Raw genomic sequence first — 72,089 nt, forward strand, 5'->3', positions numbered from 1 at the left:
CATACATATACGTTTTCGCTACTTGCGTTCTTTCCATTAAACATAACTGCGTTAGAGCCCATCTTTTCACATTTAGTTCAATTGCTTCTTTTATCTTTTTACAGTTTTCCTTCTCTGCATTTTCTCCAAAATAAACCTGCTTTTTAATTAGATGTGGGGGCAACCCCGAGTGATTGCCTTTCCAGTTTCCTATTTTAAGTATCTCAGTTTTTTCATGCTTAATCCGTGATCCCGACGCTTTACTAAACTTTTCAAATTCTTTAGTCAGGTGCTTAAAGGAATTTGCATCCTTTATAAAGTTAGTGCAATCATCAGCATGTTGTAACATTTTGACTTCTTCTTTTATGTTTGGTATTTTTATACCTTCACTATCTTTGTTTAGTTGGATACTTCTATTTAGAATTTCAATGGCTATTACGTATAATAGCATATATAGTCGGCCTCCCTGCCTCCCTGATCTTTTAATTTCAAATGTACCTGTTTTGGCTCCATTTACCTGTACTCTTGAAGTTATTTTATTGTACAGGATTTTAGTCCATTTTGGGAAGCTATTTCCAAAACCAAATTTTTCTAGCACATTTTGTAAATAGTTATGTTCTAATCTGTCAGAAGCTTTTTCTTGGTCAAAAAGTACCATGGCAGCTTTTTGTCCGGTATCGTTTATGTGTTTTATAATACTTCTAATACTTAAAATATTATGTTGTACATCCCTCCCTTTTGGTCCACACGTTCGATTTATATATATATTATATTTCCCATTCCTTTTTTGTATCCTATTTGCTACAAGTTTACTAAGTATTCTGTAGTCAGTATTTAGGAGGGAGATGGGCCTCCAGTTTTTAAGCTCTTTCCTATCACCCTTCCCTTTGTATATTAGTGTTATTATTCTCTCCCTCATACTCTCTGTCATAGCATCATTTCTTAATAATATGTTGTTATATAACCATTCTAGGATTGGTGACAGCTCACCGCAGAATTTCGTATAGAAATCCGTGGTGAGCCCATCTCCTCCTGGATATTTCCCTTTTATAAGGTCCCAGATACTTTCTATTATTTCATCTTGTGAGATAAATCCATCACATAAGACTTTATGTTCTGAAGGGATTTTCTCACATTCAATATCTTTTAAATAATCGTCTATTTCTTTGTCTTCTATTTTTTGTGATGTGTATAGTTGTGTAGAATAATCCTCGATATGCTTTAAAATATCATTTTTATCAACTGTTGTTTTGTCTCCATTGGTTTTTAAAGCATCCATCACTTTCTCCCCTCCTCTTCTAATTTCCTCTCGCTTGTATAGCCCTCTCGCTTTCTTATATATCTGTGTAAACTTTCCAGCTCTTATTTCGTTACCCCTTATTTTTTCCTCTTCTATATTATTTAATCTATCCTTGAGTTTATTTTCGAGTTCTATTGAATTACCTTTTTTAAGTTGCAATTCGATGGCCTATTTTTCTAGCTTTAGTTTCATTCTCCTTGTTTGTGCAAATTTGATTGCTATATTTTTATTTTTATTTTCAAATCATCCCACTCTTTAATTATGTCCATATTTCCATTTTATATCATATTATTTATTAAATTTTTAATCTCTAAGATAAAATTTGGATCCTCTAATATTTTATTATTTAGTTTCCAAGTCCCTTTTCCCCATTTGTTTTCATTTGGCAGTTATTTTCATATATATCAATTTGTGATCTGAGATCTTAAAATTTATTATTTTTGCTTCTTTATAATTATTTTCTTTGTAGTTAGTACATACAAATTTATCTATCCTACCCCGTTTATTTTGTTTGTATTCAAAAGTATATTCTTTTCTTAATAAATTTAGTTTACGATATATATCCGTAAGTTTATGAGCATTAACAAAGTCCATCATTATTAGTTTGTAATTCAGGTCATTAGTGGTTAACTCCCCTTCTCTGTCTATATTTTCTCCTACCCAATTGTAGTCTCCCCCTATTATTACATTTTCCATGTTATATTGTTCTAAATATTTAGATATATTTTTTTAATAAGGCTATGTTTTTTTATAGTTTTTTGCTGGTACATAAATATCATTGAAATGTACTTTTCCAAATCTTATATGAATCATCCTTCCTTTAAAATCATTCCCCTCATTTACTCTTTCCCGATTATAACCCGGTTTATTTTTATCATTTCCTTCATAGTCGTTTTTAATTAAAATCCCATTTAAGTAACTCTCACAATATGCTTTTATCTCATCAGTAAATCCATTGTGAGTTTCCTGAAAGAACAAAAATGTCACATTCTAGGTTTGGACTAAATTTGGCAATTTTTTTTCCTTGTTTATTCCATTTACATTAATTGTATTTAGTTCGACTAGAGGACAGGCCATCCTCTTAAGCAAACTGTCTGTTACGGTAGTAGCGTGATAGAAATTTGATATTTAATTTACCTTATATTCCCCGCCCACCGATTTTACCCTTGCGGCTCATGCAGGTTAATCCAGGAGACCATAGCGCGAGGAAAATCCCTATGGTTGCCTCCTCTTTCTAGCTTTCTGCTACAATCTATTCCTGACCTACTACAGATCGCTGATCCACTTGCATACCATAAGCTTCGATTGTATCGAACAGAGGAATCTGATACTTTCTTTGCTTCTCCTTGCCTTTGTTCAATGAAGAATCGAAAGTTTTTCATATTGGGTCCTCGGCAAGTAAACTTAGTCTCAACTTGTCAGTCAATGCGCCAAGATAATAATTTGAAATACAGAATTGTCAAAGTGAGCCCTGGCTATAAGTGCATATATAGGCACACATACGATCTCCTTTATTATTTCGAAGGGAGACATTGTACTCAGTGAACTATTGTACTATAGAAATACTTAACTGCACTCGATAACAGGCGCGATTACAATTTTACAATGGATGTGTTTCCTCATTAGTAATAGGGTGTGTTTCCACCAAGGCTTTTTAAGTTTGAACACGAATTATGTTCACCCACATGTAAAGTGTCTGCGTTTCTGAATCAGACAGCGGGTAATACCCTTGACTAAGATATTCCATGTGCGAATCACGCTCGCGGCCATTTTATTTTTCTTTAGTAATCCCGAAACGTCGAGCACAGGCTGAGTTGCACACAAACATATAAGTAAAATGTGACGATGTACCGTCAATGTCAATTACACTAACATTCAAACAGGAATAGTTAATGCCTTAAAAGGTGGTCGGCAACAACATCTGATCATTCCAGTATGTATATTGGAACCATATGGCTCACACGAGGCTGCAAATTTATACCAATGTAATCGACACTGACCAGTAACACGTCTCTTGACTGTATGAAATTAGCATATAAAGCTTGAGATAGCAGTATGCATTTAAATCTAAAAGACATAATGTCGATAAGTACAATTTCCTTTTGTGAGAGAGCGTTAGTACGCTAACGCCTAAAACTTGGTGACGAATGCAACAAGAAACATAAAAATATGATTGCGTGAAAAGAAACCTTACAGTTTTTAACACTAAGTGATTCTCCTGTTCCAATGACCACTAATGACCTTGAAGACAATAAAACACTCATCAAAGGCAGTACAATATTTACCGAAGAAAGCGAAGAGAGCGAAGATGCTCATGATCAATATAAAGAGCATTACTAACTAATTACCTTTTTCATGCAGCATTTGAAACTCCAATGACATTCATTTGCAGCAACAAGATATAATAGGATTTTATAATCGACTTGAAGATATGGCGGGATTTCGTTTTTTCGGTACACGTACACAAAATTAATACGGGGGGGGGGTACCAGACAGATGCCCCCTCCCCCCGTATACAAAAATTAATAAAAGGTGTTTTATGTGTAAGTGTCCCCCCCACATATATGTTGTTTGTTTTACTTTAAGATAGAATTTAGATCAAAAATTTATTTAGATTCAATTTTGATTGGGTTTTTAAATCCCTAGTGTTATCTATAGGGTTGTTCTTCCGAGTGGGTTTCCATCACATAACTCGAAATCCTTTCCCTAGATTCAAAGTAGACCTTGGCTAAAGGTCGCCTATATCCCGTGTGTGCTATATGAATATATGCTATATTGTATGTGTGCTATATTATATAGTTTTCGTGTAGGGATAGCCAGTTATTGTCAAATAGTCTCCAGTTGTCTTGCGATCCAGATGATAATTTGATCATAACTTTACTTTTATATTAATTCATTTGAATTTTTAATTTCGGCGAAGTAACGGTGTAATACTGGTTTGATTGAAGAAAGAGAAAAAAATCCCTATTGTTTCATGTGAGTGTTAATCTGTGTCGTTCTTCGCATAATAGATTTATTGATTGAGGTCGGCTGTGTTCGAGTTGGGGTCCACATATTTTTTCTTTATTCATTTGTATTTCTCTCAACTCGAGTTAGGCCGCCTCTAATTATTTATTGGATTATTGCCAAAGTTCCAAGAGGGTTTATGTTTCCCACACAAAGGGGATTAACTGCACAGTACGGAAGCTGTACAGTTGAAGGAAAGAAATAGAAGAGAAAACTACACGAGAGTCTTTGTTTTTATGTTATGCATATAAGTTTTCCTACCTGGGGTAGTTTTCCAAAACTCTTTCATAGGCCTGTTCATTTCGCGTGGCGCCATGTGACATAGCCCCATGACGTCCTTATCTCGTACTTTCCCCATTAAGGATCCCTGTCCCTCCCTGTTTATATTTTTTTTAGAGTATTTAAAACTTTCCCTAATCTAAAACGATAGCTTTTAAGGTACACACAGTGTCTATATTTAAATTAAATTTTTTTATTTTTAGAATTGTTACATTTATTATAATCTTAAAACACATCTAGAGATACCTGTTGTATCAGGCCCAGAGAGCCTCAGAGTCAAGGAGCGAGATTGGGATCTCCGGTCCGTGTCAAGGTGACATTCATAAGGGGTGCAGTTCGAAGCGCCCCCTCCAGCTCCCTTCCCCCTTATCCACCCCCTCCCAGTCCATAGGCCCCAAAAATCTTTAAGTGAACCTCAATTTAGTTATTATAATTTATTATTTTTTTAATTGTTATGACTTGGCCACATGCCATCATTGTTTTAGCAATATAATCCGTAATCTTCCTTATTAAATTTTTATCGAAGTTGCCGTCTAAATATAGGATTTGATTTCTTCTGTATTTTTCCTTCTTATAGATTTCCATTATCAATTGAATTCTTTCATTTTTCCTTTCTTCGCACTCTGCTATAGCATGATATTTCGTAAAATTTGCTTTTTTTGCCCAGGGGCATTTAACAATTTAACAATTGTTCCAATCATTCTTCTTCGTAGTGCGACTTCTCCAGTTAACCATGCGTTATGTAAGTGTTTGAATATTATACTTTGAATCTTGGGTGAGCCGATGTTGGCCCAGTGCCTTCAACCTCTATCCCAATTAACGGAGATAATTTCTTCTTCTACTTTATAAGTTTATTCTTAGCGTTCCATTTTCCCTAATCCAATTAAAAGTTTTCTTCGTTTCAATTCCCCATAGCTCATCAACATCCCTATATTTCCATAAAAGTTCTTTTATATTCCTAAAACACATTGGTAATTCCTGTCTTTTGACTAACTTATTATTTTTGTATATATCACTTCTATTCCTAATGGTAAAACCAAACCAATAAATATATAACGCTTCCCAATGAGTTTTTGGTTGGTTATTTATCTTTTTAAATCTATTTAAAATATTGGAACATTTAATTAATATTGGGCTTGGTAGGGCGAGCCCTCCCCTATTCATGGCTCTATTTACTGTAGATTTTTTAACATAATGTGTTTTAAAATTACAAATATATTTTATAATGACATTATCAATTTTGTCAAGTTCATTGTTCCTTACATCTACAGAATTTAAAAGATAATTCATATTAGAATATAAATACGTTTTTGCAACTTGTGTTCGCTCCATTATGCATAATGGCGTAAGCGTCCAGATTTTGATATTTTCATTTATTTTCATTTATACATTTTTTCAGTTTTCCTTTTCTTCATATGTTAAAAAACATCCTAGGGCTTTAGCCCTGTCCTTTAATTAAGTGTTGTGGTAAGGCCGGGTGGTTTCCCCTCCAGTTCCCTATTTTTAGTATCTCAGTTTTGTCATGATTGATTTTTGACCCCGACGCTTTTCCGAAAGATTCGTAATCCTTCTCCAAGTGTTTAAAGGAATTGGTGTCTTTAATAAAGTTTGTACAATCATCAGCATGTTAGAGTATTTTAAACTCTTCTTTTAAATTTGGAATATTGATACCTTCTATTCTTTTCTTGGTTCTGATTTTAATACTTAGAATTTCGTTTGCTATTACATATAATAGCACTGACAGTGGGCAACCTTGCCTCACTAATCTTTCTATGTCAAATTTTTCCGTTACAGCTCCATTGACCTGTACACTTGCAGTTATTTTGTTATACAGGAGTTTGGTCCAGTTTAGGGAGTTTGTTCCAAAACCAAATGTTGCTAACACTTTTTGTATGTAGTTATGTTCCAATCTGTCGAAAGCTTTCTCTTGGTCAAAAAGTACCATAGTGCTTTTCGTACCTGTTTCGTTTACAAAGTCAATTATAGTTCTTATATTTAAAATATTACTTTGAATGTTTATACCTTTCCCCCACAAGTTTGATTTATATTTATTATTTCATTCATTCCTTTTTTAACTCTGTTTGCTAAAATTCTACTTAATATTTTATAGTCTGTATTTAGGAGGGAGATGGGCCTCCAATTTTTAAGTTCTTCCTCGTCTCCCTTCTCATTGTATAAAATTGTTATTAACCCTTCCCTCATGGACTTATACATTGTGTCATTTTTTTTTAAAATATATTATTATATAAACATTCAAGAATCGGTGCTAACTCACTTTGGAATTTTTTGTAGAATTCCACAGTGAGTCCATCTCGCCCTGGAGATTTGCCTTTTGCTAGTTCTGTAATGGTGGATATTATTTCTTCATTTGTGATGAAATCGTCATACAGGTTTCTGTGTTCTGACGATATCATTTCACATGGTACCCCATCTAAAAAATCTAATATTACCTGTGTATCTACGTTTTGAGATGTATATAAGTTAGTGTAGTATTCTCTTATTTTCCCCATTTTTTCTTTTTTATCCTTAATTTCTTTTCCTTTATTTTTTAATTTATATTTTTTTCTCTCCTTCTCTCCTCATTTCCTTTCCTTTATACAGACCTTCTGCCTTCTTATAAATGTTATTAATCTTTCCTGCTCTTATCTCTATACTTTTTCTTTCTCCCTCTGCTATTTGATTCAACCTATCCATATATTTTTTTTTCATATTCTCATGTGTTAATGTTTTAATTTTAAGTCTTAGTTTTAATTCTTCTTCTTCCATTTATTGTTTTTTTCTACGCTTCTTTGAATGATAAATTGCTATTTTTTAATTTTATCTTTTAGTACGTCCCAATCTGATAATATATTACTTATAATATCCCCTTTTCATTCTTTATTTTGATTAATTAATTTTTAACTTCTCCCACAAAACCCTCTTCTTCTAGTATTCTATTATTTAGTTTCCAGATCCCTTTCCCCCATTTTTCCTATTATTTAAATTCAACTCTAAATTTACTAATTTGTGATCTGAAATTTTGAAATCAATAATTTCTGTTTTTTGTCTATTTTTTCTTCATATTTAGTTACATAAAATTTATCCAATCTACTAGCCCCCATGTTTTTGTATTCATGTGTGTATTCTGTATTTAATAAATTTAATCTTCTATATATATCCACTAGATTGTGGTCTTTCAAAAGTTTTTCCATTATTTCCCTTGAACTGTAGTCATTTGTTGATAGTCCCACTGTTTTGTCTACACTCTCCCCCACCCATTTAAAATCACCATTGTGTAGTTATTGATATGTTTACTTAAATTTTGGATGAATTCATGTCTCTTGTATCTGGTGGCTGGACAATATACGTTGATTATAAGTAATTTATTTAAAAGTATATGTATTGCCCTTCCGTTCGATTTTTCCCCTTCTTCTATTCTTTCCCAATTGAAACCAGTTTTGTTCTTAATAGCTGTGGCTACCCCTATTCGTATATCATCTTGCTTAAAATTATTTAAAATTACAATTAAATTCATTTCTTCTTCAATCATGGCTATAAATTCTTTGGCAATACTATTATGAGTCTCCTATAAAAGGATTACATCATACACAGTTAAGCTTATTACATCATACACAGTTAAGCTTATTAAAGTATTGACTTTTTCTTTATCTAATCCATTATTGTTGATTGAAGTAATTCAGAAATTTGTTCCTTCCATTTTTGTTTCCTCCAGGTACCCGCTTTCTTTTAATTATTACACTATGTATATGAGTTATTTGTTTATTTTGTTATTAGTGGTTGTTTAAAGATAAAATGTTTAGTTAGTTGGGGGCACTATCCCCCCATCGGCTTCCGATATATTTGTCGCTTTGTTTTCTGTAAGGTCAAAATTAATACTGCCAATTATCAAGGGCAACACGGTAGTCTTAAGGAATTGCAAGCTCAAAAACAAGAGTTGAGTTTGCCTAATGCATTATTGTGGTGGTAAGTGGGCAGTGCTTTCGCCAAATACCCGATTGATGATATTTTTGCTGAACAGGAAGAGAGATTTGATAAGAACTTGTGGTGGCTGCCGTGGGGTGCATTGGCTTGCTTCTGGCTTTTTAGCATAACCCTCGGGACTGAAACATCTTTTATGGTTGCTGATTGGTGTAAGGTTGTATATCATCCAGTGGATTATCTGATAAAGGGCTACTGCACATGAAACAAACATGAACCGAGATGATACATTGATAGTTATGTCATATTCAAACTACATTCCTTGTAAATACACAGCCCGTCTGATTGCAGATGGACGCAATCGAAGCATATGTGTTTACAAAAGTGTTGTTATTTAGCATGGCAATGAAGCCAAAGAGAAACACCGCCAAAACTTTACCGTCATTGACTTATCCGCCCGGGCAAAGCCACTATTGTCCAAGTACAGTTGCGATGGAACCAGTTCCGTGTTTATAAGCTTGGTTAGCACACTGATACTTGACCTAGCCGGACGCGGCAAAACTCAACTGACGATTAAGCTGGTCATGCGATGGTTAGCTATTGATAGTCTGTACTTGATCGCGTCATCAGCAGACGACAAGCCATGTTCTTATGCACTAAAACATTTTGAAGACGTGATTGCGTCGTGTATGTCTGATCGCCAACCAACCAGTTTTGTTCCACTATATACGAGTCATATATTTTGTCGACCATGATATATTTATATAAAAATATTGAAAATAAAACCACAACGATGTCGTAGCCATGTATGAGGATCGATGCCGCAAAGCTATCCATAATCGACTGGAACTTCTTCGAGGTCAAATAGATGTCCACAAACGTGTCATAAATATGTTTTAATCGAGACAGGCAGAATGTAAAACTTACCAATATTAAGTGTACCAGGCTAGGAATCCGTACATGCGAGATCCAATAGAACTTCAGGCTCAGGACGCATTGCTGGGAATTTCTTTATTGCGGTGCATTCATGGAAGTCCTATGAAAGCTTGCATGTAACAACATATTCTTCGCCAGCGAAAAGCCGGATTTATCAACGGACGCATCGTGGCATTTTCTTTCGTGCATCGCATTCTTGGAAGTCCTTTGAAAGCTTGTATGTAACCACATATTTTTCGCCAGCGAAAAAGCCGGGTTTATCAACAATGGTATAACAACATTGTTAACACCACACGTTATCTTATTGAAGGAAAGGAAAGAGTTTCCTGTTTGGACTACTTCGATGATGTTGTACCAGTTCTTGAACTCGTTCGTTACAGTGGCGATTAAGCAATGTCTGTTATCTCGTCTATGACATTTTGTTCAAAGGCACAAGAAAATGCCTTGAGCATATCAAATACAAAAGACAATGTTGATGCCGTCAATAACAATGCGGTCACATGATACAATCACAATATGAACGGCTGATTCGCGCAGCATCAAGTGAAACTTAATACGGTCAGGGAGTTTTCCTGCACGACTCCACTCAAAAGTATATTTGGACTTTACAGAGAATTTATTTTAGGTCTTTATACGGACCAAATATACGGTCACATTAAACCAAATAGGCATGATAATGATATATATATATATATATATATATATATATATATATATATATATATATATATATATATATATATATATATATATATATGTATATATATATATATGTATATATATATATATATATATATATATATATATATATATATATATATATATATAGAGAGAGAGAGAGAGAGAGAGAGAGAGAGAGAGAGAGAGAGAGATATCAAGTGTGGTGCCCTTGCAGATGGTAAAGTCGTGTTATCAGAACTTACACTTGGGAGAAAACTGAATAAATCACAGTGGACACAGATAGAAGTTTGGCATTTGTGACTTAGCAGACCATCTAAGATTTCGTTTTTTCGCGATGCACACAGATTCCATCCAAACTGGATTCCAAAAGAATATTCCTATTCCAACTACTTGCCTAGCAAGATATTAGCTCACCACTACAATTTTGTTGGGGCATTTCACATCATAGATAGTTTGAACCACCAAATCTAACATCCAATGATATTTGCAGAACTGACAGTGAATGAGGTCTCACTGTGGTTAAACAGTCAAATTTGATTTCGTTTTCCATAATTTCACATGGAGCTGACTTCTGCTTCTAAACCCAGAATCCGCAGACGTGTGCTATATATATTCATAGGAACAAAGTATGTACTTGAAGGAGCCCTATACTGAGTGTCGGTTGGTTGTTTTTAACTGGACTTTTGACACATTGTGGCAATAATATGACCATGAAATTGACGATAAGTGCATTTCCCAATGAACATAGGAGAATAAACGGAACATGCCAGCTGTGTATTGAAACTGCTATCCTTGAATTACGAGTCAAACGGAGTAGCCCCTGTCCCTATCAAATGAATTACACCCCAAACGGACTGTGTAATGCGTGTTTTATAAGAGCAAATTAGCGGATTTAGTGATATAAAGTCACATGAATATAAACAGTTCTTATGAATCAAGAAATAAAGTAAATTTAAATAAATTTTGCGATAACAATAAAACGAAACTGGACCAGGCCAGTGATATCAATGTCTACACAAGACTTCCAAAATAAGTTTGTATATAAAGGCACATTATCGTGCAAGACTGTGTTATAGATCTCAATAGTTTCTGAGTCATAACCCTCGTTCAACATTAACTGTTGCATCTCTACCGCATATGGGGTTAACGAGAATTCTAAAACCGTTGTGAACATTGAGAGACCATAGTATCTCATGTGATATCAATTCATGAGCTTATGGGATAGATAACGTGGCGGGGCCACGTTTCACCCAAACAAATTATTTAAAAAAATAAAAATAAACATACTTCCATGACTTTCTTAAGCTTTTAAGTACGTTTCTGTTCCTTAGCTTCCTTACAATTTTACGTTATTTTACGGCAAGTTCAAGGCAGCCATAACTGGCAAGTTTTTCCGTTAGATTTTTATGTTTTAGTACAAGTCTGTATAATGTCTCTTTTTATAATTAAACTGTTAATTTTTCAATTCGGACATTAATACATCTCTAAACAGTAGCTCTTGATTCTTTCTTTATTTCCTAGAGCCTTACTATGGATTTAATCTATATATGCATTTTTCTTTTAAGTGAGCTGGTTTACAAAGAAAATTTTGCCAAAAAAGTAAACACAAAAACGAAGGGAAAGAAAAATGACATCCAAGTGAACATAGTACTACTCCATCAACGGAAAGAATGCGCATACTCAGAGGTGTTTTAATGCTGTTCAAGACAGAAACTTTACATGATAATCTTTTCGAAGAAACATATATGCTACGAGATCCACGCTGAGTAAATGCACTACATTACTGTTTCCTCTTTTGTCTCGGTTTTAGTCATACAAAAGTACTAACAGCGAGTGGATACAATAGAGAGGATACTAAAACTATTCATTGTGGATCTCAGTCTAATAATTACAAACATAAACCTAATAGTCAATTGAATTCAATTTATGTGCATTAATAATATATTAAATAAATAAACGATTTTAAAACTATGTGCTAATATATTGTTAAAACTTTATTAATCAGATATGGCCATTACGTTAACGAAATCCCATGCTGAGAGAACATATGAGGGGTGTGTTTGTGTGTGTGTGTGTGTGTGTGTGTGAGAGAGAGAGAGAGAGAGAGAGAGAATCACTTCGAGACGATCCCTGGATTTAACGAAATTGATCTACTTCACGTCTTACTGTGTACAATCTAATTAATTACAAGGTATGGCGAACCTACAAATAGGGAGGGGGTGTTGAGGTACCAATGATTTTTTCTCTTCAGATTTTGGTCTTGCAGTGGAAATAAATAACTAAATAAATACTCTTAGCAATGCAAGGATATATCAAATTTCAGAAGGTCGTAACTGACACAATGAATTCCATAACATGTTATATTTACCTTACATATTTACCTTACATGGTTGTCTTCCCTTTCCTTTTTACTTTCTATGTTGAGAGGAAGCATTTATATTTATAAAGAACTACTTTTCGTAGCTATATTTAATCGCTTTTGGCACGATAATGATTTAAACTGACGTGCTTTGCAAACGTATTGCAACAAATCCACTAATACTTGATTTCCTATAGCCTTGGAAAGTGGCATTGCAGCTACGCAAGTGAATTTTGTTCATTTTGAAAAAAAAACATTATGCAGATCAGAACTAGCTAGACATGCAGCATCAAATATAAGAGTAACAAGGAGATTATGCACGTAGTTTGTCAGTCATATCGCTACGATGTCTGCAGTGTGGCAGCTTATAGTGATGTCTAGCACATGAGCATCATACTGCAGTCATACAGCATGACGTCCCACCCAATCACATCATCCAGACACCAGGCTGACAGGTCCTAACACTAACCTCTTAATGCTGAGCGCATAGAGAGACAGTTGTTAGTACAATTTGTATACGTCTTTGATATGACTCGACTGTAGTTCGAACTCGCCACCTCTCGCATCTGAGGCGGACGCTCAAACCACTAGGCCACATGAGCGATGTGAAAAGCGTTTGATAATTAGCACATTTCCTAAGAAGTGTTTTGCAAACGGTAGTGAATGAATGCTTCCATTAAAGGCTTATATATTTTCCAAAACGTGCATATTTAAACTGATTTACTTTTCGTAGTCACTCACCCCACCGCCATATCATTTGTTAGAGGATGGCCATGCACACAGATACAATGTAAAACATAGAGGCCACCTATTCTGACAGAAAATATAATGCACTTCATCTATTTTGTCTTCATTATGAAAGGCAACCTTGCAGAAATGGTTTCCTTGTTAGATGCGAATCGTTGTAGCTAGTGCAGTAGGTCTGTTGGTTTATCAACTCCAGCAACCATACCTACCAAATACATGCAATGATGTAAATAAACGTTTGTGCTGGAATTTTAATTCATGTGACTAACTAAATTTAAACTTGCTAACCATATATATATATAAGATAAAATTAAAATGCTACATACATTTACACTAACAAATATCACAATTTTGGTAGCTAATTTTGCAATACAACAATTACAACTACTAGGTCATCTTTTTTCCAAGGTGGAGTTGCAAAGATTAATATCTGATGGAATTGCATGATGTCTTACACACACACACACACACACGCGCGCGCGCGCTCACGCACACACACAGATATTGTTTTCCCATTTTGGCAGACAGGACAACAGCCCAGAACGGAAAAAGTCAGTCAACGGCAGATTTTTAAAGGATGAAAATCTGTATTAGTTTTTAAAATGCTGATAAATAAAATGTATACTATCTAAAGGTGCTAATGTCTTTAAAGGATTATCTGTTAAGGCTTTATTTTGGACAGATGGAAGAGGCTGATGCATCTCTGTTAATTGGCACGGAGAAATAATAAATCACACACACACACGCACACATACACACACACAATCACGCACAACCACATGCGTCCTATCTTCTTGCATCAGAAATAATACCTGTAATACCAGTATTTCATTCAATATAACCAATGAATCAAAGCATGTTTTGACGGATAGTTTTATGGCTTATTTTATCACAACTGTTGTTTTTGTCATCTTCGTCGTCTGTTGGGAGTATATGCAGCTGCCCTTTTAAATTTTACCGATTTAATGTCTATCATACATACTAAAGAGTAGCTTACGCAAAAGTATGACGTAGACGTAATAAATGTTCGTACGGATAGCTTTGTGAAACACACATACAAATAGCATAATATGTTGTTACGTTGAAAACTTGTAATAATTATATGCGTTAATTTTTTTTGCCTCATGAACCTGGTCCCATGTGATTTAAAAAAAAAACCGCTTGGAAAGGATTACTCACTGGAACAAATACATTTGCATTAATCTGTCTTACTGTAGATGTTTTATCTTTCTTCGAAACCAACTGGATAGCAACTAACCCGCAGTGTACTCCAAGCCAGATCGATGACCCTATGTCATGACTACTAATCCAAGGTATTAAGACATGTATAACTGCCGCGGCCATGTGTTTGATGTCTAAACATTTCCGTGGGCTAGAGTTAATCTCTTAAGCAAGGTAACCGTGACCCGCTAGAGAGGGAAATTTTGAATCGATACAGGCGATAGATCGTGCCAACTGGAAAACGGAGTGCCGTATCACACCTACATATTAAAACTTATTCAGAGATCAGATAAAACCCTCGAGATGAACGGAGCGTGTTCTCATCCATCCCCACACGGACATATAAAGAGAGGATCGGTTCACAGCGACATCCAATCGAAATTTAGATAGAGGGTGTGATCACAACTTAGATCCGAATTATAAATTCGTACCTCGCAAGCAAAGGGTCAGTTACGATTAGACAGATTCTTAAGAAGTAGGGTTACTCTGAGAAGGACTCGTAATTTGGCGGTACAACTTAGACACAAATTCTAAGGAAATACAATGCTTCAAAAAGGTCAGTGAGTTACATAATCAACTTTTGCATAATATTACGGCATCGTAATTGGAATTATTTGTAGTATGTATACTTAATTACCGGCATCGTTAATGTGTAGAATTATCTTTGTAGTGTTTTCTTTAATGTGTATTTGAGGAATCGGTTTGAGTTTTATGTAGAGAATACAATAGATTGTTATTTTGTGGTCAGAAATAATTTTGTAATTCGCTATTAGGTGACTTCGTAGTAAACTAGTGCATTTATTCATGTGCTATGTTACAACTGAAACATGCTTGATATGTGAATTATGACAACGGTTGAAATGTGTAAGATTAGTTACTAAGGATGTCTGGATATATTAGAGCATGAATATTGGAATTATTGTGTACTTTGTATGAGTTGTAATATAAAGAAATGCGTCTGATTATTGTGATATTGTTTATTAAAATGGGATTAGGAAAATGTACTGATGTGACGCAATTTATTGATTTACCATACAAGTACGTATGAATATTTCGATGTGAATGAATACATGACCGAAGAAATGTAACATATGTTGTCTGATGATAGGCTGGGTATAGTGCGAGAAGAGAGGGCTAAGGGAAAATACTGTACCGTCCTTGTGTTTTCTACGGAAGGGGACAAAGCCTCCGGTAAAGTTGAGTCCAGAGTCTCCAAGAGGTGGAGACAAAGTTAAGACCAGCAGAGCAGTCGACCAAAGTCTAGTCGGTGGAGAGAGTCGTGGAGAAGGAGGAGGAGAAAGTGTGAGAGGGTGGAGAAGGAGTTTAGACAAGTCGATGAGGAGAAGGAATTTAGAGGCATTGGAGAGAAGAATACACAGATGAGTAGAACACCATGACATGTGGAAATCTATCTCACACTGCTAATCAAATGATGCAATAGGCTATTACAGGGTCGAGCGGAAGAAGTGTACTTGGGAAATTTGAATCATTTGACTACTGAATTGTTATTAAATTGTTATTTGTTGAATTTCACTTATTTTTTGTATATTCAATAATTTAACTGTGTGCTTGGAGCTGTACATCTATCTTTCACTAATTTAACTTCCAACCGAAATCGAGCCTGGGTGGGACTTCTTTAATACTTTGAATAAAATATTGGAATCACCCACCCACTCGCCAGCCATAACAATCCTGACACCCTAAGACCAAACCCAAGTATTGATGGAGTTATTACCCTGAACGGATACGCACCGTTAGCTGAACCAGCCTCGCACTACTCCGAAATACATACAATACATTGGGTGTGAAATTAGAGATTCAGCTTACTGACATAACTCAGAAACTTAACAGTACCTACGATACCATGTACAACTACAAGAAAATAAAATCTAGGAAACATACCTGACTCCTTCCCACGAGAAAACTGTACAAAAATCCCCATAAATAATAACGATGCGAATTCGAACATGATCACAGCGACTAAAGTAGGAGCAACATTGAACGAAGCATTATCTATTGTTCAGAATTGCCGGTGTGAATAATGTAAGCAAATTACTCAGTCAAACCAAAAACAAAAGTAAGATCAGCTTCTCCTTTTCTTTAATGTATCTGTTGTCGAAAAGTTCTACATATATGTTTGTTTGGTTTAAAGTTTTCAAAAGAATTGCTTATAACGAAAGATGATTTTATATTTGGAGTTGTTTATACACCTGCTTCTTAATACTATTCAATAAATACGTTTGCTTTTGATCACAATGAGCTACTGATCAGACGTCACGAAACTCAATATGTCTTCTTATTAGACGATTCAAACAGCCGAACTACACATATAGATGTTTTTATTACATTAAAAGCCAAGTTGATTACCTTAACGATGTACAGCATCCCAGCAATAATGGCATCCAAATGAAATGACATGCTAGAGATAGAAAGAGGCCAAATTATTATGGCAGTCGACTGTTAGAACATTTTAGAACATGCAGTGTGTATCTAGCCAACTCAAACATCGGACATCACAAAGGAATAGGCAAACGTGCAAATAAAGGAGTAAACGTAAATAGACCATTTAAAGATGATATGATTTCTGCCACTAGACATTGCAAGAAAACAATCAGAACATTCTCAACCCTCCATAGAAAGAAACCTCAAGACAAACTAAGAAACACACAAACAACAAATAAAAAACATTACTGGTCAATAATAAATAATTTGGCTAAAGCAAATGATCACATACCTATCTAAATGATCACATTGTATGATTATGTTAGGAACCTAAATTCGTCCAGTGAAAATAATGACGTGACAGATACAAATGTGGAACCATTCAATATAGAACACAAGACAGTATTAATCGAACCAGTCGTCTCCGAGAAAATACTCAATGTACTAAGAAATTTGAAATTTAACAAGTCGCCTGATGAAGATTCCATCTTGAATGAATACTTGAAATGTACAGGAAATGTTTTCTTCCGTTTATGTAAGTTGTCAACCTAATTTTAAATACAGGTGTTGTCCCAGAAACTGGGACTACAGAGTTGATTAAAAAGATGTATAACTTAAAGAACATGTATCTGATCCGGCCAATTTCAGTCCAGTTACGCGATTAAGTTGTCTTTATAAGGTATTTAACGCTTTTCTTGAGTATAGAATTTCTTTTTTTATTTCTCGAAAAGTACAATTTACTCTCTGATGCATGAAATAGACTCAAAATTTGTCCTCCATTTCTTAATAGATTTTTCAAGAGAATACATCAGCCATTGCTTCGCACCATTTTGGATTTTTCTTAGGCGTTCGGCAGAGCATGGAGAGTTGGCATAGAGAAAAATCTGATTAACACTGGTATAAATGGGAAAATGAATATGTATATGGATGTAAAGTCTTGTATATTCCATAATATAAAGAAATCAGGGCATTTTACTTTTAGTCAAAGAGTTAGCTTTTCTCCTGTGTTATTTGCCCTGTATCTAAATGACCTGGAGAATCGCTGCTCGAACTCGAATTGTAATGACGATATATTTAGAACTATTTGCATACTCACTGCAGACAATAACTTTATATTTTCATCTTATCCTTGATGTATTATTTGATTAATGCCAAAAATCTAAACTTACCGTTAGCACAAGCAAAAAGAAAGTTATACGTTTTAGGAAATGTAGAAATAGGAAAAATATGAAGTTCAAAATTAGGAGATTCAGAACCTGAAATTGTCAGAAATTTTAAATATTTAGGACTGACCCTAAGGAGAATAGTATATATAAGAATATTAAATCTGAACTTGCCTGTTGAATGTTAATTTATACTTTCTGATTGGACAGTAGTCCCAATTCTCACATACACGGCTGGGATATGGGGTTTTGAAATATTAGATATGTTGGAATTTATGACGTATACGCTTTATGGTGCTCTTGTAGAACCCCGCTTCAATTGCAAATGAAAGGATGAATTGTCGGTTATAGGGTAATTCTCATGATGGTAAATAATGGAAACTATCTTATATCATGTATCTAAGGCTATTGCATGATTATAATTATTCTGGTCTAGGCAGAAACAGACGGGTCTAGAGCATCACAACATGGAAACTGGGATTCGATTTATTTTGCTTAACCAAAAGATTCACAACAAATGCTGACTAGATACAATATTTATGCAAAGTCTTCACGATCATTTTGTACAAACTTGGAAATCATTCATTACAAATTCGGCAAAAGTGGATATATACAATATTTGAAACGGAATTAACATTAGAACATTATTTGTTAAAAGCCCTATCAAAACGATATTAGGTAAATATAACAATGTTTACTGATAGAGAATATAAGTTGCAAAATTCGCCTTGATATAAAAGATTGTGTATCCCTTGCATCCAATACTGTTTGGGTGACGAATTTCATACCTCCTTGAAATCAATCATAAAACTGATTACTTTTATCGTTCTATTTGTGTTAGTCATAATATCGATTCTGATGACCCATTTGATATCTTACAAGACACCAGTGCCAGTGTACTCGTCTCTTTGACAATAAATGAAACAAAACCGATAACTTCGGTCGGGGAGGTAAAAAAGTATGATATATATATATATATATATATATATATATATATATATATATATATATATATATATATATATATATATATATATTGAAAAAATGCCTAGACGCTGTATAGTTTACAGCTTTTGTGTACTCTTTCTCACTCTCTTGTCAGATTGGTCTATATATATATATATATATATATATATATATATATATATATATATATATATAAGTTTAAGGTCAATCACTATCATAAGTTATATTTTTGTTTGAACTGTTGATAATATTAACTAAGCTTTTCCCCTGATGAATGATGCTAAAACAAAACAGCTTTCGTCACTAACGCTTTGAAATTGTTTAATTCTTCTCAGTAAACAAATATCATTATTTGTTTATTATAAATGTACAAAGTGCATGCACTACATTTGTTTGTGAAGTTATCATCAACCAGTACATAAATTGCCTTTCCGGGGCCATTATGGCAAGACGACGATATAAAATTAGCTCTAAACATATAAGTGAGCGACATGTGTTAAGCGAAAACGGCCATAGGTGTCAAAACCTAATAGGAAATTATGCATTACTTAGGCATTTTCTTAAAATAAAATGCAAATCTTACAACGTTTGTCATTGGCATTTATGTACATAGCGTGCAAATGCACAATTTAGGATATAAAGTTTACGGAAAAGTAGAAGGTCATATTTCGTCTATATAAGTTTACTGTACATCTGACTATAGGCTTCTAATGACACTAACGGTACATACACCTTTGAGAAGCAACGTCGCTGGCTGTATTCAGGCTGTAATTGTGGACGTAGTTCAGTAATGATCACATCAAGGGAATGTGTATATTATTATTAGATAAAAGGGCCAGAAATATCTGCAACGAATATATAGAGAAACAAGCAATAACACACCATCGACTATTCACTCCACTGTGTCTAGACATTCATGTTTAAAAAGCTAAATACCACCAGTATTGAAAACATGTTCGAGAATAAGAATACATATCAAAGTGTATTTTTATGATCTACGCGTGATAGCGCAGTGACAAGGTTATTGATACAGAAAATATATTCATATATTTTCCAGTCTTTTTATGCCAGCTTTAGAAATTCAAATTCTGCCCTCAAGGTTTACATCTTCTAAGTATTATAACACAGTGACGCTGGTATATCATGCAAAAAACGGCGCATATACATGCATATTTTATTTTTCATTTTGGAATCTTTCGGTTTTTTAAATGATTTAAATTCAAGTTAAATCACACTAAGCTACTACAAATACTAACCATGTTTTCAATTTCTTAATTTGATCGTTTGCAATAAAGCATATTTTATTAATTAGCAATTCAATTTAGTTTTCAAATTATTATTTCAGAAGATATCGCTGCACAGCATGTAGATAATTTGTCTGAAGATTTTGGCAATTCTTAGCAAAGGGATATCATTATATCGTGTGTTGTTCGGAGGATCTGTACTGCCTTTCCTGATCCAAATCTGAACAACACTGGACTCCATGAGGCTGACAGCGAATAAATCTACAAAGAAGATTGGTGAATAACACTCCATCTACCAGATGCTGGACTCCTTCGTCATTCATGTGAAACAACTGTCCACTTCTGAACACAGGTTTTACTAGGCATTCAATATAATCTGCAGAAAAGCAAATTGTCATACAAAAAGATATGTCCAAAATGCAACTTGTTTTGAATATAATGATTAAATTAAAATTAACTGTGTTGAAAATGTTGCAATTGTACATATGGTTTTCAAGAGGGAATAAAGCATGACTATTAAAATTAATGTTTCAACTTCAACAAATATTTTGCCTTTACTATTTTAAATTAATACAAACTATAGCTATTTGCACTTAGTATAACACTATTTGTCCTTCAGAAAAAATGATATATTATTTTGTTAATTGCTAATTCATACCTTCGCTAAACGTTCAGTCAGTTAGGAATTTCCTGACATTGTGTTCCCCTTTTTGTACTTTGGATACATTACTCTGCATTTGGCTCTCACATCCTTAGTGCAAGCTGACTTTTGTTGGCGGTTTTTCATAAAAATGCAATACAGCTATCCAAGGCCTATTTAGAAATAAATAAAGATGTCAAATAAATAATTCCATCCAAATATAGATCATATTTCAGATAGAGATTTTGCTGTAAACTATTCAAAAAACTAAATAACTGAATACACATTTATATTTCGAGTTATCAAAAAATCAGATCTAACATATATGATTAAATTTCAAGATGACTATACTGACTATAATGTAAGCCACACTTTAACAACCATAGACCAACCGTCTTTGGTACAAAATTATTGATCACTTAGTGGCATCCCTCCATTGCTGAAGTTTGTTGCCTGGGCAACAGTATTGATATATCTTTTCTCGTTCGAGTGATTTCCCAGACTTTGTAACCAGGGTGTTATATATGAGCAGCCTTTTTCTTTTGGTACGGCAAATATATATTTAGAAAATTAAAAGTATTAAAAAATATTTGATTCAATGGTACCTATAGCACGCCAAGTGTAAATATAAATCTTTTTAGTAACTGATTTTACGCGGTAGTTTTATTAATGAATATATAGGACTTCTGTCCTAAATGTACCACCTAATTTAAGTATGATTTTTTTGACAATAATTACAACGATATTGACGTTGGTACTTCTTCACTTCATACATGCAATTTATTTGCAAATATAAATGCAAATGCATTTCAAATTTTACTATGCCAGACATTAAAACAATCTTGATTGTCCATCATATTTTTCCTCACCAGTTTCACTATTTGAATATATATGAGATTGTGGATTTTATTACATATCATGGTACTAAAAGAATTCCACACTCATTATCCGACCTTAATTTTATATTAATCTCTAACATAATATAGCAGCAATATCATATCCCAAGTAAATTTACATTTTATTTTTTGTAGGTGCTTAACGGAATGTCCAACAATAGTTCCCTTATATTCAGTTTTGTTGATGAATTTGCAAGCGTTTAGCGTCACGTTTAACAATATATCAACTGTATTGTAGTGACCAGCTTAATTTATGTTGGAAGCTGCAGTACCTTTACAAACCCACTGACCAGCCACAAATAAGAAACTTTATCACATAATGATCTAAATATGATTTAAACCTATAAACTTGTGAAAGCAGGTAAATAAGTGTAATTGTAAACAAATCACCAATGCCACAGATACCCTTACTCTGTTTTCGAAATGTACATGATGCCATTTAAAATTCCAATTGCAACAAAATCATCAACATACATTGATGCAATATTACAAGGCGTTAAATGTTCATATAAACAGAATGTGTTCAATATTGCAGACGAAAAAGTCAATATTGTGTTCACTATTATGTTTTACCTGTACTAGATCCAAGTCACACAACAATGCCCTCGTCTAATTCCAGCACAATGTAACTGCCATATTGGCACTGTGTCCAGGCGACTTAGCTATATCATCTCCCCTAAATGAAACAGATCTATGTTTTCAGTGATCATGCCGAAAGTTCGAAACAGCAGGGAACGGGTAGAGTTTATGATGGTTGATGTAGATCGACAGATTTATGCAAAACCCATTCATCTGTTTGTACATACATAAAGCTTTACTAACAACTAAATCCGAAGATAAAATTTCTGCTGATCTTAACAATTTCCCGATGGTTTAATTGCAACAAAAGACTATTTAAATCAGTGGCTGTGGCGACATGCAAGCAGCTCTTGCACTCTTGTTTATTTTTTCCACATATTCAATCACACAATCAATTTCACCTACTGTTTTTGACATTAGGAGTTTCGCCAATTACTTTGGTGCACTCGGTGCAACAACTAAAGAAATCTATCAGATTTGATTCAATTACTACTTATTTAGCCTTTTCATCAGCTTTAACATACCTGAAACATAAAAAATTGATTTATATAATGAACGCCCTTTCAAAGGTAAAGAATACTATAAGTTCAACATATACCTTAGAATGGTTGATTTCGGTGCCTTAATATAAGTTTGGTATTGCGTAGACAATTTATATATCTTTATGTTGCCTTAACCACCAATGGATGCGTTTGGAGGATTCACTCAATTTTATATACATTATGTAATTATCCTGACTATTTTACTTTTGTCTGTGAAAGCTATTGTAACATTTATAAAGTTTTAGATATTAAAATTATTTGCGGATAAATAAAACTAATTCCTAAATCTACTATCATGTATTCAATAAAAGTCAATATGTGCTAAAATATAAAGCGTTTGAAACATGCATCAAAATTACATGTAATTTTAATGTTTACTTAGCAATTTGTCGAAATAATTTATGATGAGCAAATCATCTCTCTTCTCCGAACATTCTTTAAATTATTTCTCGCGATCGCCAATATGTCTGATGTTAAAACATGTAGTAATCAGAAATATCAGACTTGAGTGAGATGTGTGAGTTTATGTAGTGCCAAACATTTATTGTGCTATTAGAAATTTAATTGACCAATGAAGCAGTTAACTTATTAGTCTTTTTCTTTTCTGTAACCATAATATAGCCTTTTCATATCATCAGTATTTCATATAATTGATATTACTTTAATGTGAATTCGTTATGGTTGTAATATAAGCTGTGTTCTGAAGCGTATCTTATATTGCACCATGACCAATTCCTAGAAGAAAATGTTTTAGTTTTGTCGACGTCTTCACATTTCCAGCTTGATACGGAGATTTGTTGCAAATTTAAGTGATAGTTCTCTGCTGTTTAAAGTCAGCGAAGTCTTTAAAGCATATTATAATATTAGCCGATATCCACTGTTTACCGCAATAATCTTAACGTTTATTCGTTATGATCATATGGGCCAAAATCTCTGCACATATAAAGAAAGTATACAAATAACCTAATTTTGAAAAATTATTGATATATAATCAGCAGGAGCGTTTATAAATGTCTTATCACCATAATGCTAGTTCCTAGAATTACTGAATTTCAATCCTGCTGTTAAGTATATTTAATCTGCTTTGTTTGTTACTTACAATTACTACTTTTTATGTTTATTTTATTCTGTTTAAACAAGTAATACATATTCTCTATGTGTATGTGTTTAAGATCAGTATTATTATTAACAAATTAAGTAAATATGCTTATTTGGGTATAGGTTTTTGAATTTCCTAAGTGAAATATATATATATATATATATATATATATATATATATATATATATATATATATATATATATATATATATATATATATATATATATATATATATATATACATATACACACACATATATATATATATACACCAGGTTAATGTTTTATAAAAGTCAGGATCATTCTAGAAGGTTATTTTCCATTAGGTAATAGGTTTATTTAATAGAAAATGGTTATTATGCCTGAGGTCAAGTAGAAAACTATATAATCTTAAAATCGTGAGGGCTTGGCATTTTTGCTTTAACAAATGTGAGACGTTTCCATTGTATAGCACATGGTGAATATATTATAATATAATGTTTGCGCATTTTAGAACAGATGGATAGGAACCCAAGTATTCAAATTCTTCATTTCAGGCCCGTGTACAGTTTTAACAATATTTTCAAAGTAAGGTAAACTACTTTTGAGAAAATATCCATTTCTTGTATTTCAATCGAATAATAAATACATTCATTATAGATCAAACATGCAGGTTTGTGACTGACCTAGTATTTGTCTCTTTAATACTAGATTAACTGCAAACCACTGTTCTCATAAAATCTCTCAAGATAGTTTGTAAGCTGTTTCGTCACGAATGTAAACCTTATCAAAGCTGGAAATTACATTACCTTCCCTGAAACCAGTGTGACAGTGACGCGGACAATGATCTCGCTAACGTATTACTGTAAGGATTAAAGTATAAAATATTGCAAAAGGTTATGACATAAATATAATTAGAACTGACTGATGATGTCGCATACACCTCCCCTATATATAGCCATACGTCATGCCTATCGTTAGGAAGAAATATGCTAGGAAGTATAGCAATTCTATGCTGTAAGCCTATTACTCACAGATAATAAGGCAAGCATATCACCTGATTAAAACAATCATATATAATGAATTCCACATAGCAAGCAGCGATTGTCTATCAGAAAACCAATGGAATACTGATTTAACCTAATACGCTTCTAGAAATACCATTGCTCCATGGTATACGATATATCAAGCTTGCATATCTCTCATGACCGTCGGAAAGACACGAGTTGGATAGGGGGAGGGAGAGATTGAGAGATAGCGAAGAAGAAATATGTTTTGAGATTTAGTGTTCTACCATTGCAAAAGGGCGTTACTTCGTCGTCTTTTGTACCTTATTTTATATCCTTTTATATTTTCGTTTTTCGATATAATGTCAAAGCGAGTTGGTACATTGTCATTTTTCAGTTGTTCTTTTAATGGTTTAAAAAATCTTATTTACCTTATATGATGCTCTGCGATAGATTAAGCTGCTTGTAAAACAAAATTCGTAAAAAGACTCTATGCCTCTTCTTTATATATATATATATATATATATATATATATATATATATTTTTTTTTTGCTACTCATAAAAAGTGGGCACAAGACAACACCTTTAACACCTTTTCCTTTTCCATACCTCACAAGTTCTGACATAACTTATTACATAAAACACATTATTTACACTAAATTAACATGGTTTCCTTTTCAATTGGTAGCAGTTGAAATCTGTACGTTGATATCATAATTCAATATATACATGGGTCTTCGGTGTTTCACGACGAACTTTTATTCTCATTTGTAATGAACACATATAGTTGCCTTTTTTGGAACAGAAGTTTATAATCGATTTAACAACGAATGTCCAAAGATTAATCCGTACGAATTTGTAGAATTATATGGAAAACTCCTGAAAAAAAAATAAATAGCAGTTTTCCATTTTCATATTGTTAGAAGAAGTACAAAAAGGTTTTAGTTTGCTGATAGTGGACCTTTCAAAGAGTCCTATTTATCTCTTGTTAATTCGTTTATGAATTGATTAGAAGAGTAAAAGAACATATTTCTATTACAATAAATAATTTAAGGATTTTTACTTGGATAAAGATTGATTTTGGTAAGCCCTTTGCGTTCTATAACATAATGCATAAATAAATTAAGCAGTCGATACAATATTCTTAAATGAGTCATGTCATTGGTAACCAAAATGAAGAGGGATCTTTTATGATGATATTAAAATAACGGACATCTGTTTAAAATATAGTGATAGTTACTATATTTTAGACAGCCACTATACAAAAATAAATCATGATGAAAATATAACTACAATCGGGATACAATACCTTGCTATTATGCAACTGGCAGAAGACGGGTATCTGTTCCATTTAAAAGTGCATTTAAATATCAAGTCTATAAATAAATAGGATAAAGATAGAATGTCCTTTAGCTATGACACTAAGACAAATAAGATTCAGATAATTTCAGCAGCAGTCTGTATTTTTCATGTAGACGAACTCATAAAACTGTTTCAATAACTTTCATTTAAACATATAGACAATAAAGAAAATTATTTAATTAGTATTGGCGGAAGGCGGAATATACGTCACAATTATGATATTACCAGCATTCATTAATCTACAAAATGTTACAGGAATTCACATTATTAAAAAAAATGTGAAATGCATTAATTATTGAAGACTTCTGTACTTTAGATGAATAGATTGTGGGGTAAATTTAATGCTTGCAGAGGACATTTGAACAAACGATGCTTACATAATTAATAACCCGCTAAATAGCTTATGAAGATTGGCATGTTATTTGCATTCTTTAATGCTGTAATAAATTTGAATCTCATGCAACTGTTATGTATCTATTCATATATGCATGATTGTGGGTCTCTGTATTTATGTCTGGCTTCATATCTGTGTATGTATATCACTTACTGGTTTGAAGTAGTTCTATGGAGGAGTGTTTTGCCTCAGCCATCTTCCGACAATAATGGTCCTGACCTGTAATTAATGCATTTATCAAAAACTGTGTAATATGCAAGCCTCATCAGTAGCTGTTGCCAAAATTTAATCGTAAAAGGCAAACAAATTCCTGTTTTTATTATCAGACAGGCACTGTACGAACATATGAATGATACTGAAAACACTAAATGCAACCATCATATGCTAGAATACATTTAAACATGAAGTCTTAAACAAACAATATTAATATAGCTGTGAATTTCTTTATGTTGCTCCTATAATAAATATATTTAAGAAAATATGAGTCTTTGTATCCGATGTATATAACCTAAAGTTGTTTATAAAGTTAATTTAAAGCATATAAACGACAGAAAAATTATTTAAGAAATACTGATAGTAACTTGATAGTATCACACAAGTATCAACCTACTCCCTATTTATTGGCTTATTACATTTTCTAACAAAGAAAATATGACGCATATGACCTTCAAATAAATATTTTATTTTAATATTTTAAAAAAGCAAGCTATCGAAATAGGTTTATTTGCTAATACTGTAAAGATAACAGTCTTATTTATGAAGAACTTTGCTCTGTTTCCGTCGGTCATATAAATTAGTTCCACAATAATGTAGCTGAATCAGAATAAATCGTCATAACCAAACGAAAGGAGATGCGTTGATTAAGAATTTCAGTTAGATGGCATCACTTCGAATATTCAACATTTATTTAATGGATCATTCTATTCAGTTAGACCAAACCCATAAAGTTCTATAAATCATTAATAAATTTGAAGAAAATTTCACAAACGTCATAATGAATAAGAAACACACTACAGAGAACAGCAATTGAAATATAATAGGTGTGATACAAAACATTCTCATAATCTGTCACATGAACAAAAATGAAACTTAAATCAATGTATCGACGAAAGATACAGATCAGCGACCCCATATTCGATGAATTGTACATTTTCCCCACAAATACGCACCCATTGGAATTACTTTCCGTCCAAAACCCATAACATTATGATGAAAGACTACGGTTAGGTACCCTGGAAGACTTATGCTTTAACTCACATACTAACAATATATTAAACAAATGTTCACCACTTACAATATTCAACGTAGTTTATATTTTCATATGTCAATGACACTTCAGATTTCTTTTAAATCGCTTGAGAAATTCTATTAGGAATCTTTTCTCGTTACACTTTATGTAAGTTCTTTCAGCATAAATATACCACCCGGATGGCAAGGAAACTCATAAATACTACCATGATACATAAGACAGCGAAAAAGGTTTTGATTTAGTAAAACTGGCGCTTGAAAATAAACATTTTCAATGTGTCTATATCAATTGTATTCATACTGTAGGTACTTCAATCGCTTCTTTTTGTGCATCGCTATTCATGGGTAACGCAGAAAATGACTTCTTGAAACCTAGTGTATGGATGAACGTTAAATGTGACGTCTTTATCATATATTGTTGGATACATTTCAGCATTCAATTAAATTTATGTTCAGCGTATTGACGATTAAAATACATTTGTAGACGTATATAATTTAAAAACAGATGTAACGATTTCTGAAATAATATATATATTAAAAATAAAATTTTCGTCAATGTGTTGAATTTTCTGCAAGTTACCCAAAATCATGAAAAAAAAAATGGAATACTATACAATCAATCGAAGTGATAAAAGAAAATGATTTCTGAATATGATGCGAAGAGACATTCTTTGACCGACCTATATCAGCGTTTTTGAAAAGAAATAATCCAATTGGTATTATATACGCAGCTTTAGAAAAATTATCTCCTCTAATCCAGCTTGATTTACTGCAATGCAAAGTCAGACACAAGAATGGAAAACTGTTGGCAGTCAAGCAATGTATCTATTTTATGAAATCTAATTTACTGATAGTATTGCTTGAACTGTTGAAACAAGGAGGGTGGTGGGTGTTGTCAGCATTGGCGGACAATTCCTTCGTATTTCTTCAGAAACGCCTACTGCTATATATTGCCAAAAGAAGGTTAGAAAGATTTTCATTTATATTTGATTTTCAGATATTAGGTTGCAACATCTAAACTATTTAAAGCAGTTATTTAACTCACGAATCACTAGCAGCAGCAGCAGAAACATTTTGGTATTTATAACAATTTAAGGTCGCTTACTGTTTACACATTTCGAAATTGTACTGTAATTTCGACTATATTCCAAGTGCAATTACATCCTCCTTACTTCACTCAAAATGAAATAAACATTAAATTCCATAGCGTCTTTTTGACAATTGCAATTGAAAGACTTTATATTTTGTCCACAATTTGATTTCAAATATTCAATGACAGAACAGAAACACGCTTCTCCCTCGCTGCTTCAATCCGATGTATTTCATGTAGAATTTACACAGATGAATCCAGTCCAGAAACACAAAATTTCGTAGAATCGACAAAAATACTAAAATCTATTCATTCAAGATCAAATGGAAAAGTTGGTGCAATGCGCATTCTTTCTCAATATGACTCCAAATTTTAATTTTAAGTAGACCAAAACGCTATTTTCTTTCGAAAGTTATGTGTAGCGCACGACTATGTTCAAATTTATCTGGGCGGAGTTATGTGCGCATAATTAATGCTGTTGTTGTGTAATGATGATTATGCGCTTGTGTTTTTAGTTTTGAATGCGGCATACATTTAGTTACTTTGTTTCTTATAGTGTATTTTGTTCATATAATTAAGCCTTAGGCAGAATAAGAAAAATGAGCATATGATAAAATGTGTACTGCATTTGTATGATAAAATATGAACTCGTTTTGTCGGATGGATATACTGCACTCCCAAGGTAGGGTCGTGTAGTATTCCACCCGAAAAACTCATTCATATTTTCCCATACAATTGTTGTAACCTATAATTACAGTTCAATAGAAGAAAAGGAAATCAGCCAAAATAATAATAATGTTAAAAATCATAATAAGTAAGACTTTGATTGGGATGCTAATACGTTTTTCTCAATGTTCTTTTCAGATATTAACTGTATTGTAAAGCTGAGTGGGTGTTTTCATATATTTGTATATGCGTTACCGGTTATTATTATTATTATTATTATTATTATTATAGACAATTAGTGTTTATCAAGGCTCTATTTAAATTTGAAAATATAAATATAATTATAGTTCAGTGCATGTTCCTAAAAGTAACTTTAACTAATAAATTAATATAAAATCTGAGCATTAGCAGTTTAATATTTCTAAATACTTATTATCAGTTATTAAAATTAAGCATATCTGTTCAAATGCAAACTCCAGCTGTGGCATCAATGAGTTTTTTCTATCAAGAAATAGTGCAGCTAATACCTGAGTACTGAATTTTAAAAGCTTTGAATTGTATGATTGTTAATATATTCAACAAATACGGGACTATTATATATGAAACGTGTTTGAATTATTTATTCAAATATTATTTCGGAAAAGGAGATTTATTATAGTTTAATTAGATTTATTGCATTTGTCAGCTACTTACGAATCCTCCGCCATACAAGAAACAAACAGCATACGACAAGAATAGAAAGCACAACAAGAAATGAAACCATGGCAGTAATGACCACAGGAAGGTGTATGTTTACAGCGTCTAATGGGTTGATTCCCTTTGGTACATCTGTTGAAGCTGGAAAAATGCATGTACATATTTGTTAAAATGAAAATAATATTCTGTCTTAGATTGTTAAGACCTGTATTTACTTAGACTGATATTTAAGAATAAGCTCAAAGTCTACCAAATTTTATTTCGTCAAAGTGTAAACTAAATGAAAATACTAGCAAATGAATGTACATATGTCAGCATTCTTTACTTAATACCATTAGAAAGAATATATATGAACAAGTATTCAATAATCAGATATTTTTAATATGAAGCTTGATGATATATTGTATAAACGTTAAGAGACAACATTTTATACTGACAAGGAAAAGCTTTAACTTGCCCTTGGACACGATTAAGATTTCGTGATGATGTGAATAAAAACAATATAATTTCAGTGACTTTATCTTAAACGTATAAAGATCATGCGAATGTAGAAACGATCGGTGTGGTACGTAAAATTGATTAATATACATAATTGTTGCTATTTGAGCCTTTGTAAGGGTCCCATTCATGTTTCATTAGAATGAATTGCAAAACATTCCTTTGATGAAAACAGTCTCTTACAAAACAATAAATACTTATTAATCTGATAATGTTGTTTAAAAAATAAAGTTAGGGCAAGAAACTCGTAGGCATATTTTGGGCAGACGACGATAAAGAAACTTGAATGGCTGATTGATGCCAGTGCAATTGGAATTAAGTGCCTTGTAGTTAGATATTCCACGACAGGATTGTCCAAACAGGTTCTGAATTGAAGTAAACGTTGGTGCCATTATGTAGAAGATGAAATGCTAGTACGAATGTGGTAAACCACTCATCACGCTGAATCAATCTGTGTAGTTTCGTAGTTGTAAGGTAAACACAAAGTTTGATTTATCTTGGTAAAAAAAGTTTTAAAAAAATAGAACTAAAAAAAAACGTGATGTAAGAATCAAATAGTTAAAACTAAACGCGTCATTCAAGCGTGAAACATATGTCACACTGGGCTAAGTTTAGCATGTTTGCAATGATTACATGTGCCACAAGCACAATTTACGGAAGTCGATAGAAAATATAAAACCGCACACCATAATGCTGTGTTGGCATGATTTAAATTTGTTCTCCCGACTTGCGTCCAAACAAAGTTTGAGGAGTCTATAAATAATATATTTAAATGTTACTGCATTTGTATGGGAAAATATGAACGAGTTTTTCGGATGGAATACTACTACAAAACCTTACTTTGGGATTGCAGTATATCCATCTGACAAAACGAGTTCATATTTCCCAAAACAAATGCAGCAACCTTTTTCATATATCATCATTTTTCTTATTCTACCCAAGGCTTAATTATATAAACGAAATACACTACAAGAAACAAAGTAACTGAATGCATGCCGTATTCCAAACTAAACACACAAGCGCAAATTCATCATTCCACAACAGTAACAATATTAGTGCGTACATAACTCCGCCCAGATAAATTTGAACTTAGTCGAGTGCTGCACATAACTTTTGAAAGGAAATGGCGTTTTGGTCTACTTAAATTTAAAATTTAGATTATTATTGTCAATGAATGCGCATTGCAACAACTTTTCCATTTGATCTTGAATGAACAGCTTTTGGTATTTTGTCGATTCTACGAAATGTCGTGATTATGGACTGGATTCTGGATTCTTATGAGCAAATTCTTCATGAAATACATTGGATTGAAATAGCGAGGGGGAAACGTGTTGATATCTGCAAGTGCGTTTCTGTTCTTTCATTTAATATTTGAAATCATAATGTGGGGAAAATATGAATTCTTTCATTTACAATTATCAAAAAGACGATATGGAATTTAATGTTTATTTCATTTTGAGTGCAGTAAGGAGGATGTAATTGCACTTGGAATATAGTCGAAATTACACTACAATTTCGAAATGTGTAATCAAGCTTGAGAACCTGTAGCATGGCGCATGTAATTCCGATTTGCAGAACTAAGGAAATTTAGGACGTAAAACTGTAAGCATATTTTTTTCCATTCTTATTACCAGCTAAAGAAGACAGTTTGTGCCTTGTCACTTGCGTGTAATTTGTAGGTACTAGTAATTTTATGAAATCTGGCATCTCCCGCCTAAATCCGAAATATTCAATCTTAAAAGTTAACGCGAATTGTAGCAAAGCAGCTGGTATGTGACAGTCCACGAAACATATGCTTTAGTTCATTCAGAAACGAATGTAATCAACCAAAACGTAAACCGCCTACTATGTGAGTGTACATGATTTGTTTACAAAAAGTGCTGGTCATCTGCATCCATTGTTTGTTTACAATAGAAATAGTTCCTTTATGAGTGCAATATGAAGTTGCGCGCGAGTTAGTATCGTAAAATACCGAACGATTCTGACAATGAAAAGTTAAAGGAGAAAAAAAATGAGCATATAATAATTTCAAAATTATTGAGAACATAACGGATAAAAGGCTAAAAGATAGACATTCGATCACCCAAAAGGTAACAGTGACCTTTTATTTCTGTAATCATGTAATTCTTAATAAGATGCAACTACACACGAGCATAATACCTAACATATAACATAATTGAATAGTGTTGTGGATGTTACTGGCGAATACATAAAAAATTGAAGTAGTTTATTAGTAACAATTAAATTAACGCATGTGTATATTATTATGTAGTATTCAGTTACGCTCACTGAGTTGCATTCTCGTACAAATATTCATGTGTGTATGTGAAGTTGGCCCATTATATTGATGCTGTAACCAACGAAATGCTGAAAATTAAAAAAACATTCACTATACTTTAAGTAAAGATATTTATCTAGAGTATGTGTGGTCAAATTAAGTTTTAAGATACATGTAAATACCGATTTTTGTAAGTGTAAGTGAAAGAAGGTAAAATATGTTGAGAGTGTAACGTACTAATATCTGAACATAAAACAGTGACTCAAGTGTTAGACTGAATCACAGTGACCTAGGGTATATGGAACGTGTAAGGAGCGAACGTAAAGAGCAAGCAAACACTCAAAGACACAACTTCACAAGCAGACGAACGAACAAAGAGAGCAGCACGTTATGTCCCATTAAATTGAAACTAAATGTGAGGGTGCAATGGCTGAAAAAGAACGAAATAAAGATCAATATCATCAGTTAATAAATACGTGGACAGAGGTTTCAAAGATGCATTAGCTGTATTTTGCAAGTTTGCTCACGTGATGCCTATAATAATTTTCTTGTTCATTGGCAGGTTGTTAGGCTGAGCATGTATCAGATAATAACTAGCTTAGTTGCCTGTCCTAGGACGCGAATAACAAAAGTAAAATTATTTTAACTAAAGAATTGGGTTGAGCAAGATTAAAAGAAAGTATGAACATTGAAATTAAAAAATGTTTTAGAAATAGGAATAATTGCAATTCAGCCTCGAGTTTCGAACTAGCGAACTCTATTTCTATATATACAGGAAACATGTGAACTCTTATTTATCACCCAGTACACACAGAAAAACAATATGGATGCATATATATGAAACTAGGTTAAATGTCCGTCCTAGTACAGGGACGAAAAAGTAAACAAAACAAATTTGGAGGAGCACGTTTTAAAACAATTTGAACATAAAGATACAAAAAAAGTAAAAAACATTTTGGGATGCGACCGCGGGTTTCGAACTCGCGACCTCTTGATTGGAAGTGGGAAACAGAAAGACAAATAATAGCCCATCCTAGGACGGGAGTGATGAAAAGAAGGTTTGTGCATAACAATTTGAAGAAAAAGGTAAAAACGAATTGGGATGAGCGAGTTTAAACAAAAGTTTGAAAACAAAAATCAAAGTATAAAAAACAATAAAACAAGACATTTGGGTTGCTGCCTCGAGTTTCAGACTCGCGACCTCTTTTTCGGCAGCCGGGACACACACAGTAAAAAAAAAAAGAAATAAAAAAAAGAAAAAAAGAAAGAAAGAAAGAGAAGAACAAATGTGTGTATGTGTGATTATTGACAGGAAAAGAAACGGGAAGATTAGCTGCATTGTCCACTACGAAAATATTAATTTGAATGAACTCCATATGTACATACAAGGTAAAAGACAACGTTATTGGTCGATCCCGGCTCTATTTGGTCTGACCAGAAAGATGTTTAACCTTGATAATTTGGTTGCCCCGTTGGCGCCTTTTAGATGTAGAGTGAAGTCATTGTTCAATCAAAGTATTACTGACATGTACCCTCAGTTATAAAAATGTGGAGGGATCATGGATAGGCGAGAGTCACAATGTAGGCCTTCAAAGACAAATGCAGCCATCAAAAGTAGCAGTGCATGAATTACAACAAAAACGAAACGACATGTGATAAACTGGTACATTAATTTTGGCCATGAAATCTCCCTCAGTGTGGGTCTGTTCCAGTCTAAAACTGGTAATAACGTTATATCTGTTTGATCAGGCCGTAACTATTATAGTGAAAGTCAAAAACGGACAAACCGATCTGTATGATACTTTGATAATCCGAATCGCATATCGACATGGAAAAACAAGAATATAGAGATAAGGATATTTGTATCTTTTACACTATGACGATATATGGTGCAACTAACAACTGTGCTATATTATTATCGCAAAGTTGTAAACTGTACCAGATATCGTGATAGTGTAAAATGCATTGGGACATAACACATTTTTAAGGAACAGAAGTCCTTTGAATGTACACAGATTTTTGTTTGAAGCACAAAGTGAAATCATAGTTAAATATATTTTGTATCTAACAAAAATAAACAACATACCTGTTTGTTCCGACACAATCGGACTGGTGCTTTCGTTCATATTGGTATGGTTTGTAACAGGGACACATAACTTCTGTGGATCATTTTCCATGCACTCGATTGCTGGCCCCTTTATACAGCAAAGAGAAGAGTGTATCTCTAAGTGACAACCGTCTGTCTGAAACACACCATTAATAGTTGACGTATCTAGTACTCTTGAATCGAATATCCAAAACCTGGACAATAAAGCTAAGGGTTTTTGTGTTTGTTATTGAGCACACGTGAGTGCATCTATCCGTATAGAAGAAAACCAATATCTGAGAAATAAAATATCCGCTGTCAAATGACTCACCTGATTTAATTACGTCATTAGCGTTACTATTTATTTATGTGCACTGCATATAACTGTTAATGCCTTCCTAGTTTGATTCCATGTATGGCGTTATCTTTAGGTTTATATACATTTTACAGAAATTGAACATTTTTAAGTTTTATCTTGTTGCACTTCACGTATAAATTTCTTTGGAATAGAGTTTCTAACTATGGTTTATGAGCAGTTAGTTATTACATGTTTCGAGCATCTGTAAAACACAATCTTGCAAACGATAGCTACTTTTGTGCTGCGGTGCCGTAAAGGGTTATTATAAACTATCGCTTCTTTCTCTTTCTTTGCCGATCAATATGATAAACTATGTTGTAAATAGCACCGATGCTTAAAAATCGAAGATTAAAGAGAGATGTATTGCGACACCTGTTGATAACAAGTGTGTGTGTGTGTGTGTGTGTGTGTTCATCAAACATTGACATAAGTATTGGCTGTACAATAAGAATAAGCAGTAATTTGAAGATCTTTATGTTATGCGGTAATCATGAGTGAAAAATCGGATTCTACATATTACAAATCATCCGCTTTATTACTTTGTTACATTCTAATAAAAGTGGAAACGTAATATGAATCGCACTTCTTCAGTATGAAATGTGTGTGTCACATAAAGGAAAACTCCATTCTATAATCGAGACATTGTGTGCGATATGGCGTATGTTTCGTTTTTGTAGACAAAACATATCCATGGAATGTAATGTGAGAGATGTATATTTAAATAAGTATATAGCAAAACGAACATAAAAACAATACTCAGTTTTATACCACTATGCTAACATTTCGTCCACCGCTCAACAACGGTGATAATGAAAGTCCTTCGCACGTACACCATTGCTGCATTGTTACTTCTTTGAATCGGAAAGAAGAATCAAGAAAATAAAAAATACATTTCATTTATATTAAGATAGGCTTTATTATCTGATATGTGTGAACTAAGGTATATATATATATATATATATATATATATATATATATATATATATATATATATATATATATAACACCGTATATTTTGCTTATTTATAGCATGAATTTTTATGGCATTACTGTATCAATAAATATACTGAAAATTCTTGGACAAACTTCAAAGTGTTTAGTCTTAATATGTCATATAAACGTTTGACTCTGTGTTACCATTAGGTTTAGCATACTCAATAGCAGCTGCACTTATGACATATATTATAATTAGTATGTAGTCCCAAGTCATGAAACATACGCACTCCCACCGTAGACAGCATTACATAATACACAATTTAAAACGAAATAAGAAATGATCCTTAAAAGTAACAAAAATCACAGCAGTTATAATAATATAATTGAATTAATTCTTTCATGAAGTTCATAATAGTGATAGACACCAGGACGAGGATACATACGAAGGATATTGAGAAAACTGAGTTCACGTTGTTCTAACATGCATTATGTATACCTATGACATTCAGAAAAATTGACCGAATGATCTGACTCTCTTTCCATGATATAACTGGATAGAGGGTGTAGTTTCCGGTGTCTTTAGAAGAGATATTCTTCAGCAAGATTCCTGCGACGCTAATTTGTTCTACTCTCCCCTGGTATTTCGAATCTACAGAGAAACCATTTTTTTCAGAATGATATGCAATCACTGTTGTAGTGTTAAAGCGCCATTGGAGCTGTCTTATCTCTTCATTCGGTTCTTTTTCGTACTCCCATGTCAAATTCGCAGTCTGGCCTGTGCACTTGCTAAGTTGTGACGGTGTTTTAATCCATTTTATTCCTACATTTTAAACGGAAAGAACAGCAAATCATTTTTCTCATACGTAGACGCTGTACGTTCCAGTTTGTTACCACAGGTAAATATATTTAAAGTCGTAATAATTTCTTGATAAAATAAAGGATATATTTTTAATTCGCTATGCAGAGGGAAAACTGCACTAAAATTATTGGTAAAAAAGTTTAAATCACCACTGACGCTTTCTGCGATATAGATTCATATTTGTATTATTTTGGGGATGAAGATTCGTATTAATGCAGATTCATATTTCAATGAGGAGTAAACATATGGGATTATCGTTAATGAGAAATGCAAGTTAAAATAAAAAGTCATATCACTGCACCTATAAGTCACTTTTTCCCACATTTTTCATAAACCAACTAAACGATCGTTCTTTCTGTTACTCGATATAATTATGACGATTATAGGTTTACTCATATCATACGAGCCACTGCTGTCAAACGTCGTCAAGTGAAGATTTTGTCAGGCTGAAAAAAATATGTAGATCGGAACTCTCCCTAATATTATAAGAAACTTATTTTTAATAGCTTGGCACAAAGCTCCTTCTGAATACCTTTTTCTGCATTTTTTTCGGACTACCTTTTTTCTTTTCGGTAATTAGATACAAGGGTATATTTCACATACATGATATGTTTGGTGTGTTTTTAATATTCATAGCATCGCTTCTATTATATCTTTTAGTGATGGAAAGGTCTGAGAAACACGTGCACCGTGCATTTTGTGCTATGAATTCAATATGCAGTTGATCCATTTTGAAATGACACATTAGTATTTATGAGTACCCGACCGTTACATACCGCGTTTGTCAGGTCATACCAGAAAGGAAAAAATAACTTTATCCAGGACAACCACCGCCATATTGGGGTGTGTGCTTGGGTGTTTGTGTACATGTCTCGTCTTAATATAACGCAAGTGCACTTTGTGGTAAGTTAAGAAAGTTGTAGATTTTGACCTTTTCTTGAAAACACTCTTAAGCACACCCACAAGCTAAGACATATTAATTAAATTATTATAAAGCATATGTTTCAGTTTAAATGCATTTCTTCTTATCAGATTACGCGAGAGAAAAAAAAATTAACGAAAAAATCACGAGGCAATGATTAACCAACCTGAATTGTCACGCTTTGTTTTGTATTGTCGATATTCGAGAATTAAAGAGTTGCTCGATAAATTTTCAGAAGCAATATAAATTTCATTTTCATTGCAATGTACAAAAACTGTGCGATCTATAACATAAATTAACTTTGTAGTGTATCGAAGAAGTAATTGAGCTCACACTTTATGTAAAAAAAATGTTCGATTTCTGGGTAATTTATTTAAAGGTCATATTTATTCGGCATGGTTACAGGCTTACCCTTTATGAGAAAATACAAAAGTAGGCAAACGTAGGTAAACGTTTAATTTCAACAACGTTGTTGTTTGTGTATTCTGTTAAGATAGGACCTTTTGTGAAGCGACGATGTTCGGCCTGAATCAACGTTGTCAATGACACTTTTCAATGGGATTGAAATGTTATCACTGAAGCACATTTGGACACCTGCGTTATGTTTATTTTTTTCTACAAATTACAAGAGCGAATCCATCGGAATAACGATGTGTAGAAACGGTTATTGGCAACATATTTTGCCACACTTTATCATAGGGGTTGACTGCATTATTAATATATATATATATATATATATATATATATATATATATATATATATATATATATATATATATATATATATATAATATATATATATATATATATATATATATATATATATATATATATACAGGAAACATGTTAATTATAAACAAATTCGAAGAAGGGATTTCGAAATTTATAAATATTACTGATAATTTTGTATTCTGCCTAAAGCGTGGTTGAATCAAATAGATCAAGTGTATAATTTCTTAAAGATGGCACTAATTCAAAATGTCTGATTAACTTAATACTTTAAATAAAATAACACAACCTGCTCTCTCATAATTCGGATAATAACATCTTGTGTTTATAAAGTTATTTACATACACACTTTGCCGATGTTGTAGTTCTAATGATCTATTATTATCACAGTGATTACTGAATGAGTAATCAGTTATAAACATAATTATAATGGTGATCTCAAATATTTAGCGATACGTTTAAGGCCGCTATGCACAGAGTAAGGACACAGACATACAGACAATGTATAATAGGCATAACATTAAGACAACATTAAGACACTTACAACATTCTGATTTTTTATAATGCAGAAAAATATAAAATTCTCACCCTCCCCTTCAATCGATCATTTTTATTTACTTTTAGTTCTGTACGGCGAGCAAAAAAACAACAACAGATTATATAAATATGCAAAATGTTTATATACCTATTATTTACAAACATAAGTTTGTACGAGTTATCCCTCTGGAGAGAGTAGCTTCCATTATTTTATTCCAAGTTACAATTAAGTCGTGAACTTTTAATATTCACAGATTTAAGACTCAGTGGAACAAGTATATGAAGTTAATAGCAATCAACGGTAGATATAAAGGTCTCGGTAATTATCTGAAATCTCTACCTTAAGGCAGTTTGTAACCAAGAAGCTCGACGTTTCCTTTGATGACGCTATTGACCCGCTGTGTTTGCTGTAGTTGATTTGCCTCCCCTAAGCTGTCTCGCACGCTTTAGTTTAAGGATAAATTTTCGTTGCTATTGGAAACTACAATTTGTGACATGTACCATTTATAAATATAGTCAGGTTTCTGTCTCACTAATTGTGCAACCACTTGATTATTTAACTGATCCACTTCTCCTTTTGAGCATAGGTTAAATTCATGGAACATTGGACAACGTAATTGGTACATTCTGCAGAAGGAGGGTATGAAATAACTCATTGCATACAATTGCAGACATATATACTAATTAAAACTTTCTAATTAAAGGCAAGAAATGAAAACGAAGACAATAAGGAGGTAAGGCGAAGTAACAAAATCATTAATATCGTCAGGATCACTCGGTATATCAGACTATCATAATAATGTCTAATTTAACTTCAAAACATTAGAGAAATGTATAATAACTGTGGCGTGTCGGGGTTGTTGTGCCGTCACTGTGGTAGGTGTGGGGTGCGGTGCTTCCAATATTTTATTTAAATTATTATAGAAGTCCCACCCAGGCTCGATTTTGGTTGGAAGTTAAATTAGTGAAAGATCTGTGTAAAGCTCCGAGCCCCCAGTCAGCAATACCGACGGTTAACTGATTGAATATACAAAAAAAGTGAAATTCAACTAATAACAATTTAATGACAGTGCAATAATCAAATGATTAAAATTTTCCAAGAACTCTCCTTTCGCCTATTGCACCGTTTGATTTATAGTATGAGATAGCTTTCCACCTGTTCTTCTATTCTACTCATCTATATATTATTCTCTCGTATTCATCCAAATCCTTCTCCTCTTCTTCCCGAGTCCGACTTTCTCCAAATTCCTTCTCCTCCACCGACTCCTCGACTCTATACCGACTAGACATGTCGACTCCGACTGTTCGGCTAGTCTTACTTCCGTCTCGCCTCTTAGAGATTCGGGACTCAACTAAACAGGAAGTTCGTCCTCCATAAAGCTTCATGTGAAAACACAAGGACGGTACAATCTTTTCCTAAGCCCTCTCATCTCACAATACACCAGGCTATTATCAGATAAAGGCGATTAAATTTCTTCGGTCACGCATTCATTCACATATAAATACTCATACGTTCTTGTATGGTGAAACAACGTTGTACGAAAAGCACAGTATCAATTATTTCTCATACATACATCAGTAAATTATGTTACATCAGTACATATTCCTAATCCCATTATACTAAACAATATCACAACAATCGAACGCATTTCGTTACATTACAACTCATACAAAGTACACACTTATTCAAATATCCATGCTCTGATATATCCATACATACATATTAACTAATCTTACACACTTCAACCATTTTCCAGATTCACAATTCAAGCATGTGCAAAATCTAATACATCACATGAATAAATGCACTAGTTTACTATGAAGGAATCTAATCGCGAATAACAAAATTAATTCTGACCACAATCTAAGAATCTTCATAATTCTGTATAATTCTCTAGATAATACTCAAACGCATTTATCAGATACGAGTGTAAATTAAACACCACACAGGTAATTATACGTACTAAACGAACCTAGTAATTAAGTATACATACTACCCTATTTTACAATTGCAATTCCGAATATTCTGCAAAAATGGAGCAAATAATTCACTGACCTTTACGAAGCTTTGTCTTTCCTTATGATCTGTTGTTATGTTTTCCCGCAAAATTACGAGTGGGTTTCTCGGAGTAATCGTATTTGCTCAGCAATCTTCCCAGGAGAACTAAATTTTCGCTTGCTTTTTAGAAGTTATAATTCGGATCAAAATTGTTACCACACCCTACGTTTCAATTTCCACTGGATGTCTCTTTGGTTCGATGCAACCAACTTAGCGGAAACTTAAAGTTAATAGTTAACTGATTTTAAGTAAGGAAACGCCTATTTGATTAGATTGATTAAAAAGAACGTGTTTTCTTAAAATAGTAATATTTTCAGCAATGAATGGTATTGAAACCCAAAAAGGGTATTGGGAGCAGATGGATGGTTTGAGTCATAAATTTATCTGACAGTGTATATGTTAACTACGTGTGTAATTCAATGGCATCAAAATTCACAGATGCATTCGGAAGCAAAAAATGACCATTCCGTTATTGAATTTTCTGAGCAGGCAACACCTAAACTATCTAAGCATTATAACATATTGCCAAACACATTTATTAATTGGCCCTGCTAGTTCAAGAGAAACGTAGCTGTTGTTGAATATGACTCACATTGGACCCGTATAGTATATTCATCATTGCTGTCGACCCTGCTGAGAACATCGGTATCAGGAATTTTATCTTTCCACCATATCCGCTTATCGGAGACAATTCATGTAGAATTTATTGATTGGGCGGGAATGTCTACATCATTTTGAACAGAATATTCTGGTAACAACTGCCTCTTTTCAAATGGTAAGCATTGCTCTGTACTTTGTTTTCGTAAATCGGTTGAACTCGGTATGTGTTTTGCTTCAATATTGGAGATGGAAACCTTAGGTGCGCAGAAATTGTCGACAGCATTGTACTTATGTTTGGGATTTATGTATGTAATATGGTGACATTAGTAAGCATATCCTTCAACATTTAAAGCCTTTCAAATTTATACAAAAGTTTTATTTCTTGAGAAGAAGAATAGCAATGCAAAATGTTATGTAATTTCTTTTTCGTTGAAAGTAATTACTACACATCCAAAATAATTTAACTTAGCAAAACAATCACTTTATGGATTATTAATTATATAAATTTTTCAATGGTGTTATGTCACATTGTTGGAGGTATCATGTTAATATTGTCATGTCAACAATCTATGCACTATCTTATTATATATGTTCAAGATATGTCCATCAAAGATATTTTATGCGAATCTAAGTATCTTCTTGTAGTTTTATTTACATTTAAAAACTGTATTCAGTCTTTGAATAATGGTCTCATAAATATTTGTTTTATTTTCTGTGTAGGTGGTCATATTCACACCATGCCACCAACACCCACACTCGTTTGAAAATAAGCAAATACAATTTTAAAAAAGCAGTTTAAAAAAATTACCATTAAAAACGCCAATGCCCCCATTTTGTGTTTCGTTTAATAGCCTCTGAGTATTGATTTATTTCCATAGCTTTTAAGTCCTCCTCAGATAATTTCTTGAATCTTGGTTTATATCCCTTAGCTGCCTCAAATTCGATTGTCTCAGTTCCCACGCTATTATTGTGGTTGTTGTGTATGGCTAGGGTGACGGAGGTCATGGGGTGCTTTGAGAGGGAACTCGTTAGTCTCTTTTGTTATGTGTCATTTTCAGCGCTTGTAACATCCATCGCAATATCATTAAATCCATCTCCATCTGCTTCAATCGCTGCTATTATTTCTTTTAACACCTTGTCATCTAATTGTTAAAAAAAAGTCCGCAGAAAATTGCAGTGAAAAATCAGCTATTTTGCTCGACTATATAGCAGACGAACGCTAAATGGTATAGTGAACTATGCATTTAAATCATAGAATATTGGAAAAAGTATAAAATAAAGGGTATTACGTTATAATTTTTTGCTGAATTAAAAATTTCACAATGACGTATCTGCAATGTTTATTTATATTGCAAACCGAAAGTAGTCCCAGAATGTATCGATGTGTAAAAAATTCCAGATCAGTATCACGTGACCGTTAACATCCAAACATATCGTAGAAAATCCGTTTCATTCATAAAATATGACGATACACCTGTTAAGTCACTAAAAGATGGGTATACGCTAGCACTCAACACTGGAAGTATTTTAAGAGAGTAAGGTCAGAGGTAATAGGAAACAAATGTTTCAGTATCTCATCATAAACGATGACTTTGCAATATAGCAAATAAAGCATTAAGTACTCGTCAGAATTACCTTCGAAAAGAGGTTGTGAAGGTTAGAATAAATCTGTAACAATACACGTATTACATGCTTCGAATCAGCTGCAAGCATGGGACATTTAATCATTTTTCTACTTTTAGTGATATATTTAAAATTATCAAACAATACCCATGCCCATGTAATTTTTGTATCTATTACTTTTAAAGGGAATTTCAAGTTTAAATTTAAACACTTCACTCATGTTTTCTACCTTACCAACATATATCATCAAGGTGCAACAACGGTCTTTGTCAATCACGTATTTTCTCAAATCTGACACAGACTCTTCTTCACCATCCTCGAGTCGTGTCGTTGCAAATTCTTGCTGGTTTATATTTCAAATAGACACAACTTGAGTCTTACCCTCCGCTACATCGATTCCAAACATCAAAGCGGGAATAAAATAACAGGTTATATTCCACAGCTTGGTTCTGCAATATAATGGAGATCTCGTTTGCATCATGCACATAATTATTTTTAGATGCAGAGGAAAATTATAGAAGTTCCATGAACTATTTCATTTGCGCCATTTTAAAAGTCGGCACGAGCAGAAAGTACTGTCATTAAATATCTTCCATTTATATACAAAACTGCAATAAAAGGTTTGATTTTAAAAGAGATGCACATATGAAATGTAACACGTTTCCTTTGCTGGAGATCTTTTTTAGTAGCTATTTCAAAACATATAGCTAAGTAATACACAAGTAGGGAGGCTGTAAGCAAACAAATACTTCTTTAAATATTTAAGAAGTTCCTTCTTATCTTGCTGCATATATTTGTTTCTGAAACAAACTAAGCAAGGAAACAGTATTCAGGCAATTAGCAAAATCAAATATCATATAAATATCACTACGATCAACGGGCTTTAAACGTCTATTTGTACTTCAATAAAGGTTAGTTTAGCACGTTATCCTCTCAAAACGCGAACATGTACATTCAGATCTTCCGTAATATCACGTCTAATGTATTTTGAAATGATACAAACCTGCATGTGTGAGGATTCATTTTGCCATCGTGAATTTAGAATTCTTAAGGCAAGCTTTTCAATGAAGGCACAGTTTGCCCTGAAATTAAATTCCCTATAATGTATAATATGTTCATCCAACGTTTACATTAACGTCAGATAAATAAATAAAAGCACACAATGGTTTCTACGCTAGTCTACGTCTGGTTTGAAATATTTTTTTCAAGGTACAATAAGACATTTGGTTGTCGACATAGTCTTCTACTTGGAAGTACAATAGACATCAAGATCTGATCATTCCATCTTCCGAAACATGTTGCCTACATAAATCAGTGCAACGACAATCTCTCTCTCTCTCTCTCTCTCTCTCTCTCGTGAATGAGATTATATATATATATATATATATATATATATATTCTGCAATATGGTCCTCAATTGTTTGGTCAGGTTATGTTTTAATAAAGTCAAATAACACTCAGGCATTATCGCAAAAGCACACGTACATAATTAAAATGGAGTGAGATATGTTCTAAGGTGACAATGACATTACCAAATGGTTTGGTTTCTTTGAATATGTGAATGGCTGATCAAACCAATTTGTGCTTTGAACTCTTGACAAGATATGCCAAATTGGTTTGCGTGCTCAATAGATGACGCCCTGCAGTTCTGAGATTTTCACACTTCCTCTAAAATGTCCCCCGTTCAAAGTTTGTAGCTCCAGTATGGCGATCTTCCCAAGAGTCATTGTCAATGTTGAAATGTTTCAGGGATACACTGGTATTCAGATTTTGTCATGTCAGAAGTTATATATGCATAGACAAAACAAGCAATTATTGTCTCTGGATACAATACTAAAATTCTGTATTGGGAGGCTTTAATTTATCATTCCATTCAAGGTCAGGAAAAAATTTATATAATGAGATTTAAAACGAAGCAGCCTGATTTGAATTACCTATCATCAAGGGAAAAAGTTTAGTAAAGATATGTCCTTATACAGCACACGAGCTTTTGAAATTGTTGTTTTTTTTACCTCAGAATATGGAGTTAGTTTGTTGATTCAAGATTACTCTCGGTATTTGTTGATTGTAGTCCTGTTAGGTTAGGGATGTAACCTGGAGAAATATCGTTTGCAGACTTATATATAATAGGATCCCTTTAAAAGTATAATAAAATACTTTTTGTAGACGTGAAAACAACAGTTCATAATAGACGGTTTCAGAATCATCATCGCGGCCTTTTTTTAAGTTGTCAGTTCTGGATAGGTTATAATTAGCTGTGTTTCCCCGTATGGTAAACCCATAGTCTATATGCGGTAGTATCTGTTCCCAAAAATAAAGTTTAAACGACTGGAGAGGTGGACATGTTCACAATATTTTTAAGGGAGTTATGCTTTTACAACCACTGCACGTATGTAATCGATATGTGAATACCAGCTGAGGTCATCAATGTAGATACTAAGAGGTTATTTACTTTCAGCACTAGACGTGGAAGCCATTTTGAGCTAGAGGATATCCATGTAATGGGTATGATGTCTTGTTCTGGTTGCTATACTGTTCATTTAAGATTTATTAATATGCATCCTGTTTTTTCTTTGTTGACACTAAAGTGATAAATTTTTTAGGTCAATTTACATTTTATTTTCAACAGAGTCGATAGACTTACCAGATGTATGCAATGTTGAATTGTCAGCGAATAGCTCAGTGTTAGAGTGCAATGGATACAAAACTATGTCACTTATAAACAGTGAAAGACGAAGGTGCCTAATATAGAGCCTTGTAGAATACCATTTACAATATGACCTGAATCAGGCGTATATTTTATACGTATAAAAGCTTGAGGTCTGTTAGTGAGATATGGTGCGAACCAGATAACTGAGTCTGAAGAAAACTTGTACTGATATTTACAATGAGTACCGAACGGTCAAGCAAACCGGAAAGTTTTCTTGATCAATGAAGATCGCCTCATTCGATCTGTAGTAATCTCTGATCTGCAAGTTTTGTCAATTCAGTTTGACATGAAATTTTCTGTCGGAAACCTTATTATGATTTACAGAGGGTTTGATGTTTGTTAAGATATCCGAAAAGATGCTTGCTGACTGAATGAATAATGTTTTAATAGTACATTCAGAACAGATATGAGTCGATAGCCAGATGTATCGTTCTTGTCTTTTCCCTTATTAATTGCGAATAACTAATTTTAATAACTCTGGATGTTTACAAGAAGTGATATCTAAGCTAATGACTTCTTTTAAAGCCAGCATTTTAGAAGGTTTTCGTCAATTCCATTTAGACTAGTTAGTGTCTACTTTAGTGATAATATCAATAGTATCAGTTAATGTAATTGGGTGGGGGTATTAAAACTAACATGATCAAATGCCCTCTCATTCACATAGGTAGTAAGTTAATATTTTTTAGCTACTTACAATTAGACTTACTGTTTGGAAAATATCAGGTTCAGTTGACTTGGAACATCCTGATCAACAGTGTAACTAGGGTCATTGACTATACTTTCACATGGATTTAGCATTACTGGCTTATATGAGTGCTCGAAAGTGATTCCAGATCTATTTGTTATAAGGGTTTTTGGCGATTGCTTCTTTGACAAAGGATCATTTATGTTATGCAGTAATAGATTTAATTTCGCTCCGCAAGAAAAGACAATTGGTAAACTCGTTACATTTATCATTGTAGTTTCTTTTATGCTACACCACAGCAGTTTCATTAGTAAACCATCATGTGTGTTAACAAAATTTAATGTTCATTTATGATAGCAAGATTCGTTTTAGTTGTTGTAGGGTTTTAACGCCATTTTTTAGCACACGATAGGTTTATACATGGCGACCAGTATTAATGGTGGAGGAAGAACGTAGGTAATTGCACGTAATACAGAGGTGATTAGTACATTCAGTTTGTCGAATCTGGAAAGGGTAAATGAAGCAGTTGTTTTGTTTCTGTCACTAATACTCAAAAGTCATTATGTCTAGCAATAGTTTTATACCACCATGTTCGTAAACCTTTCCCCAAAACGTATGGTATCTCCATGTTGTTGGCTGTTCAAGGTCAAGGCACATGCTTAAGGCAAGAGAACCCACATCCACGTAGTACATACTATTGCGTGCTAAACTTATTTACTACCGTGATTTATGGATGTTTAATCCCGTGTTATTTGTCATGCCGCCAGATCAGCGTTACTGTTTTTTTTTTCGATTATGTACACTGTGTGGCCTATTTATTTTAGTGGGAATATAATAACTTAAGTGTAACCATAATTATAAAGTACTATTGGAACAGACAGTCTCTGTATGAGAACATCCATTTGTTAGCTTCCTGTAATAAGAAAAAAAAAGAAACAAAAAGCAAGCAACAAGAACTAAATTTGTCTTTAAAATGTTTAAATTTAGAGAGAATTCCAAAATTGATGTGAGGTGAAATGGGTGACAGTGACAACTGAATACAAGAGGCCAATTAATTATACCATAAATAGCTAAGATATATCAAAAGATTCGTAATATGGTGTTTCATTAACCATTTTATGGCGTAAATGAGTATTCAGGCTTAGTAAGATTTGCTCACAATCGAAAAAGACCGAATTCTGTAAGACTATTTTTCGACCTCTTGGCCCTCGTCAAATGCCACCCTACCCAGATGAAAGTTGGCCAAGTTAAATTGTAAGACAATACTTGATTGCTGAAGAAAAGGTTGGTGCAAAACATCATTTCGTAAGCAAAAAGAGGTGAATTTATAACAAAGGGACATATTAATCCACGTTGGCATGAACTTATTTTGCAGTATCTCCATCTCAGGTTGTCATTATATTGATTCACTGGATTCGAATGATTCTACTCAAATCACCGATGATTGATCAAGGTGTCGTTCGTATGCCCGTGAATCTTAGTTATCAAATATGTTGTGATATTGGACAAATTATGAACGAGCTCGTGAATATAGTGCACAACCTATGGAGCGTGATATAACCAAGAACAAAAAATTACAATATTTTTTCAGTCCAAAACTAATAATGTACTTTGATATAAACTCATTTAAAATATTAACTTTCAATCGAATGAAATTTATATTTGTTAAAACATTTCCATGTATTAAAAGCAAAGTTAGAGAACAAAAACAGTAATTAAAAATTGTAATGCTAACTTCAAGTGTCATTTGGTAGGAATATAGACATTCCCTGTTTCACTAAGGATGTTGCTAAATCTGATATATTTCTCCAGTTGAAGCTTCCCTTGTGACAGTTCATTTTAGTACTAGAACTAGCTCTTCAAGAGTAACGTTAACTCATGTGTTTAGACCTTTTTATATTCTACCGAAGCTGAGCCAGGAAGAAAGAAAGTTAAATTCGTAATGTTTACACATATATTTATTCATATATATATATATATATATATATATATATATATATATATATATATATGTATGTATGTATGTATGTATCGGCATAATGATATAAATTGGTATTCATCGTTCGATAATGAAGGGTATGCCAGGATGACTCTTGGAAAGGAATGAAATATGAAATGCAGTTGCACTGCCAATGAAAACTTCATTAAGGAAAAAGCAGGTATAAGATAATATCAACTTGAAATCGAACTATACACTAGTAAGCGGGAACTATATTCCATGCAATTATTATTAAGCAAGTACATTGCAACAGAAATTATATTATATTTAGCAAAACATGGAGTCAAGTATAAATATTTTTAGCAGAACCCGGGTAAACCCCGGTTAGAACCACCGAACCCCGGAAAACTACTGGCGTGCTTTCTCACATACACACATTGGTTGAGCCCGATCCCCAAACTATGCAGACAGGCGTGACCTGACAGTGATCGATAAATGCTGGCGCTTTAGGCAGTTGCTTTAGTGGAAAAGTTCCAATTTGCAACATATTTTAGATTATTCTTTATAACTGAGCAACTTTAGAGCTTTCTAAATAGATACAAATTTAGAGGGGGTGTGACTTCCTGATTAATCGTAATATAATGTATGCAAAAAGGTACAAAGAGTTTAGACTAACAAAGTGACCTCAGGCTTTATACGATCAGTTTAAACAGATTATAAAACGTAAATGAAGCTCAGCTGCATTGTATATAACAAAACCGATCCAATCGTAGACACAAATGCATTCTTTCGTAGATATTGATACGATATTGAGTACTCATTTAGATGTTTACCGAAATACTTAATCACAGACGTGAATGCCGAAACAGACGATAACCGTTAGGAATCATCCCGAAAATAAATATTGCTAATATTGACCAGTTGGAATAAATTTAGGTGTACCAGGGTCTATCCAGAGCATATCACTTAGTTATCTGAAAAGTCATTTATATGAAAATGGCGGGTAATTGTTTGCTGCAGCTGTTCTCCCAGCAAGTATAGCTATCGATGCTATTGTCTTTTATTACAATCTCAAATTGCATCAGATATAAAGAAAATAAAAGAAAATAGTGTGATATATTCTGGTCAATTAGACCCTACCGAATCAAAATTGTCTTCATGTTGACGACTTCATGTGATATTTATATCTGCTTGCCAACGTTGACAATCTGTGACGAGGAGCACCATTTCAGGTTCTGTCTGTTACTTGTTTCAGGGATAGAGCGACTGGCATTACAGATGAGAAACTTTATCTTACGTTTATAATCTAAGCAATAAGAACTAGCTGTTATTTTGACAAACCGACATCTTAAACATTAATATGAACAGGTTCGTCATTCCAAAAAAATAAATCAATATGTAATGTATATGTAACAGCAAATCCGACATAAAAGACTTAGCTACATTGCATTGCAGTACACACTCTTGTACCTAATAATCAAGAGTACAATACTGACATGTCTCAGAAGTAAGTATTTTGCCCTTAGATACCATTATATACATTATAGACTGGAATATCCCAACAATGTGGCCAGAAAATAGAGACATGTCAGCCAGCGGTCAGAACAAGTCACTTTTCCAAAGTCATGTGTCCTTGAAAAGAGGCTGACAAAACCCCCCAACAAATTACAAAACATTGCAGAGGCTTCGTTCTAACCAACACATTGGTTTAAGACCTGTTTGATAAGATCTTACTTCATGTTATAATTTGTCTCGGTAAGAGTTCACGCACAAAATAAGTAATCTGAATGAATTGTGTTCTGTGATAATTAAAAACGCTTACACTGTTATAATCATCTACACCTAACTGACACTTACGTAATGCCTGTATAAATCTCCTAAAATGTAAGCTTCCCGAATCATCTGATCTCTTTTCAGTCACGCCATAAAGTTCTCTAAAGCTCACTAGTCTATGTTGCTATAAACAAACCATGTAATGTGCTAATTTGTTTACCAGTACGTCTCCATAGGTTTTAATTTGCTTTTGCAAGGTAAATACTGAGGCTCGATTTGAAATGTATAAGTGAGCGTCTGAAACCACCAAAGGTGCAAATGATAGCTTTTATATTAAGCTAAGCAGTGAATTACTTAATTTTCTAATTAAAATAATATTGATATTTCACTGTAGTGAAAAAATAACAATATTTTTTCACTACGGGAACTACTTTTTGGGTCAGAAAATACTTACCTCCCTTTGACTTTGCACCTGAGCAAATTAATAATTAATACTTAATTATAAGCGGATTAATAATCCCTGTCTGGTATCCTTGAAACCTGTAGTTTGTTATTCTGGAAATATCAGTTAATTTCTATCAATCTGATGTGGAACTAATTTTTTGCTCAAGTACACATAGCACATCAGAACATGTTCGGTAAACAGCTGACATTACCGTAAGAAATCTGCTAAGTCAGTGTGTGTCATAAATTTTAGGTAGCCAATGTATGTGATCATAAACTAAAAAGAATATTTGCTTCGCCACTCGAGACAATACTGAGATTTTCATCCCCGCGATGAAATATATCCGTTATTCACTCGTTTCAAGCAAATAGCCTCTATTTATTTACAAAATTAATGCTGCATCCATCTAATATAAAAATCATAAAAAGTAAACTGCACATATGAAGTCAAAAAGGTCAATGTTTTTGATAGCTATAATAAAATAGAACATAATAATATATTTCACTTGACATGCCAAATTAACATAAGTTCATAGCAAATAAAATGTACGCACCCCAACACAAAAAATTGTGTTACATCATTTTTCTCGTTCGAAGATCATTTTTGACACGAAGCGATGCTCACAATACAAATATAAAACATTTTCCTAATTAATAATTTTGAAAACAAAGTTATGGTTTACTAAAGAGCTTGATGCAAGTCAAACTAATTGCCATCCAGGCTGTTTTTGAGATATTCTACTTGCCTAAACCATGCAATTGTTGTTATACCTGGCTTGCCCTGTTAACTAGCCGACTAAAGGTATTTCACTGTACATGACTCATATCATTGTCAAGAACAACATATGCCAGAAAGATTTATTTCACAAAAGTATCCATATATCTCATTGCTAAACAGCAATAGCTCAGAACGTCCCATCATAGCCTTAAGTTAAGAAACTGGAATAGGTCAATTTACGAGACTGTTCCCTGCCACTTAAGCCGCATAGTAGATCGGCAGATGTTCAATATATGACAACTTAGGCAACTATTAATGACTATTGGTGACATACAATGTAGTACACTTGGGTGGAACATGGCACTCTAATTATAAAGAAAGGGCTGAAGGTTATGATAATAATAACGTCCCATCTCTTCAATTAAGTATCATGTGACTCTAAGCAGTCGGTGATTAAAAGAATAACATAGAAGAAAACATCCATTCGTTTTTACCCGCAGTGTTATGAGACAGTGTAAAGCAATAGGACGCCTGGATGCCATCAACACTTATTAATAATCCGTTTAGTGTCACAGGAGAACTGCATTTTGCATAAAACCTTAACAAACTGAGCAATCGCTACATTTGCTAGTACTGTTTTCAAAAAACAAATTCTTTTGTCAATCCTGACCATTCTTGACAGTATTCCTTAAACTAAGATAGTGAGGACAGTACTGCCTATAAGCAGCATTTTATATTGAAGAAACATGATTTTTTGTAATAATAATGAAATACAATTTTCAGTCACAAACATCATGATGATCCCCAAAGTAAAATGTATGGAATAATTTGACATTGTATGTTCATGTCTCTTTATGTACATACTGTTAATGTATGTATGTATGTATGCATGTATGTATGTATGTATGTATGTATGTATGTATGTATGTATGTATGTATGTATGTATGTATGTGTGTGTGTGTATGTGTGTTTGTGTGTGTGTGTGTGTGTGTGTGTGTGTGTGTATGTGTTGTGCCACTCGATTGCCACCCAAAATTAAACTTACATTCTATTTTCATAACGACTATTGTTGTCTGCATAGCTTCGCAATGTTTAAAGCCAAATAAAGCTTGGCAAATATAACATTTTTTAATGTAAGTAGCGACTCATGGCGTCCATTCAAAAAGGACAGCTTGGAATGATTAAATAACAATACCCGCAGTGACTAAATTTGGAACTATGCCCGTATGACTTTGTCTTTTAAAATATAGTTGGACATGTTATTTCTTAATCTATCGAAACAATGAATGCTATTTTTCTTTAAAATTAAAATGTATATAGCATGGCAGATTTTGTGTGTACTGTATTATTTATCCCAAAATACATCGATCTATATATCTATCTATATATCTATCTATCTATGTATGTATCTCTCTCTCCATATATATATATATATATATATATATATATGTATATATATATATATATATGTATATATATATATATATATATATATATATATATATATATATATATATATATATATATATATATATATATATATATATATATATATATGAAATGTGGTGTCTGATTATTTAAAATTTTCTGTTTCCGAAGCAGGATCATTTTGACAGAGTACGAAAGTGGCCCTGAGTCCACTAAATTTTGCAATTGATCCCAGTAAACTGATCAGATATATATATATATATATATATATATATATATATATATATATATATATATATATATATCTGTGTGTGTGCGTGTGTATGTGTGTGTGTTGGGGGACTGATCTTGATAGAACAATTAGGCACATCCCAGCATTTCATATTATAATTGAGTTGCTTATTCGGTTTCTAAAATGCGTTATTTTATTTCCAAAAACCTTAATGGGGCAAACAAAATTCTGCTTTTCGGGTTCAGGCTCCGTTTATAGGCACCTCACCCATAATGAAGACTGTCTGTTAACAAACTGTACGATTAAGGTAAAGCACGTGACCTTTGAACGGAATACAATATTTTTTTATGTTCTCCATATAAATTTCAAAAGTAAAGCATTACAATGAAAAAAGAACATTTATAGTTTGTACTCTCTAAACTTTCAACACAAATCACGTAAAATGTCTTGACAGATAAAGAGCCGCTTTATTAGATACATTTTAAAAGACAAAGCTTTATGGGCATAGGTTCAAAATTACTCTGTGGGGGAGAATTTTAAAACGTATTTGAAACCTTCTTTATTGGTTCAAGCTTTGATGAATACAAACAAAAGCTTGGCCGGTAACATTAAATAATACTACCGTTTCTTTTGTTAAGCTATATAGAAAACAATGGACCGTATTCAAAAGACCTGTTAAATGAAGGATAATAGTCTAGTGGCGTAATCAAAAATGGATCTCTAAATAAGGGATAAGCTCTTCTTAGGCACAATTACACTCACGCAGGATAAGCTCTGCTGTGTGGGTCTATTGAAAATAGTACACCATGGTATCCTACAGATTTTCGGGTCCTTATACCTATTTTTCAAATTTGTATAATATTTTCATCCTGAGCGCGGCTGAACACAACACAATAAATGTAGAAAAAAGGTATTCGATAGTCATGTTTATAAAGTTGTTTAGATCACTGGATTAGATTTTCATCGGAACCATGTTTTACCAATTTCGGCGCAATTGAAAACTAAACTGTTTCCATTGTGGACATAGATATTTTATACATAGAATTCATATTAAATATAACAAAGACTAGAGATTTACCTGTAGTTAGTACCTTCTAATGTACGGGGTTTGTTTTTGTATGTTTTTTTAACAAGTTGTTCAGTTTTTGTCTAGTTATTGACATTTGAAAAACAATAATATTAAGGCTTCCTAAACACGGAATTGCTAAAGGTTTCTTAGAGTGATTCACAATCTGTTACGAAACATGCTGCTTTCCGTCGTGCCACTTCAGCCTTTAATTCTTTTATTTCTACCGTTTAGGTGTAAGCCGTGGTTCCAAATTATCCTGAAGGCAGTTTTTGCTTCAATGGAATGTTATCATATTGTTCGGTTGACACTGAAATTAGTGTAGTGGGACCCTTCAGCCTCAATGGGAATTAATATTACGGACACACCCCCCCCCCCACGACTGTTTAGCCTCAAGATTTATAGCCTCAATGGGAATTAGCATTATCCCACCCTCGGGACTGCTTAGCCTCAAACTTTTTTAGTACACCCTGGGACTGTATAGCTTCGAGGGAAATGCAACATTAGGAATATTAGATTTGTATAGCGACTAGGGAAAGATAGCGTCTGACTTCACGGTAGGGAGATTGGTAACACTGTAGCAACTAGGGGCAGGTGACATCATAGTACTGAGCGAAGGTAGAGATTGATATAACACATATACAACAGACATTTAAAAAAATAAAGGAAAGAAAGTCTTTCCTCCACTTCTTCAGCCATCTTCTGACCTTTCCCACTGTTACTTTCTTCTTCTTCGCTTCATTCTCTGGCATCCAGTCAGGATGGCCTAGAGCTCTAATATTTTCCTGAGCTTTGATCCAGTTATTGTTCATCCTCTCAAACTCTTCCTTTATCTTTAGGTTTTATATTTCTTTTCTCTCCTTTGACCACCTTTCTTTGATCTTTGTCACTTCTTGGGTCAGCACACTTCTCATGAGTTCTTCTGCTTTCTTCAGCTGGTCCAACCCCCATTTTACAAAAGACCACTCTGTTCATTGTACCAAAACTTCCAACAAAAACCTTACTCTGATCACAATATCTAAGGCTTCTTTCAACATACCCACTTTCACATACACAGGGTGAATAAAGCTAATTAATCTCTTCATTTCTTTTTCTATAATATCTCTCACAAGATCCATAGCTAATGTCAGGCTAGTTACTTGCCTTGTGACAAAATCCTTGGTAACTTCATGCCTCCAATTCTTATCAAGCCTTTTTACTACATACAAGCCATCTAACATCCAATACCAAATATCCTTCAAATGGGTAAACAAATCAGAAGTTTCTGCCATCCTATTCTTCCTTGCTTATTCCGTAGAATGGCGCGAATGACGAATGCTTCGAGTTTTATCTGGAAAGCACGGACGTGAAGGAAAACATCCCCTACTTTTCTCATTTCATATTATCTACTATCCACACAGACGTAATGAGACAAAAACATAACCATAATCTACTATCCACACACGGGAGAAGAAGAAACAAAACACAAACTCTACTATCCACACACGCCGAGAAGCAAAATCAAACCCAAACTATACTATCCACACAGGGGGAGAAGCAGCAAAAACCCATAATCTACTATCCACTCACGGGGAGAAGCAAAATCAAACCCAAGCTATACTATCCACACAGAAGGAAAGTTAAAAACCACACACTCTACTATCTAAACAAATGTGCGTGAGCGCTTAAAAACCCAATAATCTACTATCCACTGACGCGGAGAAGCAAAATCAATAAAAACTATACCATCCACACACACGAAGTAGCCAAATCAAACCCATCATCTACTATTCACATACGCGAATAAGCAAAAAAACAGATTCCAATCATACCATCCACACAGAAGGGAAGTTAAATAACCACAAACTCTACTATCTACACAAACGTACGTGAGCACTTACAAAACCCAATAATATACTGTCCACACAAACGTATTTGAGCTCACACACACACACACACACACACACACACACACACACACACACACACACACATAACCATATTATTAAATGAGTAAGTGTTTATAATCACACTACTCTACACTCATACAATTGGCAAATTGAATAGTGTTTCTTTTTTAGAGCTTTGATTATGGCTGTTTTTTAGAAGTGCAGTGGCACATGGCTAATGTTGGCATATCCCAGGTCTCACACCGCACACTCATCGTTTGCTCCAATCCCCTTCCCAATTTACCCATGTGGTTGGTAGTGCAGAGGCCTCTGCACCGCAATCTTCAGTTTCAGGGATAGTGAAGACTTCCCTCCTTCTCATATTCTGTACACGGGGATCTTGTCTGACTTCTATTTGTGAGGCGACAAGTCTCTATGCTGGTTGTGTCGGTGGTACTGGAAGTGGTCGTGGAGGCGTCCTCGCCTCTGGCTTCACCTTGCACTGAGGTCTCATCATAGGGTGAGCTCTGGTCGCTCTCTTATTTTCCTCCTCTTTTTTTTTTTTTCTTTCTTCCCCCTCCTTCTCTATCCTTTCTTTTATTTCTTCAATCGCCCCCGCTGTCAGCTCATTCAACAGTCGTCTGGAGTACTCCAGGTGCGTCTGAAGTTCTACAATCTTCGCTAGTCTACTGTTCATTTTTAATGTTGTCTCGTTGACAATACGTAGCCAGGCGGACGACCGTTTTCCTATAAATGCTTGAATCACGGACGTGACAGAAAACATCCCCATCACCCAAACTTGCATTATCCATATTATCACCAAAAACGCACGGACCTAAAAGAAACACTCACTTTTTTCTACTGGCAATTATTATTTTAAAAAGATTTGACAAGCGATGGAAACGAAGGACTTGGAGTCACACTTTCTAACCAAGATACAGAAATCATGTGCTTATAGACGCACTTCTGTTTTTTCTAACTGACTAACATCCCTTTACCAATTGAATGATTATTTCTTTTCTAGAGAATGGGGTAGCTATGGAAAGGGTTGTTAATTTTGTGAACGACGAGTATGGCAATCTTATATGATCTAAGATTGTGACCTCGTCTGGCGACAGGCTTTCTCATAGGATAGGGTCTGCTTCTTGGAAAAGAGAAAGAGAACTCTTTGGTGTCGACACGACAGTCGATAAAGCCTCTGTCAGGTTCCTGCTGCTGCTGTTGTTGCTGCTGTTGCTGCTCTCTCTCTGTCTCTCTCTGCTGTTTCTGAAGTCCGTACTTCGTCCATTCTTCTTTTTCCCTGTTTATTTCCTCTCTGAAGAGCTCTACTATCAGGTCTTCAGTGACTTGTAACATTCTGACATTCTCTACCTCTGCAGGCTTTGGTATCAGACTTTGCCTGACACGATGCAAAGTCACGTAGGCTTCGTTCAGCTTGGCTAATCTTGAGGACATCTTCGTAGGAGGATGAGTCGACAATGGATGGTCAGACTGGAGACGACTCCGCTTTGATGGTAAAAGCGCGGACGCTAAGGAAAACATGCCTACACGGTTTCGGGTCGGAACGCTAAAATAGTGTAATGTGAGGGATGGAGAGAACTCAAAGAGCATGGTTCATGATACAAATGGCAAACAAATGACAAATGCATTGTTTCTTCAAAACACAACATTTTTATTCAAATAACTCACAACTACCAATTAACAATTTTTTTAACATTAACAATTCAATCAACTAACAAACATTTTTTCAATAATTTACTATTTTGGACATGGATGATAACGTTGTGAATGAAATTGAGATTTCCTTATTTGGAAGTTGTTGGGCCATTGATTTACGCTACGTTTCCTAGCTAAAGAAAAAGACAGGCATACTGGTCACAAAACCATCAATCTAATTTCTCATCGTTTGTAGAAGAATGACGATCAAAAAGTCACTAAATGCTCTAAAGAATATCCCAAACTGCGATGATGTAGAAAATACACACAATATTGTCCACACACCAATGAATATGTGCCTTGTAATTTCAAATTATTGAATCTTGTTGTCTGAGCATTTCTTATCATAAAGTCAATAATATCGTCTTCCAAATGAGGCAATCCACACGAATCGAAAGATTACACACATCCTTCTTGAGGAAAGTAGACGGCTACCCAGTGGGTTTCTGGGAGATGGCTGTCGTCCGTGTGTGGTCAATTCGATCCCAACTTTTTGCTTAAAAATGTCTGACAAGTAACCGTTTATTCGCCTCGTCTCCCAACTCTGAGCCAAGAGAGCTTCAATGCGATGGATTTCTAGAGTTGTTAATGGAGGCAAAGAATGTGCACGCAAGCCTTTATACCACTGTTGCAACACGTATTCTTTCGAGATGAGACTCCAAGCTTCGTCCAGATTTACTTCTTGACTCAACATCAGCCATTTATTGTGTTAAATTTGAATGGGATGATCGCGTGACATCGATAGCAATCTTTCTTGATCAATTCCGTAATTTTTTCTGACAGGTATGTAGCAAAACAGGAGACTAAATGTTCTTCTTGTTCTGGCCATCTTGACTTCATCATTGTGACTTCTTCGTCTTTTTCATGGAGTTCTACTTTCATAGTCTCCTCACATTCCATGTCCAAACATTCTCCACTATGTAAAGAGTGATAACAATCTTCCATGGCTTGTAATATAATAGTCTAGAATGACTTCGCTCAAACTGTTGATTTTTATGGTATTATCGCATTCTTCATACAGGATGACGTTCACCGTCCGGGCTAGAGCTACTGAAAACTGAAGTTCCACTCGAATCTGACCTGATTTTATAGGGTGAAAATGTCCCTCTAGCTGCCTTGGTCTGGAGTGAAATCAAAAGCCCACAAAGTGTAACCTCCATCAGATTCTTCGTATGTAGTGCCGTGACTGGTGTTGGTTAATAACTGACCAATGGCTTCGTACATGGACAAGTACGATCTCAAGTAATTATTTTTGTCAAAGTTAGGTTCGAAAGGTAGGGTACACAAGGTCTTGCCATCGCGACTGACTTCGATTTTAGACACCTTGAAGTGATACAAGTTGAAAGGATTTGTATCGATGATTCTTTTTGAAGGCTGAATTCTCGACGATACCAAGGATTAAGCGTTTGGGTAACTGTCCCTGGAATAGATGATCTTCGATCATGGATCGCTGACCCTTGGGAATGGAGAAGGTTTTCACTTCCACACGTCGTATTGGATTCTTAGCGGTCGTTCTGCTCAAAGTGTGACTAATGTCGTTTCCCACTTTAGGTAACACTTCCACGGGTTGTACGTAGAGTCTGGCTTCTTGGATGATGGTTTTGTAATCGGCACTATCAGCCATTAAATGGAAAGCGGTACTGCTGCGATTCAATCTCAGGCGAATATGCACTCTGTTCAACAAATACCTCTCTTGCAACCACATGCCCAAATGCAAACGATCCATCAATTCTAAGCTCTGACCCTCTGTGATTTTGTTTCGTCGATATTCAAATCCATCATTCTCATCTCCAATTGTTTCGAACTTTTCCTCATCGTCTGGTTTTCATAGCACGCAGGCATCCAGATGAGTGTCCTTATGGTCTATTCCGTACGTCAACAGATTTTCCAGATTGGCACGGTAAGGGTAAGTATCCATGCAGCTATTGACTAGTTTGTTATTCAAGTACAAGTCCACTCCACTGAACAAGGAATGCAATTGTTGATGGGAGCTACTTTCTCGTCACCGTCTATATTACCTCCATTCTTGTCTGTAATTTTGGCTTTGAGATACAAATAACTGCTGTTCAGATCAATATACTCCTTGGGCTGTCTTTTAATTTCAAACTCGATCGGAGCTGAATCCGTCAGAGAGGAGACGGGATGAAATTCGACCCATTGGTATTCTTGCATCGTCATCATGGTGGGTGGCATGGCAAACAGATCTAGTTCCGACTTGGAACAAGCGCAAGACACTCGGTGCATCGTTTTGTTGTTTCTCAATAATTTAATAATCAAAATCGTCTCAGTCTCGGACGGTTCTTGTTTTCTGAGTATTTCTAGCTTCAGAAGTGTGAAGTCTTTTAAAGGGGCTTCTATTCATCGTCTCTTTCTGCCTTGTCCTTGCTGTGGCGACAGGGAAGCAGGGATGCCTGACTCGGTAGCGTACAGGGCATTTATAGATGTTTCTCGTCGGCCCAAAATGTCTTTCCCGTTTGCAACAAGACAATTTTTCCCGCTCTCTAGAATGCTTCTTTAGGGTTTTGTTTGTCGATGATGACATTTTGGAGACATTCTTTACCGTGTGTAAATACCGCATCTTTCAAGGTGTGCAATCATCGTGTCACAGTCGCTTTCAACACGGAGACCACTAAACGAAAGGCTAATTTCAACATATCTCCTAAACCGTGTCCTAGCTGTTGGTACACTGGATACATATTTTCCGAGTCGTTAGAGAACCGTTTTCGATAATGGAGTTTCACTGTGACTTTCTCTTTGGTGAATGGAATATTTTGTCCCAGATCTCCTTTTATAGCAATGTTGACAGTGTCCAAATAAGACTTGCTGACGGGCAAATAGTGAGAATGTACAAATTCGCGGTGAACATGACAAGTGTTTCCACCTTCCTCGTCAGCGTTCGTGGCAGAATCCACTTTGAAAGGAATGACATGCAGTAATGGCACGGAGGTGTGTCCCACCACGATATACTCCACCACATCGGAGTACACAAAGATCAAATTCAGTTCTTGTTTCAATTCTACTGGGGAACGAAACAACTTGGCAAAAGAACCGTTGTCGGAAATGACTGGTAATTTGGGTTTTTGTTCTACTGTCTTCTTCATATCCATGTACCCGCCCAATATCTCAAGCAATTCAGGACAAAATAAAAAGGACAAAATAAAATGGACAAGACGTTGTTTCCCTCAAGAAATTTCCTCAGTTAGCGACGAGTTACTATATGGTACTCAAGGGTGACACTTTTGCTGACACTCTCCAGAGCTTTAAGAAACACGACATTAAACCTGGATGCAATGGTGCTCACCAAATGTTGTCCACTAAAATAATAGCATGGGGGAATGATCAAGTGATAAGTCGATTTTGAATTTGTTCATTATGTGTTTTCTTATCATATTTTCCATGGGTATTCAAGTGCTGTTGAAATTTGCTCGTCATGAACTTCCACTGAAAGAAATTTGATTTGGAAGGACATTGAGGACTACTTCGGTTGGGTGAATTATTTTTACTAAAGCCATTTCACAATGGGCTTGGTGAACTAATTGGATGGCCCGTGGTAATTTGGCCGTGTCAGAACAACGTGTTGTGGGGAAACACTTTCATGGAACTGTCACTGTGTAAGGTTAAGTAAAATTGGTTATGGTGGCTCATAACTCCAGAGTTCTGTGGCTATCCGTTACTGGAAGTCATAGGAGTGTCTCCGCCTAAAATGGGGTTGTTGTTCTTGGAGTGGTGACTGACACTGGACGCAAGATTACCGTTGTTCCCGTTAGAGGAGAAATTAAGAAATGGATTGGGAAGAAGGTAACCGATGCAACTGCTCAGTAAAATGGTCCACAAGTGTTTGTCTCCTTGTTGCAAACTCAAATTGGCAATGGCAGCACCGATGAAACAATAGACCACACAGATTTGGCAGGAAAAAGACGATTTCTGTTTTAAGCACACGTTCTCTACATCACACATACAAGGGTTGTTTCTGTAATTCTTGCAGAGAAGAACTGGGTGAAGGAGTGGTGGCTGCAGTGGTAGCGGTAGCTGAAGCTGTGAGAATGGGCATGATGGTCACTTCTTTCTATAGTTGATGACTTGGGAAGCGTCGATCCAAGAATAAAAAAGGTTGGATATCCTTTCCAACACACTTTGACTTCTTTGACACGTAGTTTTCCCACTTTACTGGTTCTGCGTTCGAGAAAGCTTTCAATGTCGTACACGTCGTCTTCTTTCTTGGTGACACATTGTAACTCGGGCATTTAAAACTTTCCTTTTAACACTTCACCGTTCATGTCTTCCAATTTATAGACGGTAGGATGACGGCCAGGCACTCCTCCAGTGACATAAAATATCTCGGTGGTCCTGTTAGGTAAGTGACCTTTGTCAAATGTGCGTTTGGCTTTGCCAATGAGCACGCAAACTCCTCTGGCCAACACTACACCTTTCTTGCGGACAGCCACCGTCGGGGAGGTACAAAACAAGCGATCAGAAACCATCACTTCATTGTCGGGAGTCACATCTTGCGAGGCATGTCCAATGCTTCGATGGTAAGATTGGTTGTACGCTTGAACCAAGTGTGGTAAAATCTCGATGTACTTGAGTGTGGTGATGCGTAAAATATTTCCAAATGCGTTCTTTCAAAGTGCGTTGAAAACGTTCCACGATGCTAGCGTTGGTTTCGGGATTCTTGGTGGTTTCTTTAATTCTTCTAGGAAAGCTTGGCTCAGACATTCGGTGCCTTTGTCCCTTTGCCATCGAAGAGGGTGACGACCGCCTTGTTTCAACACCCGTTGGACTCGCCCTAACTCACTGCTCGATTTGGAAGTCAATGGCACGACCCAGGCAAATTTGGAAAAGGCGTCGATGACACAAAACAAATATTTGTAGCCCCGATTGTAGGTTGTCAAATTAGTGACATCGTCTAAATCGGCTTTGCCATTGATGATCGATGCCTTCCACTTGGGTGCCACGTCTGGAAACCTTTCGTCGAATGGGTTTCTGTAAAGTGTACATATATTGTTCTTGCAACCATCGTTGCACTTGAGGTAAACGGAGACTATTCAGCCGGGTTTTGGCAGCACGATACAATTTTGAACTCCTCTGTAACCTGGATGATGGGACGGATCGTAGTAAATGCTGATTAACACCTTTTCCATTTTGATTGTTTGTTAATAAGTTACCCACTCTTCGCTGATGGTACTTTGAATGGGGCGAAAGGGTGACTTGGAAACGGATGTACGTGTCAGATGGGCCACGGGAGTAGAAGTCGAATCTATTGGTGGAGGTGGTAATGGAATGGCTTTGGTCTTCTTTAATTTTTTTCACTTCTGGTTTCCCCGTCTTTCTTTTTACTTCTGTCGAAGGAGGATTGAACAACGTCTATGTTGTTGTTGTTGTTATTATAGGGTTTCACGCCATTTTTCAGCACAAGATAGGCTATACATGGCGGCCAATATTAATGGTGGAGGAAGAACTGGGAAAACCCCAGAAAGAACCACCGACCCACGAGAAGCTACCGGCATGCTTTCTCACATATCCACATTTGCCGAGCCCGAGACTAGAACCCACGCAGACAGAGGTGAGATGGCAGTGGTCCATGACGGAGAGCGCTTTAGACAACTCGGCCACTCGGGGCCCCTCGAACAACATCTATGTAACCCAATCTTTCATTTCTTCTCGTTGGGGTGTGGGGAAAGGGGTCAACAAGGATGCTGAAATCTTACTAGAAATGGGAGCTGCTGACGGTGTTCGAAAAACTTGTTTTATCTCTTCTTCCTGAGGCTTTCGTGTGGTAGCGGTTCTGGTGACCCATGGAGATGGTAGTGGTGGTGGTGGTAGTGGTGTGGGGGATGGACATTTCATCAAGGTCTTAAAATCTTTCAGACTGTTTCGTCTAAAGCTTTCTGGTGAAAGAGTTGCAGTCGTTGAAAGAGTTGACCGTACTTTTTGCGATATTCATGTTTCGGACAAGTCGTGGCGTTCCACCAATGACTGCAATTCGAGTTGTAACTGGGAAATCTCGGTCAATTTGTGATTGGGAGGCATATGTTCGTTGTTCCTGCCAACGATGGTATTCCATCCACCGCTTGTAAGGCACTAAAGCTAGTTTTCGTCCTTCCATTCGATGTCAAGGGTCACGTCTGAGATCTTGCGACTCCTTTCAGCAAAGGTCCTAACAATAAAGGCGAAATTCCTCCGCGTTGCACCGACATCTTCTTTTGACGAATGGGGATTTTTTTTTTGAACCATTTGGCGAAGAACACGACGATGTTTGTCTAACATTGTTTCTGAGCTTTCGACAAAGGGATCATACCTTTGAAGACGTTCAAACAACATTCGCACACGGTATCGATGACATCTTTGGAGGCCGTTTGGATGAGTTTTTTTCGCATGGGTGGAGAAACTTTGGACAGGACAGAAAAAATGTCCCTATGTTTGACTAAACTAGGAGTCAGTCCTTTCCTTTTCTTTCCTTTCGGTTTAGAAGAGGGGTGTTTTCTGCGGGTTGGCATCTTTGGGTCTTCAAGAGCATAAAAACACTCATAACCATATTTTATCTCAGACCGTACGTCGTATGAACTTGATGACAGGCATCACACATCGTGCAGGGGTTCGTAACAGACTAATTTGAGAATGTTTTTGTTTGGACAAGTCCAGTAAACTCTGTAACATGCCTGATCTCTTTTGGAATATGATTTTGGGAGAAGGTTCTTTGTGAGCAGCTGCCACGACTGTTAAAGAGGAGGAGGGTGTCACCACTGGAGGAGACGTTCTTGGAGACACGGGCTTCCAAAATGTCATCAACGGTGAAGTGGATGAACCTGATGCTACCGGATACGCGGTCACCGTTGTTGCAGGTCGTGGTTTGCAAATGTAAGGTCGCGTTCTGGCTGAAGTGCTTCTCTTGCGAGTAGAAGCTGTTTTCAGTGGGCTTTACTTTTTCTTGGGCCCTTTCTGTTTCTTTTTCTGTGGGCTTTTCTTTTTCTGGGGTAGTGACCTGATATTGATAAACTTGCTCTTTTTCTTTTTGGGGTTTCGTTAGGCTTTTTTCTTAGGGAGAAATTTGGGAGCATTAGGATCCTATTTTAAGAGGGAGCGAATGATGAAACATCATAGAGTACCGCTCCCTCCATGTCTCAAAATGATTTGTTTTTGGTTTGAGTGTCGATGCGGTGATCGGCCGGTTGGGTATAAGCTACTTTGTTTCTATCAAAATATCGTTTGGTTTGATGGTGAATCTGAATGATGCCTTGCAGTAATTGACGTGCTGTCATCGTGAACCAACGTAAGACTTCTCTGAGACTGGCTTCTAAGACACGTGCACGTATTTCTAGATTTTGTTTTCGCGACTGATGCCATACAAGGCACGAATCAATTTAACGGAAAGATGAGAATGAACGGACGTTATGTTGACGCTGTGTGAGACAGACGAAATGTGTCCGAGGTTATTATTAACTTTTTGGGTTAAGTCGAGGACGGAGACATGTACAGGACAGGCCACCAGTTTTGACTCTAGTGGTGAATAAAATAGATTCGAAATCGCAAATAATCGGAGACAGTAGGTTTCAAATCGACGAGTAAATAGGCGCGTGGAATTTGAGTGCATTGTCGTACGCCTGAGTTGGCCGAAGCTTTCCTAACTCTTTGGCTAAAACTTGCACTTGCGATTTATCTCGAGGGATTTTAAACAAAACCACGTAATGAGCATTGAGACCGATGGTGCGATGGGCTTTACTTTGCTGAAATAAATTTTGAGCAATGTAAATGACACTGTTATTACGATGATGGCCTTTGCGCGTCAACCAAAGTTTAATTTCTTCTTCGTCTTCTCCTAACATGTCTTCGAAAATGATCAGATGGTTTTGACGGGGGTCAGACACGATTCCGTCGTCTTCGTTAGGAATGCCTTCCTCAAAGACGATGGAATGGCATTGACGTTCTCGCAGGAGATTGTACGCCAATTGCCACTCTTTGTAACACCAGACGATTCGTTGAGGTGGACGATCGATCAAATGATGCTTATGTTCGATCAAACGTTTGACTAACTCGACTTTGCCTGAACCGCTAGGTCCAGCAATGAGCATGTTGAAAGGATGGCGAGGATACAAAGCCTCACAACTGGCACAATATAATTGTTCGTCGATGACTTTGAAAGTGGACAATGAGGGTACAGAGACAGCAGTGGGACACATAGTAGTTCAAGGAATGTCACATGTGACACGAAAGCAGACAAGACAAGAGTTTTTTTTATACTTTTTCAGGACAGGTTTATTGATGTATTAAAAATAAACATGAAAGACTAAAGCACATAAAAGCGAAAGGGTTAAGTACAACGATAAAATGCACATTAAAACGATCAAAGTGGAATAGAAACAAGTTTCTGTACAACATGTTTTGGGTAACCAAGATGTCCTAGGAACAATGTGAAATGTTCTTACAGACTCTACAGGGGGTAATGTCACACAAATATCCTCCCGACTTTCGGGAATGTCCACGTGAGTCCTGTCCTGAATGGAATGGTTGTCCTCGGTGACGGGTTCGTCTGGCACTGTCACTAACACAGGTTGAAAAGTGACTTTTTTCTTTGGACGTTGAAAGGAAGGATCACAACACTCGAGTATACTGGGCCACGTCTTGAGTTCAATCCTCAAAATCCCATTTTTTCAAATCACGACATCTGTCCAATGGGGGTGTAAGTCACAAGTTACACACGCATCGTCATACACGTCTTCGGTAGCTAAAAGTTGACGAATATATTTTTCCCGTAAAGGTCGAGACGTATCCAGATCAAAACGCAAGGCTTTGAGCAAAATGAGTCTCTCGTGACCATTTAAGGTCAATTGGGTCGTAAGTACTGTTCGTAAAGTGTCCACAAGGAATCAGCTGGCAAACGAAATCCCATAAAACAAGTCACTAAATCACACAACACTTGTTGACCCAAATTCAACGGGAACAGTTCTTGTAATAAGTGATGACAATGATACACGGTTTGAATAGTGTCATTAAAGGCACAATAGTGCAGCTGAGGGTGAATTTTCTTGCAAAAATGTTGGGACATTTATGTATATCAACTGATTAAATACTATTTAAAAGGCATTTCTGGGGTAATATCAAGTACGTAGGGGTTCTCGTTATGAAATACGAGCTCTCTGAAATCTTCGTACGTAGAGTAACGAATCTATCGTCTCCATGTTGAAATCCCGCTCAGCAGTGATCGGCAGATCCCGAATGAATAACACACATAATTCCGGTCACCGAAATTTGCATAATTATAGGCCACATTATAAACACTGAAGATGATGACGTAAAACACAAACACGCTACGAGACCGCCCAAAATGTCAACAACGGTGAGTACGATCTTCTTCTGATCTCGTTCTTTTCTTCTTATCCTTTTCCTTTCTAATTTTAATTTTGAGAGGAAACAATGAAATGTATGTAGAACTACTTTTATAGTTATATTTCAAAGATTTTGTGGTACGAGAATAATTTAAATCGACGTGCTCTGTACAGTATTGCAAAAACCCACAGGTACTCACTCTATTTCTTGCCCAGTAGAATTCGTACTCCCTCAAGTCCCCACCACTCAATTTTATAAATGAAAAGCATCAGGGATATTTAAAAATGCTCAAAATTGAGTAATTTCATTAATCAATTTATAAATTCTAACCAGACTGTCACCAGTGGACCCCTAACACCCATCGTTCTGACGTTTCAAACAAAGCGGAAAAGAATGTGTGTGCTTCTCCAAGTTAATACTTTACATACGCAAGGTTTTAAATAAGCTTTTTTTTTTTTTTTTTTTTTTTCTAAATCTGCGACTAGAATATGGAATCTAGGTTCAAAACTCGGGGCCAGAGCATAAAAAGCACACACACACAAACGTACAGTCACTTGTCAGCTGAAGTTTGACCACAGCTTTATTCTTAGACATGTTTATTGGGTATTGTGCACACTGAGTAAATAGACACATAGACTTTGCTTTGGTGCCCATTCGAGGAAAGTAGGGGCCCTTTTCAAAATTTTGGATCCCCACCCCACACAACACTTGACCTGATCCAGCCCAAAAAAAACTTCCATCAAATCACATCCTCTCATGTATTAATTTCTGATCCAAAGTTAGCACTATATTCCTATAAGTTTGATAAGTAATCATGAATATATTAGTTGTGAAATACATTTACATATTAAAATTCATTAGATAGACTTAAATCAGCTCACTTTCAAGCTCAATTCTAGAGCGACCTTTAAGAGGAAGAGGGAGGATGAGGCATGGAGCAAGAAGTTGAAAAACCAGATGGGGGAGAGGAGGAAGACATGCTGTGCAGCCTACAAACTGAGCTGACCAAGCTCTACACATAGTTCAGACAAGGCAGACAAGAATGAGGGTAATTGTTTATTTATATCTTGCAAAACAAGTATTGATTGATATTGAAAAATGTTTGGTACTAAGTAACTTGGCAAAGACTCTAATGTCTATATCAGTAGTGTTTTGCACAACTTAGAAAACGCATACATGTATTAAAGGATTATGGTTTTTACCAAACAATGTATGTTTAATCTGCTTTACTTTTTGTTGCTACTCAACACCCCACCCCAATATAATTTGATAAAGGAAGACTATGCACATATACCATAGAAAATACAGAGGCCTCCTCATTTATATGGCCACCTTATATAATACCAAAATGGTAAACGTATTATGGAGACAATCTCATAGAGTACCCCATTGCACGATGAAATACATATAATTAATATGAAACTAAATACAAAAGGTTTTAACATGGGTCACTTAAATGTACAAGGTATAGTGGAAAAAATATAACAGATTAAGTTAATGTTGTCTTCCAAGGAAAATAATATGCATGTTTTAGGACTCACTGAAAACAAATTAAATGCTAGCCACAATGATAAGCTATTTCACTATTATGGCTACAATAAACCATTATGCAGGGACAGAGAGACAGCGGGGGGTGGAGGTCTTGTATACATTACAAGATGTAAATGCAGAAAGGCGACCCGATTTGGGGTCACATGAAACTGAGAGTATTTGGGTGGAAATTTCTCATAATAATGCAGAATCATTCTTAGTTGGTTTCATTTATAGGTCGCCTTCCTCCAAAGCAATTTGGAATGTTAACTCTTTGAAACAAATAGAAAATGTTTATGCACAGGAGAAAGAAACATATATACTCAGCAGTGTAAATAAGGACCTACTCAATACTCAACTGGATGGAATGTTTTGAATCATTAGACCTAGTCCAGCTGGTAAATGAGCCCACAAGTGTAACAGAAATATCAAGCACTCTTATTGATCACATTTATATCAACCTACCAAACAATGAGGCTTATGTTAATGTACCAAATGTTGGTCTTAGTGACCACTATCCTACATTTTTGACAAGAAAGGTTAAATGCAACATAAATAGGAACAATATACACAAAACTATCACTTACAGATCTTTCCAAAATTGAAGTAAATAACAATTTCAAGATGACCTATATCAAGTTCCATGGAATAATATCCAAAATTTTGATGACATATGTGAAGCTCTAAAAGTGTGGACTGATTTATGAATGTAGTCCCTAAGCATGCACCACGAAAAGTACATTGAGTAAAGTATGAAATCCAACCTAACTGATTTACTACTGAAATTCTAGATACTATGAAGACACGAGACCAATTGAAGGCTATGGGAAACCATGCACAATATCAAGTATGGGGAAATAACATAACAAGTATGATTGAAAAGGCTAAAAAAAAGCTTTTTATCAATCAATGCTTGAAAACACAAAGAGCAACACAAACTCTATTTGGAAAGTCTTCAGTGAATTCATTGGGGTAACACACAAAGATCAGACAAATAAAATTCACTCACTTCTGGTAAATGACATAAAAGTCACTGATGACACTGACATTGCAAATATTTTGAGTGATTTTTTTTCACTAAGGTTACCACTAAGTTAAAAGAACCAGTGACAGAAAACAACTATAATGAACTGAAAAATCCCTAAGGAGGGATGTTTGTCTATCCCACATGTATAAAAAACTGCTAAAAAATGTCTCAGTAAACTTGATGTCAAGAAAGCTACAGGACTTGATCAGATTGGTCCACCACTCATTAAAACTTCTGCCTCAGCTATTTCAGATAGCATAACATTCATAATCAATTTAAATATTGCAACCTCATCTGTCCCCAAAATATGGAAAACTGCAAAAGTAATGTCTATGCACAAATCTGGTTCTAAGAATGATGCTGATAACTACCAGTCAATTTCAATACAAGCAAAACTTGTCAAAATTGATTTGAAAAACATGTCCATGACTCGTTCATGTCATACTTAACGAAACAGTTGCTGTTACACCCTATTCAATCAGGCTTTAGACAGAAACATTCATGTGAGACTGACTTGATCTCTCTAACTGATAAATGGCTTCAACCACTTGATCAAAGTTGAATAATATGATCTATATTTGTAGATTTCAGGAAAGTGTATGGGTTGGTGTACATGGAATTCTTTTAAGAAACTGAAAATCAACCAATGTGATGAAAGCACAATTAGATGGTTTGCTTCAAAGTTAAGTGAGAGAACAGAACATGTTTATATAAATAATGTTCTGTCGGAACCTGGAACAATTAAATATGGAGTACCACAAGGTTCAATTTTAGGTCCATTACTATTGATACTATTTATTAATGGCCTACCACTTTTTATTAAGGGACTCAATTTCATTTACAAATCTCTATGCAGATGACACAACATTGTCAGACATCCAAAACACAAAGCACAAACTAAACATTTATTTACAGGATACCCCTAAACAAACTGGACAACTGGTGCACATGCAATGGCATAGTGGTAAATACTGGAAAAACTAAAATATTACTTATCTCAACATGGCAAAAAAGAACAAATCTTGGTAGTGATGAACTATGTCTGACATGGAAGGATACAAATTTGCAAATGGTTTGTCATGATAGACTACTTGGTATTTTGGTAGATAATAACCTATCATGGACTGAACATGTCAGTAAAAAAGCTAATTCAAGTTTATGGCTTTTCAGTAGGATAAGGTACAGAAAACTATTTTATAACAGTTACATACAACCCTATTTAGACTACTGTAACAGTGTGGAGTAATTCAAATGATAAAATCATAGCAAACCTGGCACATCTTAAAAGAAGTGCATTCAGGCTATATCAATCCAGAAAGTAAGCAAGGAAAATGTAGCTGGTACGTTAAAATTATTACCTATTAAAGACTGAATCCGGTTGAGAAAAGCCAAAGTAATGTACATGATATCCAATAATAATGCCCCTGAATATTTACAATCACTATTCAAGTATAGGCTACCTGGTAATACTCCACAACTGTGATCCATGTCTACCAAACAGTATAAAATTCCCAAACCAAATAAGGAATTATTCAAAAAATGTTTCCAGTACTCTGGAACTTTGCTCTGGAATAGTATTCCAGTTGACTTTAAAAATGCCAACTATATTTCCTTCTTCCAAATCAATATATACAGCGGCTTCAGAGATACACTTAAAATAGATAAATTCATTTGTATGAGGGCCTAAAGGTAGAATAGCTAAA

At 34.8% G+C, this 72,089-nt stretch overlaps 1 protein-coding gene and 2 long non-coding RNA genes across 4 annotated transcripts in view; 1 reads left to right on the forward strand and 2 right to left on the reverse strand.

Moving 5' to 3' along the window:
* Positions 1-20,157: 20,157 nt before the first annotated feature.
* On the reverse strand, positions 20,158-38,258 carry LOC149774208 (uncharacterized). Of its 2 annotated transcripts, none has more exons than XM_089945611.1 (8): positions 37,093-38,258; positions 36,429-36,511; positions 35,303-35,459; positions 30,438-30,581; positions 26,894-26,959; positions 22,351-22,453; positions 20,900-21,054; positions 20,158-20,502 (listed from the first exon to the last, which is right to left on the reverse strand). In XM_089945611.1, the coding sequence occupies exons 2-6, from the start codon at positions 36,501-36,503 to the stop codon at positions 22,440-22,442; spliced, it is 456 nt and encodes a 151-aa protein (XP_089801737.1). In that variant the 5' UTR covers positions 36,504-36,511; positions 37,093-38,258; the 3' UTR covers positions 20,158-20,502; positions 20,900-21,054; positions 22,351-22,439. The 2 variants fall into 2 exon arrangements, with proteins under 2 accessions (XP_089801737.1, XP_089801736.1); XM_089945610.1 differs by having other exon boundaries at positions 20,158-20,617.
* Positions 38,259-40,879: 2,621 nt separating this feature from the next.
* LOC149774209 (uncharacterized) lies at positions 40,880-51,217 on the reverse strand. The gene is made up of 4 exons (XR_016416952.1): positions 51,117-51,217; positions 44,929-45,007; positions 43,111-44,374; positions 40,880-42,534 (listed from the first exon to the last, which is right to left on the reverse strand). It is a non-coding gene; the product is annotated as an uncharacterized LOC149774209 (long non-coding RNA).
* A 16,589-nt stretch (positions 51,218-67,806) lies between these two features.
* The window catches only part of LOC149774210 (uncharacterized), a 6,328-nt gene continuing 2,045 nt past the window's right edge, over positions 67,807-72,089 (forward strand). The window contains exons 1-2 of the long non-coding RNA XR_016416953.1: positions 67,807-67,839; positions 68,729-68,877. This is a non-coding gene — a long non-coding RNA (uncharacterized LOC149774210). The remainder of the gene's footprint in view (positions 67,840-68,728; positions 68,878-72,089) is intronic.

The sequence above is a fragment of the Sinohyriopsis cumingii genome, unplaced genomic scaffold (genome assembly GCF_028554795.1).
Source record: "Sinohyriopsis cumingii isolate HCF-2022 unplaced genomic scaffold, ASM2855479v2 utg000379l, whole genome shotgun sequence".
NCBI lineage: Eukaryota > Metazoa > Mollusca > Bivalvia > Unionida > Unionidae > Sinohyriopsis > Sinohyriopsis cumingii.

Coding starts and splice junctions, on each gene's coding strand:
- LOC149774208 (XM_089945611.1), bottom strand. CDS start 36,503: ATGCAGCAATGGTGTACGTGCGAAGGACTTTCATTATCACCGTTGTTG. Junction 35,460..36,428: donor GACGAAATGTTAGCATAGTG/GTATAAAACTGA, acceptor GGTGTGTTTCAG/ACAGACGGTTGTCACTTAGA. Junction 30,582..35,302: donor GATTGTGTCGGAACAAACAG/GTATGTTGTTTA, acceptor GCATTTTTCCAG/CTTCAACAGATGTACCAAAG.